Source organism: Dipodomys merriami, unplaced genomic scaffold (genome assembly GCF_024711535.1).
Source record: "Dipodomys merriami isolate MVZ:Mamm:240054 unplaced genomic scaffold, mDipMer1.0.p SCAF_53, whole genome shotgun sequence".
Lineage (NCBI taxonomy): Eukaryota > Metazoa > Chordata > Mammalia > Rodentia > Heteromyidae > Dipodomys > Dipodomys merriami.
The window spans coordinates 4,610,481-4,677,084 of NW_027206102.1; positions in this window are offsets into that span (position 1 = coordinate 4,610,481).

Here is a 66,604-nt window from a genome sequence, read left to right on the forward strand (position 1 = left end):
GGTTAGGGTGAAGGATATGGTATGGATGAGGCATAGGGTTAGGGTTAGGGTTATTGTAAGGGTATGGGTGAGGGTTAGGATTAGGGTTATGGTCAGGTTTAGCTTTAGGTTTATGGTTAGGGTTAGGAATAGGTTTAGGGTTAGGGTTAGGGTTATGGTGAGGGTTTGGGTTATTGTTAGTGTTATGGTTTGGATTAAGTTTGTGGTGAGGATGAGGCTGAGGGTGAGGGTTATGGTTATTGTTATGGTTAGGGTTAGGGTTAGGGTAGGTTTAGGGTGAGGGTGAGGGTGAGGGTTAAGGTTAGGATTAGTTCTATGGTTAAGGTGAGGGTGAGTGTGAGGGTTAGGGTTAGGATTAGAGTTAGGATGAGGGTGACGGAGAGGGTTATGGTTAGGGTGAGGGTTGGGGTTAGGGTTAGAGTGAGAGTTAGGGTGAGGGTTAGGCTTAGGCTTAGGTTTAGGGTTTGGGCTAGGGTGAGGTTGAGGGTTAGGGTGAGGGTTGGGGTGAGGTTTAGCATTATGGTTAGGGTTGGAGTTAGGGTTAGGCTTAGTGTTAAGGGGAGGGTGAGGGTGAGGGTGAGGGTAGGGTTAGGTGCGGGTGAGGTTTAGGGTTAAATTTAGCGTTAGGTTGAGGGCTTTTGTGATGGTTAGCCTTTTAGGTTTGAGGTGATGGTTAGGATGAGGTTTAGGGTTAGAATTCGGTTTAGGGTGAGGGCTAGAGTGAGGGTGAGGCTTATTGTTAGCGTTAGGGTGAGGTATAGGGTTAAGGTTAGTGTTAGAATTATGGTGAGTGCGAGGGTTAGGGTTAGGTTTAGGGTTAGGTTTATTGTTAGGGTTAGGGTTTAAGTTAAGTTGAGGGTAAGGGTGAGGGTGAGGATTAGGTTTAGGGTTAGGGTGAGGTTTAGGTTTAGGGTTAGGGTTAGTGTAAAGGTTAAGGTTAGGGTTAGGGTGAGGTTTAGGATGAGGTTTAGGGTTAGGATTTGGGTTAGGTTGAGGGTTAGGTTGAGGGTGTGGTTTGGGGATAGGTTTATGTTTAGGATTAGGGTTAGGGTGAGGTTGAGTGTGAGGGTTAGGGTTAGGGTTAGGCTTAGGGTTATGGTGAGGGTTAGGGTTATTGTTTGGGTTAAGGTGATGGTGAGTATGAGGTTTAGGGTTAGGGTTAGTGTTAGGTTTGGGGTTAGAGTTAGGGTTTCGGTTAGGGTTAGGGTTACTGTTAGGGTTTGGGATAAGGTGAGGGTTAGGGTTAGGGTTATTCTTAGGGTTAAGCTGAGAGTGAGGTTGGGAGTGAGGATTAGGCAAGGTTTAGGGTTCAGGTTAGGTTTAGAGTTATGGTTAGGGTTATTGTTTGTGTTATGGTTAGGGTTAATTTTGCGGTGAGGGTGAGGCTGAGGGTGAGGTTTATGGTTAGGGTTAAGTTTAGGGTTAGGTTTAGGATTAGTTTTAGCCTTTTGTTAGGTTTTGGGTTAGAGTTACAGTGAGGTTGAGGGTAATGTTGAGGGTGAGGGTTAGGGTGAAGTTTATGGTGAGGGTTAGGGTTAGGGTGAGGGTAAGTTTTAGGGTTAGAGTTAGGGTTAGGTGGAGGTTTAGGGTGAGGGTTAGGGTTAGGTTTATTGTTAGGATTAGGGTGAGGGTGAGGTTTAAGTTGATGTTTAGGGATATAGTTAGAATAGAATTAGGGTTAGCGTGAGGGTGAGTGTGAGGGTTAGGTTTAGGGTAAGGCTTAGGCTAAGGGTATGGCTGAGGGTGATTTTGGGGTTTAGGATTAGGGTTATGGTGATGATTAGGGTTAGGGTTAGTGTTATTCTTAGGGTTAGGGTTAGAGTTACCGTGAGGGTGAGGTTGCGGGTGAGGGTTAGGGTTAGGTTGAGGTTTAGGGTTCAGGTTAGGGTTGGCGTTAGGGTGAGGGTGAGGGTGAGGTTTAGGGTTAGTGTTAGGGCTAGTGTTATGGTGAGGCTTAGGATTAGGGTTAGGGTTATTGTTAGGGTAAGGTTTATGTTTACGGTTACAGTGAGGGTGTGGGTTAGGGTTAGGGTTACTGTGAGGTTTAGATTTGGGTTTGGGTTAGAATTAGGGTTAGGGTGAGGGTGAGGTTTAGGGTTAGAGTCAGGATTAGGGTGAGGGTTAGGTTGAGGTTTAGGGTTGGTGTTAGTGTTAGGGTTATGGTTAGGTTCAGAGTTAGGGGTAGGGATAGTGTTAGGGATAGTGTTAGGATTAGGGTTAGGGTGAGGTTGACTGTGTGGGTTAGGGGTAGGTTTAGGGTTAGGCTGAGGGTGAGGTTGAGGGTGAGAAAGTTAGGGTTAGGGTGAGGGTTATGCATAGCGTTAGGGGCAGGGTTAGGATGAGGTTTAGGGTTGGGATTAAGCTTTGGGTGATGGCTAGGGTGAGGGTGAGGGTTAGGGTTAGGCTGAGGTTGAGGTTTAGGGTTAGGGTTAGGGTTCGGGTCAGAATGACTTTTAGGGTTAGAGTTAGGGTTAGGGTGAGGCTGAGTGTCTGTGTTAGGGTTAGGGTAAATGTTAGGTTTAGGGTTAAGGTGAGGGTTAGGGTTAGGGTAAGGGTTAGGGTTAGGTTTAGGGTGAGAGTTCGGTTTCGGGATGAGTTTAGTGTTAGGGTGAGGGTTAGGGTAAGGGTTACTGTGAGGGTCAGGGTTAGGGTTAGGGTTAGTTTTAGGATTAGGGTTCGGGTGAGGGTGAGTGTGAGGGTTAGGGTTAGGGTTAGGCTTAAGCTTAGGGTGGGGATGAGGATTAGGTTTAGAGTGATGGTTCTGGTTATATTTAGGTTGAGGGTTAGGATGAGGGTTAGGGTTAGGATTAGGGTTAGGGTGAGGTCTAGGGTGAGTTTGAGGTTTAGAGTTAGGGTTAGGCTTAATCTTAGTATTAGCCTGAGGCTGAAGGTGAGGGTGAGGGTTAGGGTTAGGGTGATGTTTAGGGTTACGGTTAGGGTGAGGGCTAGGATGAAGGTTAGTTTTAGGGTGAGGGTTAGGTTGAGGGTGATAGTAAGAGTAAAGGTGAGGATTAGGGTGTGGTTGAGGGTTAGGGTTAGGATTAGGATTAGGGTTAATGTTAGGGTGAATTTGAGGGTTAGGGTTAGGCTTAGGCCTAGGTTTAGTCTTAGGCTGAGGGTGAGGGTGAGGGTGTGGGTTAGGTTTAGGGTGAGGGTTAGGGTAGGTTTAGGGTGAGAGTTAGGGTTTGGGTTAAATTTAGGGTTAGGGTTAGGGTTAGAGTGAGGGTTAGGTTGAGGTTTAGGTTTAGGGTTGGGTTAGGATTAGGTTTAGGTTTCAGGTGGGGGTGAGTGTGAGGGTTAGTGTTAGGGTTAGGGTTTGGCTTAGGCTTAGGATTAGGCTGAGGGTGAGGGTGGGGATGAGGATTAGGTTTAGAGTGATGGTTCATGTTATGGTTAGATTTAGATTTAGGATGAGGGTTATGGTTAGGATTAGGGTTAGGGTGAGGGCTAGGGTGAGTGTGAGGTATAGGGTTAGTTTTAGGCCTAGGCTTAGGGCTAGGCTGAGGCTGAAGCTGAGGTTGAGGGTTAGGGTTAGGGTGATGTTTAGGGTTACAGTTAGGGTGAGGGTTAGGTTTAGGGTGAGGATTACGATGAGGGTGACAGTAAGAGTAAAGGTGAGGGCTATGCTGAGGGTGAGGGTTATGGTAAGGGTTAGGGTTCAGGATAGGGTGAGGGTGAGGGTTAGATTGAGGAATAGTGTTAGGGTTAGTGTGAGGTTTAGGGTGAGGATGATTAGGGTTAGGGTTAGGGCTAGGGTGAAATTGAGGGTTAGGGTGAGATTTAGGGTTAGGGTTAGGTTTAGGGTTAGGGTGAGGGTTAGGGTGAGGGTTACAGTGGGGGTGAGTGTTATGGTTAGGGTGAGGGTTATGGTTAGGGTTAGGGTGAGGGTGAGGGTTAGATTAGGGTTAGGGTGAGGGTTATGGTTAGTGTTATGGTTAGGGTGAGGCTGAGGTTTAGGGTTAGGGTTAGGGTTAAGGTGAGGTTTAGGGTGAGCAATACGGTTAGGTTTAGGGTTAGGATTAATATTATTGTTAGGGTTAGGATTAGAGTTATGCTGAGAGTGAGGGTGTGGGTGAGGGTTAGGGTTAGGTTTAGGGTTAGGGTTAGTGTTAGGGTTAGGGTGAGGGTTAGGATGAGGGTGAGGGTTAGGGTTAGGGTTAAGATTAGGATTAGGTTTAGTTTTAGTGTAAGTGTTTGTGTTAGGCTTAGGTTTAGGGTTAGGCTAAGGGTTAAGCTGAGGGTGAGGGTAAGGTTGAGGGTTAGGGTTAGGGTTCGGGTTAGAGTCAGCTTTAGGGAGAGAATTAGCTTTCAGGTTAAATTTAGGGTTAGGGTGAGGTTTAGGGTTCAGGTAACAGTGAGGGTGAGGGTTAGGGTTAGTTTGAGGGTTAGGGTTAGGATTAGGGTTAGGGTGAGGGCTAGTGTGAGGGTGAGGGTTAGGGTTAGTGTTAGGGTGTGGTTTAGTGTTAGGGTTACGGTTAGGGTGAGGGTTAGGATGAGGGTTAGGGTTATGGTGAGGGTGAGGTTTAGGGTTAGGGTGAGGATTAGGGTTAGGATAAGGGTTAGGGTGAGGGTGAGGGTTAGGTTGAGGATTAGGGTTAGGGTTAGTGTGAGGGTTAGTTTTAGGGTTTGGTATAGTGTTAGTGTGAGGGTAAGTGTTATGGTGAGTGTTAGGGTTAGGGTGAAGGATATGGTTAGGATGAGGGATAGGGTTAGGGTTAGGGTTATTGTAAGGTTTAGGATTAGGGTTATGGTTACTGTGAGGGTGAGGGTGAGGGTTAGGTTTAGAGTTATGGTCCGGTTTAGATTTAGGTTTAGGGTTAGTGTTAGGGTTAGGTTTAGGTTGACGGTTTGGGTTATTGTTAGTGTTATGGTTTGGGTTAAGTTTGCGGTGAGGCTGATGCTGAAGGTGAGGGTTATGGTTAGGGTGAGGTTTAGGGTTAGTGTTAGGGTTAGGGTTAGGGTGAGGTTTAGGATGAGGGTGAGGGTTAGAGTTAAGGTTAGGATTAGTTCTAGGGTTAAGTTGAGGGTGAGTGTGAGGGTTGGGTTAGAGTTAGGGTTAGGATTAGAGTTAGGATGAGGGTGATGGTTAGGGTTAGGGTTCGTGTGAGGTTTGGGGTTAGTGTTAGAGTGAGAGTAAGAGTGAGGGTTTGGCTTAGGCTTAGGTTTAGGGTGTGGGCTAAGGTGAGGTTGAGGGTTAGGGTGAGAGTTATGGTTAGGTGAGGGTGAGGTTTAGGGTTAGATTTAGCGTTAGCTTGAGGGCTAGTGTGATGGTTAGGCTTTTAGGTTTAGGGTGAGGGTTAGGATGAGGTTTAGGGTTAGTATTAGGGTTAGCGTGAGGGCTAGAGTGAGGATGAGGCTTATTGTTAGCGTTAGGGTGAGGTTTAGTGTTAGGGTTAGGGTTAGAATTATGGTGAGTGTGAGGGTTAAGGTTAGGTTTAGGGTTAGGGTTATTGTTAGGGTTAGGGTTAGAAATAAGTTGAGGGTAAGGTTGAGGGTGAGGATTAGGTTTAGGGTTAGGGTGAGGTTTAGATTTAGGGTTAAGGTTAGTGTTAGGGTTAAGGTTAGGGTTAGGGTGAGGTTTATTATGAGGTTTAAGGTTAGGATTAGTGTTAGGTTGAGGGCTAGGATGAGGGTTAGGGTGAGGGTTTGGTTTAGGGATAGGGTGAAGTTTAGGATTAGGGTTAGGGTGAGGGTGAGTGTGCGGGTTAGGGTTAGGGTTAGGCTTAGGGTTAGGGTGAGGGTTAGGGTTATTTTTTGGGTTAGGGTAATGGTGAGGGTGAGAATTAGGGTTAGGATTAGTGTTAGCTTTGGGGTTAAGGTTAGGGTTTCTGTTAGTGTTAGGGTTATGGTTAGGGTTTGGGATACGCTGAGGGTTAGGTTTAGGGTTTGGGTTAGTCTTAGGATTAGGCTGAGGGTGAGGTTGGGGATGAGGATTAGGTAAGAGTTGGCGTAAGCGTTAGGTTTGAGTTACGGTTAGGGTTATTGTTAGTGTTATGGTTAGGGTTAAGTTTGCAGTGTGGGTGAGGCTGAGGGTGAGGGTTATGGTTATGGTTAAGTTTAGGGTTAGGGTTAGGATAAGTGTTAGTCTTATTGTTAGGTTTTGGGTTAGAGTTACAGTGAGATTCAGGGTAAGGTTGTGGGTGAGGATTAGGGTGAGGTTTATGGTTAGGGTTAGGGTTAGGGTGAGGGTAAGGTTTAGGTTTAGAGTTAGGGTTAGTTGGAGGGTTAGGGTGATGGTTAGGTTTAGGTTTAGTGTTAGGGTTAGGGTGAGGGTGAGGTTTAGTTTGATGTTTAGGGATATGGTTAGGGTTAGGATTAGAGTTAGGGTGAGGGTGAGTGTGAGGGTTAGGGTTAGAGTAAGGCTTAGGCTACGGGGAAGACTGAGGGTGAGTTTGGGGGTTAGGATTAGGGTTATGGTAATGGTTAGGGTTAGGGTTAGTGTTATTGTTAGGATTAAGTTTAGAGTTACGGTGAGGGTGAGGGTGCGGGTGAGGGTTAGGGTTAGTTTGAGGTTTAGGTTTTGAGTTAGTGTTGGGGTTAGGGTGAGGGTGAGGGTGAGGTTTAGGGTTAGTATTAGGGTTAGGGTTATGGTGAGGCTTAGGATTAGGGTTAGGATTATTGTTATGGTAAGTTTTATGTTTACGGTTACAGTGAGGGTGTGGGTTAGGGTTAGGGTTACTGTGAGGTTTAGGGTTTGGGTTAGGGTTAGAGTTAGGGTTAGGGTGAGGGTGAGGTTTAGGGTTAGAGTCAGGGTTAGGGTGAGGGTTAGGTTGACGTTTTGGGTTAGGGTTAGTGTTAGGGTTAGGGTTAGGGTGAGAGTTAGGGGTAGGGATAGTGTTAGGGATAGGGTTAGGATTAGGGTTAGGGTGAGGGTAATTGTGTGGGTTAGGGTTAAGTTTAGGGTTAGGCTGAGGGTTAGGCTGAGGGTGAGGTTGAGGGTGAGAAAGTTAGGGTTAGGGTGAGGGTTAGGCATAGGGCTAGGGGGAGGGATAGGATGAGGTTTAGGATTGGGATTATGTTTTGGGTGATGGCTCGGTGAGGGTTATGGTTCGGGTCAGAGTGACGTTTAGGGTTAGAGTTAGGGTTAGGGTGGGGTTGAGGGTGTGTGTTAGGGTTAGGGTAAATGTTAGGGTTAGGGTTAAGGTGAGGATTAGGTTGAGTGTGAGGGTTAGGGTTACGTTTAGGATTAGGGTTAAGGTTAGGGTGAGTGTGAGTGTTAGGGTTAGGGTTAGGGTTAGGCTTAGGATTAGGGTGAGGGTGAGGGTGAGGGTGAGGATTAGGTTTAGGGTGAGGTTTAGGGTTAGGTTTAGGGTGAGAGTTAGGTTTCAGGTTAAGTTTAGTGTTAGGGTGAGGGTTAGGGTAAGGGTTACTCTGAGGATGAGGGTTAGGGTTAAGGTTAGGCTTAGGCTAAGGGTGGGGATGAGGATTAGGTTTAGAGTGATGGTTCTGGTTATGTTTATGTTGAGGGTTAGGATGAGGGTTAGGGTTAGGATTAGGGTTCGGTTGAGGTCTAGGGTGAGTGTGAGGTTTAGGGTTAGATTTAGGCTTAGGTTTAGGATTAGACTGAGGCTAAAGGTGAGGGTGAGTGTTAGGGTTAGGGTGATGTTTAGGGTTACGGTTAGGGTGAGGGTTAGGATGAGGGTTAGGTTTAGGGTGAGGGTTAGATGAGGGTGATAGTAAGAGAAAAGGTAAGGTTATGAGAGAGTGTGAGTGTTAGGGTTAGGATTAGGATTAGGGTTAAGTTTAGGGTGAGTGTGAGGGTTAGGGTTAGGCTTAGGCTTAGGCTTAGGTTGAGGGTGAGGGTGAGGGTGTGGGTTAGGTTTAGGGTGAGAGTTTAGGGTTAGGTTTAGGGTGAGAGTTAGGGTTTGGGTTAAATTTAGGGTTAGGGTTAGGGTGAGGTTGAGGGTTAGGTTGAGGTTTAGGTTTAGGGTTAGGGTTAGGATTAGGATTAGGGTTCGGGTGAGGGTGAGTGTGAGGGTTAGGGTTAGGCTTCGGCTTAGGTTTAGGATTAGGCTGAGGGTGAGTGTGGGGATGAGGATTAGGTTTAGAGTGATGGTTCATATTATGGTTAGGTTGAGGTTTAGGATGAGGGTTAGAGTTAGGATTAGTTTTACGGTGAGGGCTAGGGTGAGTGTGAAGTTTAGGGTTAGGGTTAGGCTTAGGCTTAGGGCTAGGCTGAGGCTGAAGTTGAGGTTGAGGATTAGGGTTAGGGTGATGTTTAGTGTTACATTTAGGGTGAGGGTTAGGATGAGGGTGAGGGTTAGGATGAGGGTGACAGTAAGAGTAAAGTTGAGGGTTATGCTGAGGGTGAGGGTTATGGTAAGGGTGAGGGTTCGGTTTCGGGTTAGGTTTAGGGTGAGGGTTGGGTTTAGGGTTATAGTTAGGGTTAGGGTGAGGCTGAGGGTGAGGGTTAGGGTTAGGGTTAGTGTTAGAGTTAGGGATAGGGTGAGGATTAAGTTGAGGGTGAGGGATAGGCTTAGGGTTAGGATTTGGTTTAGGATAAGGGTTAGGGTGAGGGTTAGGGTGAGGGTTAGGGTTAGGGATAGGGTTAGGTTTAGGATTAGGGTTAGGGTGAGGGTGAGTGTGAGGGTTAGGTTTAGGGTTAGGGTTAGGTTTAGGGTTAGGTTTAGTGTTAGTGTTACGCTGAGGGTTAGGGTTAGGTTTATGTTTAGGATTAGGCTTAGGTTTAGGCTGAGGGTGACAGTGGGGGTGAGGATTAGGTTTAGGGTTATGGTTAGGGGTAGGGATAAGGTTATTGTTAGTGTTAGGGTTATGGTTAAGTTTGTGGTGAGGGTGATGCTGAGGGTGAGGGTTATGTTTAGTGTTAAGGTTAGGGTTAGGATTACGGTTAGGTTTAGGGTTAGGCTGAGGGTAATGGTGGTGGTGAGGATTAGACTTAGGGTTAGGGTTATTTTTAGTGTTATGGTTAGGGTTAAGTTTGCGGTGAGGGGGAGGGGGAGGGTGAGGTTTATGTTTACGGTTGGGTTAAGTTTAGGCTTAGTGTTATTGTTAGGGTAAGAGTTAGAGTTATGGTGAGTTTGAGGGTGAGGGTGAGGGTTAGGGTTAGGGTGAGGTGTAGGGTGATGTTTAGGGTTAGTGTTAGGGTTAGGGTAAAGGTGAGGTTTAGGGTTAGACTTAGCGTTAGGGGGAGGGTTAGGGTGAGGTTTAGGACTAGGGTTAGTGTTAGGGTTAGAGTGAGGGAAAGGGTTAGGTTCAGGTTTAGGGATAGGGTTAGGTTTAGGATTAGGCTTAGGGTGAGGGTGAGTGTGACAGTTAGGGTGAGGGTTAGGCTTAGGCTTAGGGTTAGGTTGAAGCTGAGGGTGGGGGTTAGGATTACGGTTTGGGTGACGGTTAGGTTTAGGGTAAGGTTAAGGATTAGGATGACAGTTAGGGTTAGGATTGGTATTAGGGTGACGGCTAGGGTGAGGGTGAGGGTTAGGTTAAGGCTTAGGCTTAGGCTTAGGGTTAGGCTGAGTGTGAGGTTGAGGATGAGGGTTAGGGTTAGGGTGATGATTAGGTTTATGGTTAGGGTGAGGGTTAGGATGAGTTTTAGTGTTAGGTTGAGGGTTAGGGTGAGGATGATGGTAAAGGTAAAGGTAAGGTTTCGGCTGAGAGTGAGGGTTTCGTTAAGGGTGAGGGTTAGGGTTAGGGTTAGGGTTAGGATAAGGGTTAGGGTTAGGGTTAGGGTAAGGGTTAAATTGAGGATTAGGTTTAGGGTTAGTGTGAGGTTTAGGGTGACGATGAGGGTTAGGGTTAGGGTGAGGGTGAGGGTTAGAATTAGGGTTTGGGTGAGTGCTAGGGTGAGGGTTAGGGTTAGGGTTAGGCTGAGGTTTAGGGTTTAGGTTAGGGTTAGAGTTAGGTTTACGGTGAATTGTGAGGTTTAGGGTTACAGTTAGTGTTAGGGATATGGTTAGGGTTAGAGATAGGGTGAGGTTTAGGATTAGGATGAGGGTCATGGTTAGTGTGAGGGTGAGTGTTAGTGTTAGGGTTAGTGTTAGGGTGAGGGTAAGCGTTATGGTGAGGCTTAAGGTTAGGGTGAGGGTTTTGGTTAGGGTGTGGGTTAGGGTTAGGGTTAGGGTGAGGTTGAGGTTTAGGGTTAGATATAGGGTTAGAGGGAGTGTTAGGGTGAGGGTTAAGGTTAGGGTTAGTGTGAGGGTGAGGTTTAGGTTGAGGTTTAGGGTTAGGGTTAGGGTTAGGGTTAGTGTGACAGATAGTGTTAGGGTGAGGGTATGTTTTAGTGTGAGGATTAGGGTTAGGTTGAGTGTTATGGTTAGGATGAGGGTTAGTATTACGGTTAGTGTTCTTGTTAGGGTTAGGTTTAGGGTTACAGTTACAGTGAGGGTGAGGGTTAGGTTTAGGGATAGGGTGAGGTTTAGGGTTTGGGTTAGGGTTAGATTTAGGTTTAGGGTAAGAGTTAGGGATAGGGTTAGGGTGAAGGTTAGTTTGAGGGTTAGCGTTAGGGTTAGTGTTAGGGTTAGGTTTAGGGTGAGATTTAGGGGGACCGTTAGGGTTAGTGATAGGGTTAGGATTAGCGTTAGGGTTAGGGTGAGTGTGTATGTTAGGGTTAGGTTTAGTGTTAGGCTTAGGGTGTGGCTGAGGGTGAGGTTGAAGGTGAGGGTTAGGGTTTGTGTGAGGGTTAAGGGTAGGGTTAGGGGGAGGGTTAGGATGAGGGTTAGGATTAGTTTTAGGGTTAGGGTGAGGGATAGGGTGAGAGTGAGGTTTAGGGATAGGGTTAGGGTGAGGATTAGGGTTAGGGTGAGCGTGAGTGTGAGGGGTAGGGTTAGGGTTAGGCTGAGAGTGAGGCTGGGGGTGAGGATTAGGGTTAGGATAATGGTTAGGGTTAAGTTGAGGGTGTGGGTTAGTTTGAGTGTTAGAGTTAGGATTAGGGTTATGGTGAGGGCTAGGGTGAGAGTGAGGTTTAGCGTTAGGGTTAGGGTGAGGGTTAGGGTTAGGGTTAGGGTGAGAGTTAGGGTTCATGTTAAGTTTAGGGTTAGGGTGAGGGTAAGGGTAAGATTTAGGGTGAGGTTGAGGGTTAGGTTTAGGGTAGTGTTAGGGTGAGGTTTAGGATGAAGTTTAGGGTTAGATTACGGTTAGGGTGAGGGCTAGGGTGAAGGTGAGATTTAGGGTTAGGGTTAGGATGAGGATTAGGGTTACAGTTAGGGTTAGGGTGAGGGTGAGGTTTAGCGTTAGAGTTAGGGTTAGGGTGAGGCTGATTGTGAGGTTTAGCGTTAGTTTTTGTGTTGGAGTTTGGGTTAGGGTGAGGGTGAGGGTTAGGCTTAGCATTAGGATTAGGATTAGAATAAGGGTTAAGGTGAGTGTGAGGGTTAGGGTTAGTGTTAAGCTTAGGGTTAGGCTGAGGGTGAGGGTGAGGGTTAGCGTAAGGGTTAGGGTGAGGGTTAGGGTAAGAGTTAGGGTTCGGGTTAAGTTTAGGTTTAGGATGAAGGTTAGGGTTAGGTCGAGGGTTAGTGTTAGGGTTAGGGTTAAGTTGAGCGTTAGGGTTAGGGTTAGTGTTATTGTTAGGGTTAGGGTTAGAATTTCGGTGAGGGTGTGGGTGAGTGTTAGGGTTAGATTTAGAGTGAGGTGTAGGATTAGGATTAGGATGAGGGTGAGATTTAGGGTTAGATTTAGGGTTAGGGCGAGGGTTAGTTCTTGTGTTAAGGTTAGGGTTAGTGTTAGGGTTAAGGTTAGGGTGAGGGTTAGGTTGAGTTTAAGGGTGAAGGTTAGGGTTAGGTTTAGGATTAGGGGTAGGGTGAGGGTGAGTGTGAGGGTTAGGGTTAGGGTTCGGATTAGGCTTAGGGTTAGGCTGATGGTGAGGGTGGGGTTGAGGATTAGGGTTAGGATGATGGTTAGGGTTAGGGTTAGGGTAAGTGTTAGGATGAGGGTTAGGTTTAGGATTAGGGTTAGGGTGAGGGCTAGGGTGAGGGTGAGGGTTAGAATAAGGGTTAGGCTTAGGCTTAGGGTTAGGCTTAGCATAAGGTTGAGGATGAGATTTAGGGTTAGGGTGATGTTTTGGTTTTCGGTTAGGGTGACGGTTAGGATGAGGTTTAGGGTTAGGGGGAGTGTTAGGGTGAGTATGATGGTAAGGGTAATGTCGAGTTTTAGGCTGAAGCTGAGGATTAAAATAAGGGTGAGTGTTAGGGTTAGGTTTAGGGTTAGGGTAAGGGTTAGGGTTAGGATTAGGGTGAGGGTTAGATTGAGGATTAGGGTTAAGGTTAGTGTGGGGTTTAGGGTGAGGATAATGTTTAGGTTAGGGTGAGCATGAGGGATAGAATTAGGGTTAAGTTGAGGGCTAGGGTGAGGGTGAGGGTTAGGGTTAGTGTTAGGGTTAGGGTAAGTGTTAGGATGAGGGTGAGAGTTAGGGTTAGTGTGAGGGTGAGTGTTTTATTTAAGGTTAGTGTTAGGGTGAGGGGAAGTGGTATGGTGAGGGTTAGGGTTAGGGTGAGGGATAGGTTGAAGTTGAGTGATAGGGTTAGGGTGAGTTTTAGGGTTAGGGTTATGGTTAGGGTTAGTGTGAGGGTTAGTGTTAGGGGGAGGGTTAGTGTTAGGGTGAGAGTAAGTGTTAGGGTGACAGTTAGGTTTAGGGTGAAGTTTATGTTGAGAATGAGGGTTAGGGTTAGGGTTCAGATTATTGTTATGGTTAGGGTTAGTGTTATGGTTATGGTGAGGGTTAGGTTTTGGTTGAGGTTTAGGGTTTCAGTTAGGGTTAGAGTTAGGTTTATGGTGAGGGTGAGGTTTAGGATTAGATTTCGGGTTAAGATGAGTGTTAGGTTGAGTTTTAGGGTTAGGGTTAGGATTAGTGTTATGGTTAGGGTGAGTGTTAGGGGGAGGCTTAGGGTTAGGGTTAGGTTTAGGGTTAGGATTAGGGTATAGCTGAAGGTGATTTTGTGTGTTAGGATTAGGTTTATTGTTAGGCTTAGGGTTCGGCTGAGTGTGACGTTGAGGGTGAGGGTTAGGGTTAGGTTGAGGGTTAGGTTTAGGGTTTGGGGAGGGTTAGGATGAGGGTTAGGATTAGGATTAGGGTTAGGGTAAGGGCTACGGTGAGGGTGAAGTTTAGGGTTAGGTTTAGGATGAGGTTTAGGTTTAGGATTAGCGTTAGGATGAGGGTGAGGTTTAGGGTTAGACTTAGGGTTAGGATGAGGCTGAGGGTGAGGGTTAGGGTTAGGGTTAGTGTTAGGGTTAGTGTTAAGGTGAGGGTTAGAGTGAGGTTGAGGGTTAGGGTTATGGTTAGGATTAGAATTAAGTTTAGGGTTAGGGTGTGGTTTAGGGTTAGGTTTAGGGTTAGGGTGAGGGTAATATTTAGGGTTAGGGTTAGGGTTAGGGTTAGGGTTAGGGTTAGGCTGAGGGTGATGGTGAGGGTTAGGGTTAGGGTGAGGGTTAGGGTTAGGGTTAGGGTGAGAGTTAGGGTTCGGGTGAAGTGTATGTTTAGCCTGAGGGTTAGGGTAAGGGTTATGGTGAGGGTGACATTTAGGGTTATAGTTAGGTTTAGGGTTAGGCTGAGGGTGAGAGTGAGGGTTAGGGTTAATGTTAGGGTGAGGTTTATGATGAGGGTTATGTTGAGGATTCGGGTTAGGGTGAGTGCTAGGGTGAGGGTGAGGTTTATGGTTAGTGTTAGGGTGAGCTTTAGAGTTATGGTTAGGTTTATGTTTATGGTGAGGGTGAGGTTTAGGGTTAGAGTTAGGGTTAGGTTGAGGCTGAGAGCTAGCGTTAGGGTTAGTGTTAATGTTAGAGTTAGGGTTAGGGTGAGGATTACGGTGAGAGCCAGGGTGAGGATTAGGTTTGTTGTTAGTATTAGGATTAAGGAAAGTTTTGGGTGAGTGTGAGGTTTAGGTTTCGTGTTAGGGTGAGGGTAAGTGTTGGGGTGAGGGTTAGGGTTAGGGTGAAGGATATGGTTAGGATGATGGTTAGGGTTAGGGTTAGGGTTAATGTAAGGGTTAGGGTTAGGGTTATTGTTACCATGAGGGTGAGGGTGAGGATTAGGATTAGGGTTAGTGTGAGGTTTAGGTTTAGGGTTAGGGTTAGGGTTAGGGTGTGGGATACAGTTATTTTTAGTGTTATGGTTAGGGTAAAGTTTGCGGTGAGATGAGGCTGGGGGTGAGGGTTAAGGTTAGGTTTAGTTTTAGGGTTAGGGTTAGTGTTAGGGTTAGGGTTAGGGTGAGGTTTAGGGTGAGGGTGAGGGTAGAGTTAAGGTTAGGATTGGGACTAGGGTTAAGATGAGGGTGAGTGTGAGGGTTAGGGTTAGGGTTAGGATTAGGATTAGAGTTAGGGTGAGGGTGAGGGTGAGGGTTAGGGTTAGGATTAGGGTTAGGTTGAGGTCTAGCATGAGGGTGAGGGTTAGGTTTAGGGTTAGGTGAGGTTTAGGGTTAGGGTTCGGTTTAGGGATAGGGTGAGTGTTTGCATTAGGATTATGGTGAGGGTGAGTTTTACGGTTAGGTTGAGGGTTAGGATTAGGGCTAGGTTTAGGTTGAGGGTTAGGGTTAAGGTGAGGGTTAGCATGAGGGTTAGGGTTAGGATGAGGGATAGGGTGAGGGTGAAGGTTAGGGTTATGCTAAGGGTGAGGTTTAGGGTTTGGGTTAGGTTTAGGGTTAGGTTGAGTGTTAGGATTAGGTTACAGTGAGGGTTAGGGTTAGGATGAGGGATAGGATGAGGGTGAAGTTTAGGGTTATGCTAAGGGTGAGGTTTAGGGTTCGGGTTAGGTTTAGGGTTAGGTTGAGTGTTAGGGTTAGGTTACGGTGAGGGTTAGGGTTAGGGTTAGGTTGAGTGTTAGAATTAGGTTTAGGGTTAGGTTGAAGATTAGGGTTAGGGTTAGGGTGAGGGTTAGGATGAGGATTAGGGTTCCAATTAGGGTTAGAGTGAGGGCTAGGGTTAGGGTGAGTGTTAGTGTTAGGGTTAGCGTGAGGTTTAGGGTTAGGAGTAGGGTTAGGGTTAGGGTTTAGTTTAGGGTTCATGTTTAAGTGAGGTTGAGGGTTAGGTTTGGGGTGAGGGTTAGAGTGAGGACTAAGGTGAGGGTGAGTGTTAGGGTTAGGGTTAGCGTTAGCATGAAGGTTAGGTTTAGGTTTAGGTTTAGGTTTAGGTTTAAGGTTAGGATTAAGGTTAGGGTGAGGGTGAGTGTGAGGGTTAGGCTTAGGCTTAGGGTTAGGCTGAGGGTGAGTGTGGGGATGAGTATTAGGTTTAGAGTGATGGTTCTTGTTCAGTTTAGTTTGAGGGTTAGGATGAGGGTGAGGGTTAGGATTAGGGTTAGGGTGAGGGCTAGGTTGAGTGTGAGGTTTGGGGTTAGGTTTAGGCTTAGGGTTAGGATTAGGCTGAGGCTGAAGTTGAGGGTGAGGTTTAGGATTAGGGTGATGGTTAGGTTTACACTTAGGGTGAGGGATAGGATTAGGGTTATGGTTTAGGGTGAGGGTTAGTGTGAGGGTGATTTTAAGAGAAAAGGTAAGGTTTAGCCTGTGGGTGAGGGTTATGGTAAGGGTGAGGTTTCGGGTTATGGTGACGGTGAGGGTTAGATTGAGGATTAGTGTTAGGGTTAGTGTGAGGTTTAGGGTGAGGTTGAGGGTTAGGGTTAGGGTGAGGGTTAGAGTTAGGGTTAGTGTTAGTTTTAAGGTGAGGGTAAGTGTTAGGGTATGGTTTAGGTTTAGGGTTAGGTTTAGGATTAGGGTTAGGGTTAGGGTTAGGGTGAGGGTGAGGTTTAGGGTTAGAGTTAAGGTTAGGGTGAGGGTTAGGGTTTGGGTTAGGGTTAGGTTTAGGGTGAGATTTAGTGTGGGGGTGAGGGTTGGAGTTAGGGTTAGGATTAGGATAAGTGTTAAGGTGAGGGTGAGTGTTAGGGTTAGGTTTAGGGTTAGGATTAGAGTTAGGGTCAGGTTGAGGGTTATGGTTAGTGTGAGCGTTGGGTTTAGGGCTATAGTGAGGGTTAGGGTGAGGGTTAGGCTTAGGCTTAAGGTTTGGCTATAGGCTATGGTGAAGGTGAGGGTTAGGGTTAGGGTTAGGGTGAGCGTTAGGGTCGGGGTTAGGGTTAGTATTATGGTTAGGGTTGGGGTTAGGGTTAGGCTTAATGTTAGCCAGAGGGTGAGGGTGAGGGTGAGGTTTAGGGTTAGGGTGAGGTTGAGGATTAGGGTTAGAGTTAGCTTTCGGGTGAGGGTTAGTGTGAGGGTTAAGTTTAGGTTTAGGGTTACGGTTAGGGTTAGGGTGAGGGTTAGGGTTAGGGTTAGGGTTAAGGTGAGGGTTTTGGTTAGGGTTAGTGTTAGGGTGAGGGTCAGGGTTATGGTTATGTTTAGGGTTAGTGTAATAGTTAGGGTTTGGGTTAGAGTTACAGTGAGGGTGAGGGTGAGGGTAAGGATTAGGATCAGGGTTAGGGTGAGGTTTAGGAATAGGGATATGTTTAGGGTGAGGGTGAGGTTTAGGGTTAGAGTTAGGGTTTCTGGGAGGGTTAGGGTGAGGTTTAGGATTAGGGTTAGTGTTAGGCTTGGTGTTCATTTGAAGGTTCGGTTGAGGTTTAATATTAGGGTTAGGGTTATTTTAGGATTAGGTTTACGGTGAGGATGTGTGTGAGGGTTATGGTTAGGGTTCGTTTAGGAATAGGGTTGGGCTGATTTTATGGAGGGAGATGAGGATTAGGTTCAGAATGATGGTTAGTGTTCTGGTTACGTTAAGGGTTCGGATGAGGGTTAGGGTTAGGATTAGGGTTAGGGTGAGGGCTAGGATGAGGGCTATGGTGAGGGTGAGGGTTAGGGTTAGGGTTAGGCTTAGGCTTAGGTTTAGGCTGAGGCTGAGGGAGAGGGTGAGTGTTAGGGTTAGGATGATGGTTGGGGTTACGCTTAGGGTGAGGGGTAGGATGAGGATTAGGGTTAGGGTGAGTGTTAGGGTGAGGGTGACGGTATAAGTAAAGGTGAGGGTTGGGCTGAGGGTGAGGGTTACCGTCAGGGTGAGGCTTAGGGTTATGGTGAGGGTGAGGTTGATGGTGAGGGTTAGGGTTAGGTTGAGGTTTAGGGTTAGGGTTAGTTTGAGTTTTAGGGGGAGGATCAGGGTTAGGGTTAGGTTGAGGACTAGGTTGAGGGTGAGGGTTAGGGTTAGGGTGAGGTTTAGGGTTAGGGTTATGGTTAGGGTTAGTGTTAGGGTTAGTGTTAGGGTTAGTGTTAGGGGGAGGGTTAGTGTTATTGTGAGGGTAAGTGTTAGGGTGACAGTTAGGTTTAGGGTGAATGTTATTGTTAGGATGAGAGTTAGGGTTAGGGTTCAGTTTATTGTTAGGGTTAGGGTTAGGGTTACGGTTACGTTGAGGGTGAGGGTGAGGGCTAAGGTTAGGGTGAGGTTTAGGGTTTCAGTTAAGTTTAGTTAGGTTTAGGGTGAGGATGAGGTTTAGGGTTAGAGTTAGGTTTAAAGTGAGGTTTAGGTTGAGGGTTAGTGTTAGTGTTAGGGTTATGGTTAGGGTGAGAGCTAGGGGGAGGCTTAGGGTTAGGTTCAGGTTTAGGGTTAGGATTAGGGTACAGCTGAAGGTGATTGTGTGTGTTAGGGTTAGGTTTATTGTTAGGCTTAGGGTTAGGCTGAGTGTGAGGTTGAGGGTGAGGGTTAGGGTTAGGTTGATGGTTAGGGTTAGGGTTAGGGGGAGGGTTAGGTTGAGGGTTAGGATTAGGATTAGGTTTAGGGTGAGGGTTATGGTGAGGGTGAGGTTTAGGGTTAGGGTTAGGATGAGGTTTAGGTTTAGGATTAGCGTTAGGATGAGGGTGAGCTTTAGGGTTAGAGTTAGGGTTCGGATGAGGCTGAGGGTGAGGGTTAGGGTTAGGGTTAGTGTTAGTGTTAGGGTTAAGGTGAGGGTTAAGGTGAGGTTGAGGGTTATGGTTAGGGTTAGGATTAGGATTAAGTTTAGGGTTAGGTTGAGGTTTAGGTTTAGGGTTAGGGTTAGGGTGAGGGTAATGTTTAGGTTAGGGTTAGGGTTAGTGTTAGGGTTAAGGTGAGGGTTTGGGTTAGGGTTAGGGTTAGGGTGAGGGTTAGGGTGAGGGTCGGGGTTAGGGTTAGAGTTAGGGTTAGTGTTATAGTTAGGTTTAGGGTTAGCGTTACAGTGAGGGTGAGGGTGAGGGTGAGGATTAGGATCAGGTTTAGGGTGAGGTTTAGGGATAGGGTTATGGTTAGGCTGAGGGTGAGTTTTAGGGTTAGAGTTAGGGTTTCCGGGAGGGTTCGGGTGAGGGTTGGGATTACGGTTAGTGTTAGGCTTGGGGTTCGTTTGAAGGTTCGGTTGAGGTTTAATATTAGGGTTAGGGTTAGTTTTAGGATTAGATTTACGGTGAAGATGAGTGTGAGGTTTAGGGTTAGGGTACGTTTAGGCATAGGGTTAGGCTGAGTGTATGGGTGGGGATGAGGATTAGGTTTAGAATGATGGTTAGTGTTCTGGTTAGGTCAAGGGTTAGGATGAGGGTTAGGGTTAGGATTATGGTTAGGGTTAGGTCTAGGGTGAGAGCTAGGGTGAGGGTTAGGGTTAACGATAGGCTTAGGCTTAGGTTTAGGCTGAGGCTGAGGGAGAGGGTGAGTTTTAGGGTTAGGGTGATGGTTGTGGTTACCCTTAGGGTGAGCGTTAGGATGAGGATTAGTGTTAGGTTGAGGTTTAGGGTGAGGGTGACGGTTAGGGTAAAGGTGAGGGTTAGGCTGAGGGTGAGGTTTAAGGTCAGGGTGAGGCTTAGGGTTAGGGTGAGGGTGAAGGTTAGATGGAGGATTACTATTAGGGTTAGTGTGATGTTTAGAGTGAGGATGAGGTTTAGGGTTAGGTTTAGGGCTAGGTTGAGGTTGAGGGTTAGGGTTAGGGTGAGGTTTAGTGTTAGGGATAGGGTTAGTGTTAGGGTGAGGGTTATGGTTAGGGTTTAGGTTATGTTTAGGATGAGGGTTAGGGTTAGGGTTAGGGTTATTGTTAGGGTTAGGGTTACGCTTACGGTTATGTTGAAGGTGAGGGTGAGGGTTAGGTTTAGGTTGAGGTTTAGGGTTTCAGTTAGGGTTAGTTAGGTTTAGGGTGAGGGTGAGGTTTTGGATTAGAGTTAGGGTTAAGGTGAGGGTTAGGTTGAGGGTTAGGGTTAGGGTTAGTGTTAGGGTTATGGTTAGGGTGAGAGTTAAGGGGAGGCTTAGAGTTAGGGTTAGGTTTTGGTTACAGCTGAAGATGATTGTGTGTTTTAGGGTTAGGTTTCGGGTTAGGTTTAGGGTTAGGCTTAGGGTTACGCTGAGTGTGAGGTTGAGGGTGAGGGTTAGGGTGAGGTTGAGTGTTAGGTTTATGGTTAGGGGGAGAGTTAGTATGAGGGTTAGGATTAGGATTAGGGTTAGGGTGAGGGCTACGGTGAGTGTGAGGTTTAGGGTTAGGGTTAGGATGAGGTTTAGGTTTAGGATTAGCTTTAGGATGAGGGTGAGGTTTAGGGTTAGAGTTATGGTTAGGATGAGGTTGAGGGTTAGGGTTAGGGTGAGGGTTAGTGTTAGGGTTAGGGTTAAGGTGAGGGTTAGGGTGAGGTTGAGGGTTAGGGTTAGGGTTAGGATTAGGATTAATTTTAGGGTTAGGGTGAGGTTTAGGGTTAGGGTTAGGGTTAGGGTGAGGGTAATGTTTAGGGTTAGAGTTAGGGTTACGATTAGGGTTAGGGTTAAGGTGAGGGTTTGGGTTAGGGTTAGGGTGAGGGACAGGGTTAGGTTTAGGGTTAGTTTTGTATTTATGGTTAGGGTTAGAGTTACAGTGAGGGTGAGGGTGAGGATTAGGTTCAGGGTTAGGGTGAGGTTTAGGGATAGGGTTATGTTTAGGGTAAGGGTGAGGTTTAGGGTTAGAGTAAGGCTTTCCGGAAGGGTTAGGGTGAGGGTTAGGATTACGGTTAGTGTTAGGCTTGGGGATAGGTTGAGGGTTCGGTTGAGGTTTAATATTAGAGTTAGGGTTAGTTTTAGGATTAGGTTTACGGTGAGGAGGAGTGTGAGGGTTAGGTTTAGGATTCATTTAGGCATAGGGTTAGGCTAAGTGTATGGGTGGGGATGAGGATTAGGTTTAGAATGATGGTTAGTGTTCTGGTTAGATTAAGGGTTCGGATGAGGGTTAGGGTTAGGATTAGGTTTAGGGTGAGGGCTAGGGTGAGGTTGAGGTTTAGGGTTAGGGTTAGGCTTAGGCTTAGGGTTAGGCTGGGGGAGAGGGAGAGGGTGAGGGTTAGGCTTAGGGTGATGGTTGGGGTTACCCTTAGGGTGAGGGTTAGGATGAGGATTATTGTTAGGTTGAGGGTTAGGGTGAGGGTGATGGTAAGGGCAAAGTTGAGGGTTGGGCTGAGGGTGAGGGTTACAGTCAGGGTGAGGCTTAGGGTTAGGGTGAGGGTGAAGGTTAGATTGAGGATTAGTGTTAGGGTTAGTGTGAGTTTTAGGGTGAGGATGAGTGTTAGGGTTAGGTTTAGGGCTAGGTTGAGGGTGAGGGTTAGGGTTAGGGTGAGGTTTAGGGTTAGGGTGAAGGTTAGGTTAGGGTTAGTGTGAGGGTTAGTGTTAGGTTTAGGGTTAGTGTTAGAGTGAGGGTAAGTCTTAAGGTGAGGGTTAGGGTTAGGTTGAAGGTTATGGTTAGGATGAGGGTTAAGGTTAGGGTTCAGGTTATTGTTACGGTTAGGTTTAGGGTTACGGTGAGGGTGAGGGTGAGGGTGAGAGTGAGGGTTAGGGTTAGGTTGAGGTTTAAGGTTTCAGTTAGGGTTAGAGTTAGGTTAAGGATGAGGGAGAAGTTTAGGATTAGAGTTAGGGTTAAGCTGAGGGTTAGGTTGAGGGTTACAGTTAGTGTTAGTGTTAGGGTTATGGTTAGGGTGAGAGTTAGGGGGCGCTTATGTTTAGGGTTAGGGTTAGGGTTAGGATTAGGGTACAGGTGAAGGTGATTGTGTGTGTTAAGGTTGGGTTTAGGGTTAGGCTGAGTGTGAGGTTGAGGGTGAGGGTTAGGTTTAGGTTGAGGGTTAAGGTTAGGGTTAGGGGGAGGGTTAGGATGAGGGTTAGGATTAGGATTAGGGTTAGGGTGAGGGCTACAGTGAGGGTGAAATTTTGGGTTAGGGTTAGGATGAGGTTTAGGTTTAGGATTAGCGTTAAGATGAGGGTGAGGTTTAGGGTTAGAGTTAGAGTTAGGATGAGGCTGAGGTTGAGGGTTAGGGTTAGGGTTAGGGTTAGGTTTAGGGTTCAGGTGAGGGTTAGGGTGAGGTTGAGGGTTAGGTTTAGGGTTAGGATTAGCTTTAAGTTTAGGGTTAGGTTGAGGGTAATGTTTAGGGTTAGAGTTTGGGTGAGGGTAATGTTTAGGGTTAGGGTTAGGGTTAGGTTTAGGCTGAGGGTGAGGGCGAGGGTGAGGGTTAGGTTGAGGGTTAGGGTTAGGGTTAGGGTGAGAGTTAGGGTTCGGGTGAAGTGTATGGTTAGGGTGAGGGTTAGGGTAAGGGTTATGGTGAAGGTGACAGTTAGGGTTAGAGTTAGGTTTAGGGTTAGGCTGAGGGTGAGAGTGAGGGTTACGGTTAGTGTTAGGGTGAGGTTTATGATGAGGGTTATGTTGAGGATTCGGGTTAGGGTGAGTGCTAGGGTGAGGGTGAGGTTTATGGTTAGTGTTAGGGTGAGCTTTAGAGTTATGGTTAGGTTTATGTTTATGGTGAGGGTGAGGTTTAGGGTTAGAGTTAGGGTTAGGTTGAGGCTGAGAGCTAGCGTTAGGGTTAGGGTTAGTGTTAGAGAGGGTTAGGGTCAGGGTTAGGGTTAGGGTGAAGGATATGGTTAGGATGAGGGTTAGGGTTCGGGTTAGGGTTAATGTAAGGGTTAGGGTTAGGGTTATGGTGAGGGTGAGGGTTAGGATTAGGGTTAGGGTGAAGTTTAGGTTTAGGGTTAGGGTTAGAGTTAGGGTTAGGTTTAGGGTTAAGGTTAGGGTTAGGGTGTGGGTTACAGGTATTTTTAGTGTTATGGTTAGGGTTAAGTTTGCGGTGAGGTGAGGCTGGGGGTGAGGGTTATGTTTAGGTTTAGGTTTATGGTTAGGGTTAGTGTTAGGGATAGCGTTAGGGTGAGGTTTAGGGTGAGGGTGAGGGTAGGGTTAAGGTTAGGATTGGGACTAGGTTTAAGGTGAGGGTGAGTGTGAGGGTTAGGGTTATTGTTGGGTTAGGATTACAGTTAGGGTTCGGGTGAAGTGTAGGGTTAGGGTGAGAATTAGGGTAAGGGTTAGGGTGAGGGTGACAGTTTTAGGTTTAGGTTTAGGGTTAGGTTGAGGGTGAGAGTGAGTGTTAGGGTTAGTGTTAGGGTGAGGTTCAGGATGAGGGTTAGGTTGAGGATTCGGGTTAGGGTGAGGGCTAGAGTGAGGGTGAGGTTTATGGTTAGTGTTAGGGTGAGCTTTAGAGTTATGGTTAGGTTTATGGTTATGGTGAGGGTGAGGATTAGGGTTAGAGTTAGGGTTAGGTTGAGGTTGAGAGCTAGCTTTAGGGTTACGGTTAGTGTTAGAGTTAGGGTTAGGGTGAGGGTTAGGGTGAGGGTGAGGGTGAGGGTTAGGCTTAGGTTTAGTATTAGGATTAGGGTAACGTTTTGGGTGAGTGTGAGGTTTAGGGTTCGTGTTAGGGTGAGGGTAAGTGTGAGGGTGAGGGTTAGGGTTAGGGTGAAGGATATGTTTAGGATGAGGGTTAGGGTTAGGGTTAGGGTTAATGTAAGTGTTAGGGTTAGGGTTATGGTTACAGTGAGGGTGAGGGTGAGGGTTAGGATTAGAGTTAGGGTGAGGTTTAGGTTTAGGGTTAGAGTTAGAGTTAGGGTTAGGTTTAGGTTTAGGGTTAGGGTTAGGGTGTGGGTTACAGTTATTTTTAGTGTTATTGTTAGGGTTAAGTTTGCGGTGAGTTGAGGCTGGGGGTGAGGGTTATGGTTAGGTTTAGGGTTAGGGTTAGTGTTAGGGTTAGGGTTAGGGTGAGGTTTAGGGTGAGGGTGAGGGTAAGGTTAAGGTTAGGATTGCGACTAGTATTAAGGTGAGGGTGAGTGTGAGGTTTAGGGTTAGGGTTAGGGTTAGGATTAGAGTTAGGGTGAGGGTGAGGGTGATGGTTAGGGTTAGGATTAGGGTTAGGGTGAGGTCTAGCATGTGTGTGAGGGTTAGGGTTAGGGTTAGGTGAGGTTTAGGGTTAGGGTTAGGTTTAGGGATAGGGTGAGTATTAGCATTAGAGTTATGGTGAGGGTGAGGGTTAGGGTTAGGTTGAGGGTTAGGATTAGGGCTAGGTTTAGGGTGAGGTTTAGGTTTAGGGTGAGGGTTAGCATGAGGGTTAGGGTTAGGATTAGGTTTAGGATGACGGATAGGGTGAGGGTGAAGTTTAGGGTTATGCTAAGGGTGAGGTTTAGGGTTCAGGTTAGGTTTAGGGTTAGGTTGAGGGTTGGGGTTAGGTTACAGTGAGGGTTAGGGTTAGGGTTAAGTTGAGGGTTAGAATTAGGTTTAGGGTTAGGTTGAAGATTAGGGTTAGGGTTAGGGTGAGGGTTAGGATGAGGGTTAGGGTTACAATTAGGGTTAGGTTGAGGGCTAGGATTATCTTGAGTGTTAGTGTTAGGGTTAGGGTGAGGTTTAGGGTTAGGGTTAGGGGTAGGGTTAGGGTTTATGTTTTTTTGAGGTTGAGGGTTAGGTTTGGAGTGAGGGTTAGGGTGAGGACTAAGATGAGGGTGAGGGTTAGGGTTAGGGTTAGCTTTAGCGTGAGGGTTAGATTAAGGTTTAGGTTTAGGGTGAGGTTTAGGGTTAGGATTAAAGTTAGTGTGAGGGTGATTGTGAGGGTTAGGCTTAGGCTTAGGGTTAGGCTGAGGGTGAATGTGCGGATGAGTATTAGGTTTAGAGTGATGGTTCTTGTTCAGTTTAGTTTGAGGGTTAGGATGAGGGTTAGGGTTAGGATTAGGGTTAGGGTGAGGGCTAGGTTGAGTGTAAGGTTTGTGGTTAGGTTTAGGCATAGGGTTAGGGTTAGGCTGAGGCTTAAGTTGAGGGTGAGGGTTAGGGTTAGGTTGATGGTTAGGGTTACAGTTAGGGTGAGGGATAGGATGAGGGTTATGGTTTAGGGTGAGGGTTAGGATGAGGGTGACTGTAAGAGAAAAGGTGAGGGTTAGTCTGAGGGTGAGGTTTATGGTAAGGGTGAGGTTTCGGGTTAGGCTGAGGGTGAGGGTTAGATTGAGGATTAGTTTTAGGGATAGTGTGAGGTTTATGGTCAGGATGAGGGTTAGGGTTAGGGTGAGGGCTAGGGTGAAGTTGAGGGTTAGGTTTAGGGTTAGGGTGAGGTTTAGGTTTAGGGTGATGGTTAGCGTTAGTGTGAGGGTTAGTGTTAGTGTTAGTGTTAGGGTGAGGGTAAGTGTTAGGGTAAGGTTTAGGTTTAGGGTAAGGTTTAACATTAGGCTTTGGGTTAGGGTTAGGGTGAGGGTGAGGTTTAGGGTTAGAGTTAGGATTAGGGTGAATATTAGGGTTAGGGTTAGTGTTAGCATTAGGGTGAGGTTTAGGGTTTGGTTTAGGTTTAGAGTCAGGGTTAGGGTGAGGGTGAGATTTAGGTTTAGAGTTAGGGTTAGGGTGAGGGTTAGGTTGAGGTTTAGGGTTAGGCTTAGTTTTAGGGTAAGGGTGAGGGTGAGAGTTAGGGGGAGGGTTAGGTTTAGAGTTAGGGATAGGATTAGGGTTAGGGTGAGGGTGAGTGTGTGTGTTAGGGTTAGGTTTAACGTTAGGCTTAGGGTTAGGCTGAGGGTGAGGTTGAAGGTGAGGGTTAGGGTTAGGGTTAGTGTTAGGGTTAGGTTTAGGATTAGGATTAGGGTTAGGGTTCGGCTTACTGTGAGGGTTAGTGTTAGGGTTAGGGTTAGGCTTAAGGTTAGGCTGAGCATGAGGGTGAGGGTGAGGGTTAGGGTTAGTTTGAGGGTTATGGTTAGGGTTAGGGAGAGGTTTATTGTTAGGGTTAGGGTTAGAGTTAGGGTTAGTGTTAGTCTTAGGGTTAGGGTGACAGTTAGGGGGAGGGTTAGGGTTAGGATTAGGGTTAGGGTTAGGTTTAGCATTAGTGTTAGGGTGAGGTTGAGGTTTTGGTTTATTATGAGGGTTAGGGTGAGGCTGAGGGTGAGGATTAGGTTTAGGGTTAGTGTTAGGGTTAGGGTTAGGGTGAGTGTTAGGGTGAGTGTGAGGGTTAGTGTTAAGGTTAGGTTTAGCCTTAGGTTTCGGCTGAGGGTGATGGTGAGGGTGAGGTTGAGGTTTAGAGTTAGTGTTAGTGTTAGGGTGAGTTTTAGGGTTAGGGTGAGGGTCAGGTTTACGGTTAGGCTTAGGATTAGGATTAGGCTTAGGCCGAGCATGAGGGTGAGGTTTAGGGTTAGGGTGAGGGTTAGGTTGGGGGTGACAGTAAGGGTAAACGTGAGGGTTAGGCTGAGCATGAGGGTTACTGTTAGGGTGAGGGTTAGCATTAGGGTGAGGTTTAGGGTTAGGGGTAGAGTGAGGGTGAGGTTTAGATTGAGGATTAGTGTTAGGGTTAGGGTGAGGGTTAGGGTGGGGGTGACGGTAAGGGTAAACGTGAGGATTAGGCTAAGCGTGAGGGTTACTGTAGGGGTAAGGGTTAGCGTTAGGGTGAGGTTTAGGGTTAGGGGTAGAGCGATGGTGAGGGTTAGATTGAGGATTAGTGTTAGGGTTAGGGTGAGGTTTAGGGGGAGGATGAAAGTTAGGGTTAGGGTGAGGGCTAGGCTGAGTGGTAGGGTTAAGTTTAGGGTTAGCTTTAGGGTTAGGTTGATGGTTTGGGTTAGTGTGAGGGTCAGTGTTAGTGTTAAGGTTTGTGTTAGGGTGAGGGTAAGTGATAGGATGAAGGTTAGGGTTAGGGTTAGGGTTATGTTGAGGGTGAGGGTAAAGGTTAGGATTATGATTAGGATGAGGTTTACGTTTAGGTTTAGGGTTAGAGTTAGGGTTAGGGTGAGAGTGAGGTTTATGTTTAGAGTTAGGGTTAGTGTTAGGGTTAGGGTTAGAGTTAGGATTAAGGTTAGGGTGAGGGTGAGTGTGAGGGTGAGGGTTCGGGTTAGGCTTATGCTGAGGGTGAGGATGAGGGTGAGGATTAGGGTTAGGGTAATGGTTAGGCTTAGGGTTAGGTTGAGGGTTAGGATGAGGGTTAGATTTAGGGTGAGGGTTAGGGTGAGGGTGATAATAAGTGTAAAGGTGAGGGTTAGGCTGAGGGTGAGGGTTAAGATAAGTGTGAGGGTTAGGCTTAGGGTAAGGGTTCCAGTTAGGGTTAGGGTTCGGGTTAGATTGAGGATTAGGGTTAGGGTTAGTGGGAGTTTTAGCGTGAGGATGAGGATTAGGGTTAGGGTGAGGGTGAGGGTTAGAATTAGGGTTAGGGTGAGGGCTAGGGTGAGGGTGAGGTTTAGGGTTAGGTTTAGGGTTAGGGTGAGGTTTAGGATTAGGATGAGAGTTAGGGTTAGTGTGAGGGTTAGTGTTAGGGTTAGGGTTAGTGTGAGGGTGAGGTTAAGTGTTAGATTGAGGGTTAGGTTTACGGTGAGTGTTATGGTTAGTGTTAAGGTTAGGGTTACGGTTACGTTGAGTTTGAGTGTGAGGGTTAGGGTTAGGGTAAGGTTTAGTGTTCGTGTTAGGGTTACGGTTAGTGTTAGGGTGAGGTTTAGGGTTAGGGTGATGGTTAGGGTTAGTGTGAGGGTTAGTGTTAGGGTTAGGGTTAGTGTTAGGGTGAGGGTTAGTGTTAGGGTGAGGGTTATGATTAGGGTGAGGTTCAGGGTTAGGGTTAGGGTTATTGTTAGGGTTAGGGTTAGGGTTACGGTTTAGGGTTGGAGTTATTGTTAGTGTTAGTGTTAGTGTTAGGGTTAGGGTGAGGGTTAGGGTTACGGTTACGGTGAGGGTAAGTCTGAGGGTTAGGTTTGGGGTTATAATGAGGTTTGGGTTTAGGGTTAGGCTTAGAGTTAGGGTTAGGGTGAGGGTGAGGTTTAGGGTTGGAGTTAGGGTTAGTGTTAGGCTTAGGTTTAGGGTTTGGGTGAGGGTTTGGATGAGGCTTAGCGTTAGGATTAGGTTTAGGGTGAGGGCTAGGGTGAGGGTGAGGGTTAGGGTTAGGCTTAGGCTCAGGCTTAGGGGTAGGCTTAGGGTGAGGGTGAGGGTGAGGGTTTAGGTTAGGGTGATGGATAGGGTTAGGGTTCGGCTGAGTGTTAGGATGAGTGTTAGGGTTAGGTTGAGTGTTAGGATGAGGGTGACGGTAAGAATAAAGTTGAGGGTTAGGCTGAGGGTGAGTGTTCCCCTAAGGGTGAGAGTTAGGATTAGGGTGAGGGTTAGGGTAAGGGTTAGGGTGAGGTTTACGGTGAGGGTGAGGGTTAGATTGAGGATCAGGGTTGGGGTTTTTGTGAGGTTTAGGGTGAGGATGAGGGTTAGGGTTAGGGTTAGGATTAGGGTTAGGGTGAGGGCTAAGGTGAGGCTGAGGGATAGGGTTATGTTTAAGGTGAGTTTTAGGGTTAGAGTGAGAGTTAGGGTTACTGTGAGGGTTAGTGTTAGAGTTAGGGTTAGTGTTAGGGTGAGGTTAAGTTTTAGGGTTAGGCTTAGGGTTAGGGTGAGGGTTATGTTTAGGGTGAGGGTTAAGTTTAGTTTTAGGGTGATTGTTAAGTTTAGAGTTAGGGTTACGGTGAGTGTGAGGGTGAGGGTTAGGGTTAGGGTGAGTTTTAAGGTTAGGGTTAGGGTTAGAGTTAGAGTGACGGTGAGGGTGAGGTTTAGGTTTAGATTTAGGGTTCAAGTGAAGGTTAGGATGAGGGTTAGGGTTAGGGTTAGTTTTAGGTTTAGAGTTAGGGTGAGGTTTAGGATTAGGTTTATGGTGAGGATTAGGGTTAGGGTGAGGTTTAGGGTTAGGATTAGAATGATGGTTAAGATGAAGTTTAGGTTTAGGATTAGGGTTATGGTGAGGGCTAGGGTGAGGGTGAGGTTTAGGGTTAGGTTTATGGTGTGGTTTAGGGTTAGGGTTAAGGTTAAGGTCAGTGTGAGTTTGAGGTTTAGGTTTAGAGATATGGTAAGAGTAATGTTTAGGGTGAGGGTTCGGTTTAGGGTTAGTGTTAGGGTTAGTGTTAAGGTTAGGGTGAGGGTGAGGGTTTGTGTTAGAGTTAGGGTTAGATTTAGGATTAGGTTTAGGGAGAGGTTGAGTGTGTGGGTGAGTGTTAGGGTTAGGGTGAGGCTTAGGTTTATCGTTAGGGTGCGAGTTAGGTTTCGGGTTTAGGGTTACGATTAGGGTTAGGGTATGTGCTAGGTTGAGTGTAAGGGTTAGGGCCAGGGTGAAGTTGAGGGTTAGGGTTAGGTTTAGGGTGTGGTTTAGGTTTAGGGTGATGGTTAGCGTTATTGTGAGGGTTAGTGTTAGTGTTAGTGTTAGGGTGAGGGTAAGTGTTGGGGTATGGTTTAATTTTAGGGTAAGGTTTAGCATTAGGCTTAGGGTTAGGGTTAGGGTGAGGGTGAGGTTTAGGGTTAGAGTTAGGGTTAAGGTGAATTTTAGGGTTAGGGTTAGAGTTAGGGTTAGGGTGAGGTTTAGGTTTTGGTTTAGGGTTAGAGTTAGGGTTAGGGTGAGGGTGAGATTTAGGGTTAGAGATAGGGTTAGGGTGAGGTTTAGGTTGAGGGTTAGGGTTAGGCTTAGTGTTAGGGTTAGGGTGAGGGTGAGAGTTAGGGGGAGGGTTAGGGTTAGGGTTAGGGTTAGGATTAGGGTTAGGGTAAGGGTGAGTGTGTGTGTTAGGGTTAGGTTTAGGGTTAGGCTTAGGGTTAGGCTGAGGGTGAGGTTGAAGGTGAGGGTTAGGGTTAGGGTTAGTGTTAGGGTTAGGTTTAGGTTTAGGGTGAGGGTTAGGGTGAGGGTGAGGGATAGGGTTAGGGTTAGGATTAGGATTAGGTTTAGGGTTCGGGTTAGTGTGAGGGTTAGTGTTAGGGTTAGGGTTAGGCTTAAGGTTAGGCTGAGCGTGAGGGTGAGGGTGAGGGTTAGGGTTAGGTTGAGGGTTATGGTTAGGGTTAGGGAGAGGTTTATTGTTAGGGTTAGGGTTAGAGTTAGGGTTAGTGTTAGTGTAAGGGTTAGGGTGACAGGGGGAGAGTTAGGGTTAGGTTTAGGGTTCGGCTTAGGGTTAGGTTTAGCGTTAGGGTTAGGGTGAGGTTGAGGTTTTGGGTTAGAATTAGGGTTAGGCTGAGGCTGAGGGTGAGGATTAGGGTTAGGGTTAGTGTTAGGGTTAGGGTTAGGGTGAGTGTTAGGATGAGTGTGAGGGTTAGTGTTAAGGTTAGGTTTAGCCTTAGGTTTCAGCTGAGGGTGAGGGTGAGGGTGAGGTTGAGGTTTAGAGTTAGTGTTATTGTTATGGTTAGGGTTAGGGTGAGGGTCCGGTTTACGGTTAGGCTTAGGATTAGGCTTAGGCTTAGGCCAAGCGTGAGGGTGAGTTTTAGGTTTAGGTTGAGGCTTAGGGTGTGGGTGACGGTAAGGGTAAACGTGAGGGTTAGGCTGAGCGTGAAGGTTACTGTAAGGGTGAGGGTTAGCATTAGGGGGAGGTTTAGGTTTAGGGGTAGAGTGAGGGTGAAGGTTAGATTGAGCATTAGTGTTAGGGTTAGGGTGAGGGTTAGGTTGGGGGTGACGGTAAGGGTAAACGTGAGGGTTAGGCTGAGCGTGAGGGTTACTGTAAGGGTGAGGGTTAACCTTAGGGTGAGGTTTAGGGTTGGGGTAGAGTGAGGGTGAGGGTTAGACTGAGGATTAGTGTTATGGTTAAGGTGAGGTTTAGGGGGAGTATGAAGGTTAGGGTAAGGGTGAGGGCTAGGCTGAGGTGTAGGGTTAAGGTTAGGGTTAGCTTTAGGGTTATGGTTTGTGTTAGGGTGATGGTAAGTGTTAGGGTGAGGGTTTGGGTTAGGGTGAGGGTTATGGTTAGGGTGAGTGTTAGGATTAGGGTTAGGGTTATTGTTAGGGTTAGGTTTAGGGTTAGAGTTACGCTGAGGGTGAGGGTGAGGGTTAGGTTTAGGGTTAGGGTGAGGTTTAGGCTTTGGGTTAGGGTTAGAGTTAGGTTTAGGGTGAGGGTGAATTTTAGGGGTAGAGTTATGTTTAGGGTTAGGGTTAGGTTGAGGGTTAGGGTTAGGGTTAGTGTTAGGGTTAGGGTTAGGTTTAGGTGAGGGTGAGTGTGAGGGTTAGGGTTAGTGTTAGTGTGAGGGTTAGTGTGAGGGTTAGGGTGAGGCTTAGGGTTATTGTTAGGGTTAGGGTTAGGGTGAGGGTGTGCTTTAGGTTTAGAGCTAGGTTTAGGGTGAGGGTGAGGGTGAGGGTTAGGGTTAGGTTTAGTGTTGGAGTTAGGTTTAGGGTCAGGGTAATGGATATGGTTAGGATGAGGGTTAGGGTTAGGGTTAGGGTTATTGTTAAGGTTAGGGTTAGTGTTATTGTTAGGGTAAGCTTTATATTTACGGTTAACGTGAGGGTGAGGGTTTGGCTTAGGTTTAGGGTGAGGTTTAGGGTTTGGGTTAGGGTTAGAGTTAGGGTTAGGGTTAGGGTGAGGTTTAGGGTTATAGTCAAGTTTAGGTTGAGGTTTAGGTTGAAGTTTAGGGTTAGGGTTAGTGTTAGGGTTAGGGTTAGGGTGAGTGTTAGGGGGAGGGATAGGGTTAGGGTTATGGTTAGGCTTAGGGTTAGGCTGAGGGTGAGTGTGTGTGTTAGGGTTAGCTTTAGGGTTAGGTTTAGGGTTAGGCTGAGGGTGAGTTTGAGGGTGAGAACGCTAGGGTTAAGATTATGGTTATGCTTAGGTTTAGAGGGAGGTTTAGGATGAGGTTTAGGGTTAGGATTAGGGTTAAGGTGAGGGCTAGGGTGAGTTTGAGGTTTAGATTTAGGGTTAGGGTGAGGTTTAGGGTTAGGTTTAAGGTTAGGGTCACGGTGACTTTTAGGTTTAGAGTTAGGGTTAGTGTGAGGCTGAGGGTGTGGGTTAGGTTTAGGTTTAATGTTAGGGTTAGGGTTAAGGTGAGGGTTAGGATGAGGGTGAGGGTTAGGGTTAGGTTCAGCATTAGGATTAGGGTTAGGGTTAGGATGAGTGTGAGGGGTACGCTTAGGTTTAGGCTTAGGCTTAGGCTGAGGGTGAAGTTGAGGGTGAGGGTTAGGGTTAGGGTGAGGGTTAAGTTTCGGGTTAGGGGGAGGATTAGGATGAGGGTTAGGGTTAGGATTAGTGTTAGGGGGAGGGATAGGGTGAGGTTGAGGTTTATGGTTAGGTTTATTGTGAGGTTTAGGGTTAGGGTTAGAGTGAGGGTGAGATTTAGGGTTAGAGTTAGGGTTAGGGTGAAGCTGAGGGTGAGGGTTAGGTTTAGGGTTATTATTAGGATTAGGGTTAGGGTTAGGGTGAGTGTGAGGTTTAGTGTTAGGGTTAGGCTTCGGCTTAGCCTGAGGCTGAGGCTGAGGGTTAGGCTTAGAGTGAGTGTTAGGGATAGGGTTAGGGTGAGAGTTAGGGTTTGTGTTAAGTTTAGGGTTAGGGTGAGGGGTACGGTAAGGGTTTGTGAGGGTGATGGTTAGGGTTAGGTTTAGTGTTAGGGTGAGCGTTAGTGTTAGGATTAGGGTTAGGGTGTGGGCTAGGGTGACATGAGGTTTAGGGTTAGGGTTATGGTGAGGTTTAGGTTTAGGGTTAGGTTTAGGGTGAGAGTGAGGTTTAGGGTTAGAGTTAGGTTTAGGGTGAGGCTGATTGTGAGGTTTTGGGTTAGGGTTATTGTTAGATTTAGGGTTAGGGTGAGGGTTAGGGTAAGGGTGAGGGTTAGGCTTAGGGTTAGGATTAGGATTAATGTTAGTGTTAGGCTGAGGGTGAGGGTGACGGGGAGGGTTAGGGTTAGGATGAGGTTTAGGGTTAGGGTTAGGGTTAGGGTTAGGGTGACCGCTAGGGTGAGGGTTACTGTGAGGGTTAGGTTTAGGTTTAGGTTGAAGGTGAGTGTAAGGATTAGGTTTAGGGTTAGGGTTTGGCTTAGGGTTAGGGTGAGAGTTAGGGTTAGGTTTTGGTTTAGGGTAACGGGGAGGGTTAGACTTAGGGTGAGGGTGATGGTGAGGGTGAGGGTTAGGGTTAGGGTTAGTGTGAGTGTTAGGGTTACGGTGAGGTTTAAGGTTAGGGTGAGGGTTAGGGTTAGGGTTAGGATGAGGGCTAGTGTGAGGGTGAGGTTTAGTGTTAGGGTGAGGGTGAGGTTTAGGGTGAGGGTGAGGTTTAGGTTTAGGGTGCGGGTGAATTTTAGGGTTACGGTTAGGGTTAGGGTTAGGGCGAGTGTTAGGTTTAGTGTTAGAGTTAGGGTTAGTGTGAGGGTTAGGGTGAGGTTTAGGTTTAGTGTGAGGGTTAGGGTGATCTTTATGGTTAGGATTAGGGTTAGGGTATGTGCTAGGGTGAGTGTTTGCGTTAGGGTTAGGGTTATGTTGAGGGTTAGGGTTAGGGTTAGTGTTAGGTTTAGGGTTGGGATTAGGGTTAGGATTAGGGTTAAGGTGAAGGTGAGTGTGAGGGTTAGAGTTAGTGTTAGCCTTAGTGTTAGGCTGAGGCTGAGGGTCAGGGTGAGGGTTAGATTAAGCGTGAGGGTTAGGTTTAGGTTTAGAGTGAGGGTTAGTGTGAGTGTTAGGGTTAGGCTTAGGGTTAGGGTATGTGCGAGGGTGAGGGTTAGTGTTAGGTTTAGGCTGAGGGTGAGGGTGGCGATAAGGATTAGTTTTAGAGTGATGGTTCAGGTTATCGTTAGTTTGATGGTTAGGAGGAGGGTTAGGATTAGGATTAGGGTTAGGGTGAGGGCTAGGCTGAGTGTAAGGTTTAGGGATTGGTTTAGGCCTAGGCTTAGGGTTAGGCTGAGGCTGAGGTGAGGGTGAGGTTTGTGGATTATTGTGATGGATAGGGTTATGGTTAGAGTCAGGTTTAGGATGAGAGTTTGGTTTAAGATGAGGGTTAGGATGAGGGTGACAGTAAGAGTAAAGGTGAGGGTTAGGCTGAGGGTGAGGGTGCGGGTTAGATTGAGGATTAGTTTTAGGGTTAGTTTGAGGTTTAGTGTGAGAGTGAGGGTTAGGGTTAGTGTGAGGGCCAGGGTGAAGTTGAGGGTTAGGGTTAGGTTTAGGGTGAGGTTTAGGTTTAGGGTGATGGTTAGCGTTAGTGTGAGGGTTATTGTTAGTGTTAGTGTTAGGGTAAGGGTAAGTGTTAGGGTGAGGTTTAGGCTTAGGGTGACGTTTAGCATTAGGCTTAGTGTTAGGGTTAGGGTGAGGGTGAGGTTTAGGGTTAGAGTTAGGGTTAGGGTGAATGTTAGCGTTAGGTTAGGATTAAGGTTAGGGTGAGATTTAGGGTTTGGTTTAGGGTTAGGGTGAGGGTGAGATATAGGATTAGAATTAGGGTTAGGTTGAGGGTTAGGTTGAGGGATAGGGTAAGGCTTACTCTTAGGGTTAGGGTGAGGGTGAGATTTAGGGGGAGGGTTAGGGTTACGGTTAGGGTTAGTGTTAGGATTAGGGTTAGGGTGAGGGTGAGGGTGAGGGTTAGGGTTAGGGTTAGTCTTTGGCTTAGGGTTAGGCTGAGGGTGAGGGTGGGGATAAGGATTAGGTTTAGAGTGATGCTTCAGATTATCGTTAGTTTGAGGGTTAGGATGAAGGTTACGGTTAGGATTAGGGTTAGGGTGAGGGCTAGGGTGAGTGTGAGGTTTAGGGATAGTGAGGGTGAGGGTTAGGGTTAGTGTGATGGTTAGGGTTATGTTTAGGTTGAGGTTTACGATGAGGGTTTGGTTTAAGGTGTGGGTTAGGATAAGGGTGACAGTAAGAGTAAAGGTGAGGGTTGGGCTGAGGGTGAGGGTTATGGTAAGGGTGAGGGTTCGGTTTAGGTTTAGGGTGAGGGTGAGGGTTAGATTGAGGATTAGTGTTAGGGTTACTGTGAGGTTTAGTGTGAGGGTGAGGGTTAGGGTTAGGGTGAAGGCCAGGGTGAAGTTCAGGGTTACGGTGAGGTTTAGGTTTAGGGTGATGGTTAGCATTAGTGTGAGGGTTAGTGTTAGTGTTAGTGTTAGTGTTAGGGTGAGGGTAACTGTTAGGGTAAGGTTTAGGTTTAGGGTGACGTTTAGCATTGGGTTAGGGTTAGGGTTAGGGTGAGGGTGAGGTTTAGGGTTATAGTTAGTGTTAGGGTGAATGTTAGGGTTAGGGTTAGGGTTAGGGTTCGGGTGCTGTTTAGGGTTTGGTTTAGGGTTAGAGTAAGGGTTTGGGTGAGGGTGAGATTTAGGGTTAGAGTTAGGGTTAGGGTGAGGGTTAAGTTGAGGCTTAGGGTTAGGCTTAGTTTTAAGGTTAGGGTGAGGGTGAGAATTAGGGGGAGGGTTAGAGTTAGGGTTAGGGTTAGGGTTAGGATTAGATTTAGGGTGAGGGTGAGGGTGAGGGTTGAGTTTAGGGTTAGTCTTTGGCTTAGGGTTAGGCTGAGGGTGAGGGTGGGGATAAGGATTAGGTTTAGAGTGATGGTTCAGGTTATCGTTAGGTTGAGGGTTAGGATGAGTGTTAGGGTTAGGATTAGGGTTAGGGTGAGGGATAGGGTGAGTGCGAGGTTTAGGGATAGGTTTAGCCTTAGGCTTAGGGTTAGGCTGAGGCTGAAATGAGGTTGAGGTTTAGGATTAATGTGATGGTTAAGGTTATGGTTAGGGTGAGGTTTAGGATGAGGGTTTGGTTTAAGGTGAGGGTTAGGATGAGGGTGACAGTAAGAGTAAAGGTGAGGGTTAGGCTGAGGGTGAGGGTAATGGTAAGGGTGAGGGTTCTGTTTAGGATTAGGGTGAGGGTGAGAGTTAGATTGAGGATTAGTGTTAGGGTTAGTGTGAGGTTTAGTGTGAGGGTGAGGGTAAGGGTTAGGGTGAGGGCCAGGGTGAAGTTGAGAGTTAAGTTTAAGGTTAGGGTGAGGTTTAGGTTTAGGGTGATGGTTAGCATTAGTGTGAGGGTTAGTGTTAGTGTTAGTGTTAGTGTTAGGGTGAGGTTAAGTGTTAGGGTAAGGTTTAGGTTTAGGGTGACGTTTAACATTGGCTTAGGGTTAGGATAAGGGTGAAGGTGAGGTTTAGGGTTAGAGTTAGCGTTAGGGTGAATGTTAGGGTTAGGGTTAGGGTTAGGATTAGGGTGAGGTTTAGGGTTTGGTTTAGGGTTAGAGTTAGGGTTTGGGTGAGTGTGAGGTTTAGGGTTAGAGTTAGGGTTAGGGTGAGGGTGAAAGTTAGGGGGAGGGTTAGTGTTAGGGTTAGGGTAAGGGTGAGTGTATGTGTTAGGGTTAGGTTTCGGGTTAGGCTTAGGGTTAGGCTGAGGGTGATGTTGAAGGTGAGGGTTAGGGTTAGGGTTAATATTAGGGTTAGGGTTAGGGTGAGGGTTAGGGTGAAGGTGAGGGATAGGGTTAGGGTTAGGATTAGGATTAGGGTTAGGTTTAGGGTTTATGTGATGGTTAGTGTTAGGGTTAGGGTTAGGCTTAGGGTTAGGCTGAAGGTGAGGGTGAGGGTGAGGGTTAGGGTTAGGGTGAGGGTTAGGGTTAGGGTTAGGGTGAGGTTTAGTGTTAGTGTTAGGGTTAGAGTTAGGGTTAGTGTTAGTGTTAGGGTTAGGGTGAGAGTTAGGGGGAGAGTTAGGTTTAGGCTTAGGTTTAGGGTTAGGTTTAGCATTAGGGTTAGGGTGAGGGTGAGGTTTAGGGTTAGAATTAGGGTTGGTGTGAGCTGAGGGTGAGGGTTAGGGTTAGGGTTAGTTTTAGGTTGAGGGTTAGGGTGAGGGTTAGGGTGAGGGTGAGGGTTAGGTTTAGGGTCAGGATTAGGATTACGGTTAGGGTTAGGGTGAGTGTGAGGGTTAGTTTTAGGGTTAGGGTTAGCCTTAGGTTTATGCTAAGGGTGAGGGTTAGGGTGAGGTTTAGGTTTGAGTTAGGGTTAGTTTTAGGGTTAGGGTGATGTTTAGCTTAGTGTGTGGGTCAGTGTTAGTGTTAGATTTTGTGTTAGGGTGAGTGTAAGTGATAGGTTGAGGGTTAGATTTAGGGTGAGGGTTACGGTGAGGGTGAGGGTGAATGTTAGGGTTAGGGTAGGATGAGGTTTAGGTTTAGGGTTAGGGTTAGAGTTAGGGTTAAGTTGAGTGTGAGGTTTAGGTTTAGTCTTAGGGTTAGTGTTAGGATTAGGGTTAGGGTGAGGGTCAGGTTTACGGTTAGGCTTAGGCTTAGGCTGAGCATGAGGGTGAGGGTTAGGTTTAGGGTTAGGGTGAGTGTTAGGATGAGGTTTAGGGTAAGGATTAGGGTTAGGGTGAGGACTATGGTGAGGGATACTGTTAGGGTTATGTTTAGGGATATGGTTAGGTTTAGGATTAGGGTTAGGGTAGAGTCAGTGTGAAGGTTAGGGTTAGGGTTAGGCTTAGGCTTAGGGTTAGGTTGAGGGTTCGGGTTAGCGTTTGTGTTAGGGTGAGGGTGAAGCTTAGGATTAGTGTTAGGTTTAGGTTTAGGTTTAGGTATAGGGTTAGGGTTAGGGTTAGGCTTATGGTGAGCGTTAGGGTTAGGGTTATAGTTAGGCTTAGTGTTAGGCTGAGGATGAGGGTGGGGATGAGAATTAGGGTTAGGCTTAGGGTTAGGGTTATTGTTAGTGTTATGGTTAGGGTTAAGATTGCGGTGATGGTGAGGCTGAGGGTGAGTGTTATGGTTAGCTTTAGGGTTAGTGTTAGGGTTATGGTTAGTGTTATTATTAGGGATATGGTTAGAGTTTCGGTGAGGTGGTGGGTAAGGGTGAGTGTTAGGGTTAGGGTGAGGTTTAGGGTGAGATTTAAAGTTAGGGTTAGGGTTAGGGTTAGGGTTAGGTTTAGGGTGAGGGTTAGGATTAGGGTGAGCTTTAGGGTAAGGTTTAGGGTTAGGGTTATGGTTAGGGTGAGGTTGAGGTTTAGGGTTAGAGTTAGGGTTAGGGGGAGAGTTAGGATGAGGTTTAGGGTTAGGGTTAGTGTTAGGGTTAGGTTTAAGGTGAGGGTTAAGTTGAGGTTTAGGGATAGGGTTAAGGTTAGGTTTAGGTTTAGGGTGAGGGTGACTGTGAGTGTTAGGGTGAGGGTTAGGCTTAGGCTTAGGGTTAGACTGAGGGTGAGGGTGGAGGTGAGGATTATGTTTAAGGTGATGGTTAGGGTTAGGATTAGTGATACTGTTAGGGTTAGGGTTATAGATTTCGTGAAGTTGAGAGTCCAGGTGAGGATTAGGGTTAGGTTTAGGGTGGTGTTTAGGGTTAAGGTTAGGGTTAGGGTGAGGGTGAGGTTTACAGTTATATATAGGGTTATGGGAAGAGGAAGGGCGAGGTTTAGGCTTAGGGTTAGTGTTAGGCTTAGGGTGAGGGTGAGGGTTAGGTTGAGGTTTAGGTTTAGCATTAGGGTTAGGGTTAGTGTGAGGGTTAGCTTTAGGGTTAGGGTTAGTGTTAGGGTGAGGGTAAGTGTTAGGGTGAGAGTTTGGGTTAGGGTGATGGTTATGGTTAGGGTGAGGGTTAGGATTAGGGTTAGGGTTATTGTTAGGTTTACGTTTAGGGTTACAGTTACTGTGAGATTGAGGGTGAGGATTAGGTTTAGCGTTAGGTTGAGGTTTAGGGTTTGGGTTAGGGGTAGCGTTAGGTTTAGGTAGAAGTTGAGGTTTAGGGTTAGATTTAGGGTTAGGGTGAGAGTTAGGTTGAGGGTTAGGGTTAGGGTTACTGTTAGGGTTAGGGAGAGGCTGTGGTGAGAGTTTGGGTTAGGGTGAGTGTTAGGGTTAGGTTGAGGGTGAGAGTTAGGATTCAGGTTAAGTTTAGGATTAGGTTGAGGGTTAGGGTAAGGATTATGGTGAGGGTGAAGTTTAGGGTTAGGTTGAGGGTTAGGGTTAGGATTAGGGTTAGGGTGAGGGTGAGTGTGAGGGTTAGGATTAGGGTGAGGGTTAGTGTGAGGGTTAGGATTAGGGTTAGCATTAGGATTAGGGTAAATTTTAGGCTGAGTGTGAGGGTTAAGGTTAGGGTTAGGTTGAGGGTAAGTGTTAGGGTGAGGGTTAGGGTTAGGGTGAAGGATATGATTTGGATGAGGGTTAGGTTTAGGGTTATTTTTTGGGTTCGGTTTAGGTTTATTGTTAGGGTAAGGTTTATATTTGCAGTTACGGTGAGGGTGAGGGTTAGGGTTAGGTTTAGGGTGAGGTTTAGGTTTTGGGTTAGGGTTAGAGTTAGGTTAGGTTGAGGGTGAGGTTTATGGTTAGACTCGGCGTTAGGGTGAGGGTTAGGTTGAGGGTTAGGGTTAGGGTTAGTGTTAGGGTTAGTGTTAGGGTGAGAGTTAGGGGGAAGTATAGGGTTAGGGTTAGGGTTAGGATTAGGGTTAGGGTGAGGGTGAGTGTGTGGGTTTGTGTTATATTTAGGGTTAGGCTTAGATTTAGGCTGAGGCTGAGTGTGTGTGTTAGGGATAGGTTTAGGGTTAGGCTTAGGGTTAGGCTGAGGGTGAGGTTGAGGGTGAGAACGTTAGGGTTAAGGTGAGGGTTATGCTTAGGTTTAGGGGGAGGGTTTTAGGATGAGTTTTAGGGTTAGGATTAGGGTTAGGGTGAGGGCTAGGGTGAGGGTGATGGTTAGGTTTAGGGTTAGGGTTGGGTTTAGGGTTAGGTTAGGGTTAGGGTCAGGGTGACGTTAATGGTTAGAGTTAGGGTTAGGGTGAGGCTGTGGGTGTGGGTTAGGTTTAGGGTTAATGTTCGGGTTAGGGTTAAGGTGAGGGTTTGGGTGAGGGTGAGGGTTAGGGTTAGTGTTAGCTTTAGGATTAGGGGTAGGGTAAGGGTGAGTGTGATGGTGTGATGGTTAGTGTTAGGGTTAGGCTTAGGCTTAGGCTGAGGGTGAGGCTGAGGGTGAGAGTTAGGGTTAGGGAGAGGGTTAAGGTTAGTGTTAGGGGGAGGGTTAGGATGAGGGTTAAGGTTAGGGGGAGAGCTAGGTTGAGGGTGAGGTTTATGGTTACGGTTAGGATGAGGTTTAGCGTTAGGGTTAAGGTGAGGGTGAGATTTAGGGTTAGAGTTAGGGCTAGGGTGAGGCTGAGGGTGAGGTTTAGATTTAGGTTTAGTGTTAGGGTTAGGATTAAGGTGAGGGATTAGGTGAGGGTGAGGGTGAGGGTTAGGATTAGAATTAGGGTTAGGGTTAGGGAGAGTGTAAGGGTTAGTGTTAGGGTTAGGCTTAGGTATAGTCTTAGGCTGAGGCTGAGGCTGAGTTTGAGGGTTAGGCTTAGGGTGAGGGTTAGTGTTAGGGTTAGGGTGAGAGTTAGGGTTTGGCTTAAATTTAGTGTTAGGGTGAGGGGTAGGTTTAGGGTTTTGGTGAGGGTGAGGTTTAGGGTTAGAGTGAGGGTTAGGATGAGGTTTAGGTATTGGATTAGGGTGAGGGTGAGGGCTAGGGTGAGGATGAGGGTTAGGGTTAGAGTTAGGGTTAGGTTAAGGGTTAGGGTTAGAGTTAGGGTTAGGGTGAGGATGATTGTGAGGGTTTGGGTTAGGGTTATTGTTAGATTTAGGGTTAGGGTGAGGGTTAGGGTGATGGAGAGGGTTAGGCTTAGGGTTAGGATTAGGATTAGGGTAAGGGTTAGCATGAGTGTGAGGGTTAGGATTAGGGTTAGAGTTAGGCTGAGGGTGAGGGTGAGGGTGAGGGTTATGGTTAGGCTTTGGGTTAGTGTTAATGTTAGGGTGATTGTGAGGGTTAGGTTGAGATTTTGGGGTAGGTTTAGGTTTAGGATTAGGGTTATGTTTAGGATTAGGGTTAGGGTAAGGGTGAGTGTGTGTGTTAGGGTTAGGGTTAGGTTTAGGCTTAGGGTTAGCCTGAGGGCGAGGTTGAGGGTGAGGGTTAGGGTTAGGGTTTAGATTAAGTTTAGGGTTAGGGTGATGGTTAGGGTTAGGGTTATGGTGAGAGTGAGCTTTAGGATTAGGCTGAGGGTTAGGGATAGGGTTAGGGATAGGGTTAGGGTTAGGGTTAGGGTGAGGGTTAGGATGAGGCTTAATGTTAGGATTAGGGTGAGGGCTAGGGTGAGGGTGAGGGTTAGGGTTAAGATGAGGTTTAGAGTTAGGATTAGGGTTAGGGTGAGGTTGAGGTTTAAGGTTAGAGTTAGGGTTAGTGTTTGGGTTAAGGTTAGGTGAGGGTTAAGGTCAGGCTTAGGCTTAGGCTTAGGCTTAGGCCTAGCATGAGGGTGAGTCTTATAATTTGATTTAGGGTGAGCGTTAGGCTTATGGTGAGGGTTAGGTGAGGTTTAGGGTTAGGATAAGGTTTATGGTGAGCACTAGGTTGAGGGTTACTGTGAGGGTTAGGGTTAGGGATAGGGTTAGGTTTAGGATTAGGTTTAGGTTGAGTGTGAGTGTGAGGGTTAGGGTTAAGTTTAGGGTTAGGCTTAGGGTTTGATTGATGCTTAGGGTTAGGGTTTGGTTTAGGGTGAGGGTGAGGGTTGGGGTTAGAGTGAGGGTGTGGGTGAAGGTTAGGGTTAGGCTTAGGGTTAGTGTGAGTGTTAGGGTTAGGGTGAGTGTTATGGTTAGTGTGAGGTTTAGGGTTAGGTTTAGGCTTAGGCTTAGTCTTAGGGTAAGCCTGAGTGTTAGGGTTAGGGTGAGTGTGATTGTTAGGGTTTGGGTTAGGGTTAGGCTTAGGGATAGGCTGAGGGAGAGGGTGAGGGTGAGGTTTAGAGTTAGTGTTTGTGTTAAGGTGAGGGTTAGTGTTAGGGTTAATATTAGTTTTAGGGATAGGGTGAGTTTTAGGGTGAGGTTTAGGGTTAGGGATAGGGTTAGTTTTAGGATTAGGGTTTGGGTGATGGTGAGTGTGAGGGTTAGGGTTTGGGTTAGTGTTAGGGTTAGGCTGAGTGTGAGGGTGAGGGTTATGGTTAGGTTTAGGAATAGGGTTAGTGTGAGGGCTATCGTGAGGGTGAGGTTTAGGGTTAGGTTTAGGGTGAGGTTTAGGTCTCGGGTTAGGTTTAGGGTTAGGTTGAGGATTAGGGTTAGGGTTATGGTGAGGGTCAGGCTTAGGTTTAGTTTTAGGGTTAAAATTAGGTTTAGGGTTAGTGTGAGGGTTAGGGTGAGGGTTAGGATGAGGGTGAGGGTTAGGGATAGGGTTAGGTTGAGATTTAAGGTTAAGGTGATGGTTAGGGTTAGTATGAGGGTTAGTGTTAGGATTAGGCTTAGTTTTAGGGTAAGGGTAAGTGTTAGGGTGAGGGTTAGGTTTAGGGTGAGGGTTATGGTTATTGTTAGGTTTAGAGTTAGGATTAGTGTTATTGTTATGGTTAGGGTTATGGTTACTGTTACTGTGAGGGTGAGGGTGAGGGTTAGGGTTCGGGTGAGGGTGAGTGTGAGGATTAGGGTTAGGGTTAGGCTTAGGATTAGGCTGAGGGTGAGCGTGAGGGTGAGGGTTACGGTTAGGTTGAGGGTGAGGTTTAGGGTTAGAATTAGTGTTAGTGTTAGCATTAGTGTGAGGTTTAGTGTTAGGTTTAGGCTGTGGGTGAGGTTTAGGGTTAGGGTGATGCTTAGGTTTACGGTTAGGGTGAGGGTTAGGATGAGGGTTAGGGTTGGGTGAGGTTTAGGGTGAGGGTGACAGTAAGGGTAAAGTTGAGGGTTAGGCTGAGAGTGAGGATTAGGGTAAATATGCGGATTGGGTTAGGGTGAAGGTGAGTGTTAGGGTTAGGGTGAGGGTGTGGTTTAGGTTGAGGATTAGTTTTAGGGTTAGTGTGAGTTTTAGCCTGAGGATGAGGTTTAAGGTTAGGGTGAGGGCTAGTGTGAGGGTGAGTGTTAGGGTTAGGGTTAGGGTCAGTGTTAGGGTTAGCGTGATGGTTAGGATTAGTGTGAGGGTTAATGTTAGGGTTAGTGTTAGTGTTAGGGTGACAGTAAGTGTTAGGGTGAGGGTTAGGGTTAGGGTTAGGCTTAGTGTTAGTCTGAGCGTGAGGGTCAGGTTGAGGGTTACTGTTAGGTTGATGGTTTAGGTTACGGTTAGGATGAGGGTTAGGATGAGGGTTTGGTTTAGGGTGAGGTTTAGGGTGAATGTGACAGCAAGGGTAAAGTTGAGGGTTAGGGTTAGGGTGAGGTTTATGGTTAGTGTTAGGTTTAGGGTTATTGTTATGGTTACGGTTATGTTTACTGTTACGTTGAGGGTGATGGTGAATTTTAGGGTTAGGGTTAGGGTGAGGTTTAGGTTTAGGGTTAGGGTTAGAGTTAGGGTTAGGGTGAGGGTGCGGTTTAGGTTTAGAGTTAGGGTTAGGATGAGGGTTAGGGTGAGGGTTAGGGTTAGGGTTAGGGTTAGTGTTAAGATTAGGGTTAGGGTGAGGGTGTGTGTGAGGGTTAGGGTTAGGGTGTGTGTGAGGGTTAGGTTTCGGGTTAAGCTTAGGCTTAGGGTTAGGCTGAGGGAGAGGGTGAGGGTGAAATTTAGGGTTACGGTTACTGTGAAGTTGAGGGTTAGCGTTCGGGTGAGGGTTAGGACTAAGGTTAGGTTTAGGGTTATTGTTAGTGTTATGGTTAAGGTTAAGTTTACAGTGAGGATGAGACTGAGGGTAAGGGTTAGGTTTAGGGTTAGGTTGTGGTTTAGGGTTAGGGTTAGGGTTACGGTTAGGGTGATGGCTTGGGTTAGGGTTAGGTTTACGGTGAGGGTGAGGGTTAGGGTTAGGGTTAGCATTAGTGTTATTGTTAGGGTTAGGGTTAGAGTTACCGTGAGGGTGAGGATGAGGGTGAGGTTTAGGGTTAGGTTTAGAGTTAGGGTGAGCATAAGGTTTAGGGTTAGAGTTAGGTTTATGTGGAGGGTTAGGGTGAGGGCTAGGGTTATGGTTAGTGTTAGGGCTAGGGTTAGGGTGAGGGTTAGGTTGAGGTTTAGGGTTAGAGTTAGGGTTAGATTTAGAATTAGGGTTATGGTGAGGGTGATTGTGAGGTTTAGGGTTAGGTTTAGGATTAGGCTTAGTGTTAGGCTGAGGGTGAGGATGGGGATGAGGATTAGGTTTAGTGTGATGTTTAGGGTTGGGTTTAGGTTTATGGTTAGGATTAGTGTTAGGGTTAGGATTAGGGTTTGGGTGAGGGCTAGGGTGAGGGTGATGGTTAGGGTTAGGGTTAGGCTTAGGCTTAGGTTTAGGCTGAGTCTGTGGGTGAGGGTTCTGTTTAGGGTGAGGGTTAGGGTGAGGGTGACATTAAGGTTAAAGGTGAAGGTTAGGCTGAGAGTGAGAATTAAATTAAGGGTGAGGTTTAGGATTAGGTTGAGGTTTAGGGTTAGGGTTAGGGTAAGGGTGAGGTTAAGACTGAGGATTAATTTAGGGTTCGGGTAAGGTTTAGGGTGAGGAAGAGGATTAGGGTTAGGGTGAGGGCTAGGTTGAGTGTGAGGGTTAGGGTTAGGGTGAGGTTTAGGGTTAGGATGACGGTTAGGGTTAGTGTGAGGATTAGTGTTAGGGTTAGGGTTAGTGTTAGGGTGAGGGTACGTGTTAGGATGAGGGTTAGGGTTAGATTGAGGGTTATGTTTAGAATGAGGGTTAGGCTTAGGTTTAGGGTTATTGTTAGGGTTAGGTTTAAGGTTACCGTTTCGATGAGGGTGAGGGTTCTTGTTAGGGTTAGAGTTAGGGTGAGGTTTAGGGTTAGGATTAGGGTTAGAATTAGGGTTAGGGTTAGGGTTAGGGTTAGGTTTAAGTTGAGGGTTAGGGTTAGGATTAGGGTTAGGGTTTGTGTGAGTGTGTGGGTTAGGGTTAGGTTTAGGGTTAGGCTGAGGCTGAGGGTGAGGGTTAGTGTTAGGGTTAGGGTGAGGGCTAGGGTTAGGGTTAAGTTGAGGGTTAGGATGAGGGATAGGATTAGGATTACTCTTAGGGTGAGCGCTTTGGTGATGCTTAGTGTGAGGGTTAGGGATAGGGATAGGATTAAGTTTAGGATTTGGGTTAGGTTGAGGGTGAGTGTGAGGTTTCGGGTTAGGGTTAGGGTTAGGATTAGGGTTAGGGTGAGGGCTAGGGTGAGGGTGAGGTTCAGGGTTAGGGTTAGGCTTAGGCTTAGGGCTAGGCTGAGGCTGAGGGTGAGGGTTAGGTTTAGGGTTAGGGTGATTCTTAGGGTTACAGTCAGGGTGAGGGTTAGGATGTGTTAGGGTTAGGGTGAGGGTTAGGGTGAGGATGACGGTAAGGGAAAAGTTGAAGGTTAGGCTGAGAGTGAGGATAATGGTTAGGGTGTGGGTTAGGGTTAGGTTGAGGGTTAGAGTTAGGGTTAGGTTGAGGGTGAGGTTAAGATTGAGGATTAGTTTTAGGGTTAGTTTGAGGTTTAGGCTAAGGATGAGGGTTAGGGTTAGGGTGAGTGCTGGGTGAGGGTGAGGTTTAGGGTTAGGGTGAGGTTTAGTGTTAGGGTGATGGTTAGGGTTAGTGTGAGGATTAGTTTTAGGGTTAGGGTAAGTGTTAGGGTGAGGTTAAGTGTTAGAGTGAGGGTTAGGTTTAGGGTGACGGTTATGGTTACAATGAGGGTTAGGGTTAGTTTTAGGGTTCTTGTTTGGTTTATGGTTAGGGTTACGGTTACTGTGAGTGTGAGGGTTAGGGTTAGGTTTATGGTGAGTTTTATGTTAAGGGTTAGGTTTAGAGTTAGGTTTAGGGTGAGGGTGAGGTTTAGGGTTAGATTTAGCGTTAGTGTTAGTGTTAGGGTTAGGGTGAGGTTTAGTGTAAGGTTTAGGTTTAGGCTTAAGCTTAGGTTTAGGCTTAGGCTTAGGCCGAGAGTGAGGGTGAATGTTAGGGTTAGGGTTAGGGTGAGGGTTAGGGTTAGGTTTAGGGTGAGTGTTAGGATGAGGTATAGGGTTAGGTTTGGTTTAGGGTGAGTGCTAGGGTGAGGGTGAGGGTTAAGGTTAGCAGTATGGTGAGGTTTAGGCTTAGGGTGAGGGTTAGGGTTAGTGTGAGGGTTAGTGTTAGGGTTAGGGTTAGTGTTAGGGTGAGGGTAAGTTTTACGGTGAGGGTGAGGGTGAGGGTGAGGGTTATAGTTAGGGTGAGGGTTAGGGTAAGTGTTATTGTTAATTTTAGGTTTAGACTTATGTTGAGGGTGAGGACGAGGGTGAGGTTTATTGTTAGGGTTAGGGTGAGGTTTAGGGTTAGGGTTAGTGTTAGGTTAGTGTTAAGGTGAGGGTTAATGTGAGGGTTAGGGTTAGAGTTAAGGTTATGGTTAGGATTAGGGTTATGGTGAGGTTGAGTGTCTGGGTTAGGTTTAGGTTTAGGGTTAGGCTTGGGATTAGGCTGAGGGTGAGGTTGAGGATGAGGGTTAGGGTTAGGGGGAGGGTTAGGGTTAGGGTTAGGCTGAGGTTTAGTTTTAGAGTTAGGATTAGAGTAAGGGTTAGGGTGAGGGTCAGTGTGCGGTTTAGTGTTAAAATTAAGGTGTGGGTGAGGTTTAGGGTTAGGGTGATGCTTAGGGTTACGGTCAGGGTGAAGGTTAAGATGTGGGTTAGGTTTAGTGTGAGGGTTAGAGTGAGGGTGACAGTAAGGGTAAAGTTGAGGGTTAGGCTGAGAGTAAGGATTAAGTTAAATGCGAGGTTTAGGGATAGGGTGAGGGTTAGGGTTAGGGTTAGGGTGTGGGTGTGGTTTAGATTGAGGATTAATTTTAGGGTTAATGTGAGGTTTAGGGTGAGGATGTGGGTTAAGGTTAGGGTGAGGGCTAGGGTGAGGGTGAGGTTTAGAATTACGGTTAGGGTGAGTGTGAGGATTAGGGTGAGTGATAGGGTTAGTCCTTGGTTTAGGCTGAGGGTGTGGGTGAGGGTCAGGGTTAGGGTTAGGTAGAGGGTTAGGGTTAGGGGTATGATGAGGTTTAGTGTTAGGGTTAGGGTTAGGGTGAGGGTGAGGTCTAGGGATAGAGTTGGGCTTATGGTGAGGGTTAGGGTTAGGGTGAGGGTTAGGTTTAGGATTAGGGTTAGGGTGATGGCTAGGGTGAGGGTGAGGTTTAGTGTTAGGGTTAGGGTGAGGGTGAGGTTGAGTGTTAGAGTTAGGCTTACAGTTAGGGGTAGGGTTAGGGTTAGTGTTAGGGTTAGGTTTAGGGTGAGTGATAGGTTTAGGTTGAGGGTTATGGTTATGGTTAGTCTTAGGATTAGGGTTATGGTGAGGGTGAGGGTGTGGGTTAATGTTAGGTTTAGTGTTAGGCTTAGGGTTAGGTTGAGGTTGAGGTTGAGGCTGAGGGTTAGGTTTAGCGTGAGTGTTTGTGTTACGGTGAGGGTTATGTTTAGGGTGACGGTTACGGTAAGGTTTAGGGTTAGGTTCAGGGCTACATTGAGGGTGAGGTTTAGGATTAGGGTTAGGGTGAGGTTTAGGGTGAGGGTGATGTTAATAGTTAGGGTTAGGCTGAGATTTAGGGTTATAGTTAGGGTTAGGTTTAGGGCGAGTGTGAGGATTAGGGTTAGAATTAGGGTTATGATGAGGGTTAGGGTGAGGTTTAGGGTTAGAGTTAGGGTTAGTGGGAGGGTTAGGGTGAGTGTTAGATTTAGGGTGAGGGCTAGGTTGAGGGTGAGGGTTAGGGTTAGGGTTAGGCTTAGGCTTATGTTTAGGCTGAGGGTGAGGTTGAGGTTGAGATTTAGGGTTAAGGTGATGGTTAATGTTACGGTTAGGTTGAAGGTTAGCATGAGGTTTAGGGATAGGGTGAGTGTTAGGCTGAGGGTGATGGTAAGGGTAAAGTTGAGGGTTAGGCTGAGGGTCAGGGTAAAGATAAGCGTGAGGGTTAGTGTTAGGGTGAGGGTTAGGGTAAGGGTGAGGGTTAGGGGTTAGGTTGAGGGTGAGGGTTAGATTGAGGATTAGAGTTAGGGTTAGTTTGAGGTTTAGGGTGAGGATGAGGGTGAGCGTTTGGGTGAGGGTTAGGGTTAGAATTAGGGTTAGGATGAGGGCTACGGTGAGTGTGAAAGTCAGGGTTAGGTTAGGGTTAGGGTTAGTTTTAGGGTTAGGGTGAGGGTTAGTGTTAGGGTTAGGTTTAGTGTTAGGGTGAGGGTAAGTGTTAGGGTGAGGGTTAGGGTTAGGGTGAGGGTTATAGTTAGGGTGAGGGTTAGTGTTAGTGTTATTGTTATTGTTAGGATTAGGATTACATTGAGGGTAAGTGTGAAGGTTAGGGTTAGAGTTAGGGTGAAGTTTGGGTTTAGGATTGGAGTAGAGTTAGGGTTAGGGTGAGGGTGAGTTTTAGGGTTAGAGTTAGGCTTAGGGTGAGGGTTAGTGTTAGGATTAGGGTTAGGGTTAGTGCTAGGTTAGAGTTAGGGTGCTGGTTAGTGTGAGGGTTTTAGGGTTAGAGGGAGGGTTAGGGTTAGGCTGATTCTGAGGTTGAGGGTGAGGGTTAAGGTTAGGTGAGGGTTAGGTTTAGGGTTAGGATGAGGGTTAGGTTGAGGGTTAGGGTTAGGATTAGGTTTAGGTTGAGGTTGAGTGTGAGGGTTAGGGTTAGTGTTAGGGTTAGGGTGAGGGTTAGTGTGAGGGTTAGTGTTAAAATTATGGTGTGGGTGAGAGTTAGCGTTAGGTGAGGCTTAGGGTTACTGTCAGGGAGAGGTTTAGCATGACGGTGAGATTTAGTGTGAGGGTTAGGGTGAGGGTGACAGTAATGGTACAGTTGAGGGTTAGGCTGAGAGTGAGGATTACGGTAAATGTGAGTGTTAGGGTTAGGGTTAGGGAGAAGGTTAGGTTTAGTGGTAGGGTGAGGGTGAGGGTAAGATTGAGGATTAGTGTTAGGGTGAGTTTTAGGGTGAGGATGAGGGTTAGGGTTAGGGTTATTGTTAGTGTTATGGTTACAGTTATGTTTGCAGTGAGGGTGAGGCTGAGGGTGAGGTTTATTTTTAGGTTTAGATTCAAGGTTAGGGATAGGGTTAGTATTATTTAGAGGGATAGGGTTAGATTTACAGTGAGGGTGAGGGTGAGGGTTAGGGTTAGGGTGAGGTTTACGGTGAGGTTTAGTGTTAGGGTTAGGTTGAAGGTGAGGTTGAGAGTTAGAATTAGGTTGATGGGGAGGGTTAGGGTGAGAGGTAGGGTTAGGGTTAGTGTTAGTCTTAGGGTGAGGGTGAGGGTTAGGTTAAGGTTTTGGGATAGTCTTAGGGTTAGGATTAGGGTTAGGGTGAGGTTGAGTGTGAGGATTAGGTTTAGGCTTAGGCTTAGGGTTACGTTGAGGGTGAAGGTAGGTGTGAGGGTTATGGTTAGGGTGAGTGTGAGGATTAGGGTTAGGGTGAGGGTTAGGATTTGGGTTAGGATTATGGTGAGGGTGAGGGTTAGGGTTAGGGTGAGGGTTAGGGTTAGGATTAGGATTAGGGTGAGGGTGAGGTTTAGGATTAGGGTTAGGGTTTTTGTTAGTGTTATGGTTAAGGTTACCTTTGCAGTGATGGTGAGGCTGAGGGTGAGGGTTAGGGTTAGGATTAGGATTAGGGTTAGGTTTAGGGTTAGTATTAGTGATTTTTTTAAGGTTAGGGTTAGAGTTATGGTGAAGGTGAGGGTGAGGGTGAGGGTGAGGGTGAGGGTTAGGGTTAGGTTTAGGGTGAGGTTTAGGGTTAAGGTGACGATTAGGGTTAGGGTGAGGGTGAGGTTTAGGGTTAGATTTAGGGTTAGGGCGAGGGTTAGAGTGAGGGTTAGGGTTAGGGTTAGGTTTAGGATTAGGTTTACGGTGAGGGTGAGTGTGAGGGTTAGTGTTAGGCTTATTCTTAGGGTTAGGCTGAGGATGAGGGTTGGGTTGAGGATGAGGGTTCGGATCATGGTTAGGGTTAGGATTAGGGTGATTGTTAAGATGAGGCTTAGGGTTAGGATTAGGGTTAGGGTGAAGGCTAGGGTGAGGGTGAGGGTTAGGGTTAGGATTAGGCTTAGGCTTAGGTTTAGGCTGAGGGTGAGTTTGAGGGTGAGGGTTAAGTTTAGGGTAATGGTTAGGGTTACCGTTAGGTTGAAGGTTAGCATGAGGTTTATGGATAGGGTGAGGCTTAGAGTGAGGGTGATGGTAAGGGTAAAGCTTTGTGTTAGGCTGAGGGTGAGAATTAAGATAAGGTTGAGGGTTAGGGTTAGGGTGAGTGTTAGGGTAAGGGTGAGGGTTTGTGGTTATGGTGAGGTTGAGGGTTAGATTGAGGATTAGGTTTAGGTTTAGTGTGAGGTTTAGGGTGAGGATGAGGGTTAGGGTTAGGGTGAGGGTTAGGGTTAGAATTAGGTTTCGGGTGAGGGCTAGGGTGAGGGTGAGGATTACTGTTAGTTTTAGGGTTAGGGTGAGTTTTAGGGTTAGGATGAGGGTTAGTGTTAGTGTGAGAGTTAGTGTTAGGGTTAGGGTTAGTGTTAGGGTGAGAGTAAGTGTTAGGGTGAGGGTTAGGTTTAGGGTGAGGGTTACAATTAGGGTGAGGGTTAGGGTTAGGGTTATAGTTATTGTTAGGTTTAGGGTTACATTGACGGTGAGGGTGAGGGTGAGGGTTAGGTTTAGGGTTAGGGTTAGGGTGAGATTTAGGGTTACGATTCGGGTTAGAGTTAGGGTTAGGGTGAGTGTTAGTGTGAGGGTTAGGTTTAAGGTTAGTGTTACGTTAGGGTTAGGGTGAGGTTTAGTGCGAGGGTTAGGGTTAGAGTGATAGTTAGGGTTAGTATTAGGGTTAGGGTGAGGGTGAGTGTGTGGGTTAGGGTTAGGTTTAGTGTTAGGCTTAGGTTTAGGCTGAGGGTGTGGTTGAGGGTGAGGGTTAGGGTTATGTTGAGGGTTTGAGTTAGGGTTAGATTTACTGTTAGGAAGAGGGTTAGGGTTAGGAATAGGGTTAGGTTGAGCGCTGGTGTGACGGTTAGTGTGTTAGGGTTATGATAGGGTTAGGTTGAGGGTGAGTGTGAGGGTTAGGGGTAGGGCTAGGGTTAGGTTTAGGGTTAGTGTTAGGGTTAGGGTTTGGTTTAGGGGAAGCGTGAGGGTGATTATTAGTGTTAGTGTTAGGGTTAGGGTTAGGCTAAGGGTGAGGGTGGGGGTGAGGATTAGGGTTAGGTTGATGGTTAGGGTTACTGTTAGTGTTATTGTTAGGGTTAGGGTTAGAGTGAAGGTGAAGATGAGGGTGAGGGTGCGGGTGAGGATTAGGGTTAGGGTTAGGTTAGGTTTACGGTTAGGGTTAGAGTTAGGGTTAGGGAAAGGGTGAGGTTTACGGTTAGATTTAGGCTTAGGGTGAGGGTTAGTGTTAGGATTAGGGTTAGGATTAGTGTTAGGATTGGGTTAGGCTGAGGGTTAGTGTGAGGGTTATGGTTAGAGTTAGGGTTAGGGTTAGGATTTGGGTTAGGGTGAGGTTTAGTGTGTGGGTTAGCGTTAATTTTAGGGTTAGGGTTAGGCTTAGCGTTAGGCTGAGGGTGAGGTTGAGTGTGAGGGGTGGGGTTAGGGTGAGCGTTAGGATTAGGGTTAGTGTGAGAGTTAGGATGAGGGTTAGGGTTAGTATTAGGATTAGTGTGAGGGCTAGGGTGAGGGTGCCGTTTACTGTTAGGGTTAGGGTGAGGTGTAGGGTTAGGGTTAGGGTGAGCGTGAGGTTTAGTGTTACAGTTTGTGTTAGGGTGAGGCTTAGGCTTTGGGTTAGTGTTAGGGTTAGGGTTAGGGTGAAGGTTATGGTTATGGTTAGGATTAGGATTATGGTTAGGGTGAGGGTGAGTGTGAGGGTTAGGGTAAGCGTTATGCTAAGGGTTCGGTTGAGGGTGAGGGTTAGGTTTAGAGTGAGGGTGAGTGTGAAGGTTAGGGTTAGTGTTAGGGTTAGGGTGGGGGTTAGTGTGAGGGTTAGTCTTAATGTTAGGGTGCGGTTGAGGGTTAGGGTTAGGGTGGCGCTTAGGGTTACGTTCAGGGAGAGGGTTAGCATGAGGGTGAAAGTTAGTGTGAGGGTTAGTGTGAGGGTGACAGAAATGGTAAAGTTGAGGGTTAGGAAGAGAGTGAGGATTACGGTAAATGTGAGGGTTAGGGTTAGGGTTAGGTTGAGGGTTAGCTTTAGGGGTAGGGTGAGTGTGAGGGTAAGATTGAGGATTAGTGTTAGGGTGAGGTTTAGGGTGAGGATGAGGGTTAGGGTTAGATTAGGGTTATAGTTAGTTTTATGGTTATAGTTCAGTTTGCAGTGAGGGTGAGGCTGAGGGTGAGGTTTATGGTTAGGGTTAGGTTTAGGGTTAGGTTTAGGGTGAGGGTGAGTGTGAGGGTTAGGGTTAGTCTTAAGGTTAGGGTGAGGGTTAGTGTGAGGTTTAGTGTTAAAGTTAGGGTGTGGGTGACGGTTAGGGTTAGGGTGATGCTTAGGGTTACAGTCAGGGAGAGGGTTAGCATGAGGGTGAGAGTTACTGTGAGGGTTAGGGTGAGGGTGACAGTAAGGGAAAAGTTGAGGGTTAGGCTGAGAGTGAGAATTATGGTATATTTGAGGGTTAAGGTTAGGGTTAGTGTGAGGGTTAGCGTTAGGGGTAGGGTGAGGGCGAGTGTAAGATTGAGGATTAGTGTTAGTGTGAGGTTTAGGGTGAGGATGAGGGTTAGGGTTAGGGTTAGAGTTATTGTTAGTGTTATGGTTACAGTTAAGTTTGCAGTGAGGTTGAAGATGAGGGTGTGGTTTATGGTTAGGGTTAGGTTTAGGGTTAGGGTTAGTATTATTTTTAGTTTTAGTTTTAGATTTACAGTGAGGGTGAGGGTGAGGGTTAGGGTTAGGGTGAGGTTTATGGTGAGGTTTATGTTTAGGGTTACGTTGAGGGTGAGGTTTAGAGTTAGAATTAGGTTTATGGGGAGGGTTAGGGTGAGAGGTAGGATTAGGGTTAGTGTTAGTCTTAGGGTGAGGGTGAGGGTTAGGTTGAGGTTTAGGGATAGACTTAGGTTTAGGATTAGTGTTAGGGTAAGGTTGAGTGTGAGGGTTAGGTTTAGGCTTAGGCTTATGATTAGGTTGGGGGTGAAGGTAGGTGTGAGTGTTATGGTTACGGTGAGGGTGAGGATTAGGGTTAGGGTGAGGGTTAGGATTTAGGATAGGATTAAGGTGAGGGTGATGGTTAGGGTTAGGGTTAGGATTAGGATTAGGGTGAGGGTGAGGTTTAGGATTAGGGTTAGGGTTTTTGTTAGTGTTATGGTTAAGGTTACCTTTGCAGTGATGGTGAGGCTGAGGGTGAGGTTTAGGGTTAGGATTAGAGTGAGGGTTAGGTTTTGGGTTAGTATTAGTGTTTTTGTTAAGGTTAGGGTTAGAGTTATGGTGAGGGTGATGGTGACGTTTAGGGTTAGGGTTAGGGTGAGTTTTAGGGTTAAGGTGAGGATTAGGGTTAGGGTGAGGGTGAGGTTTTGGGTTAGAGTGAGGGTTAGGGGGAGGGTTAGGGTGAGGGTTAGGGTTAGGGTTAGGGTTAGGTTTAGGATTAGGTTTAGGGTGAGGGTGAGTGTGTGAGTTAGGCTTAGGCTTAGGCTTAGGCTTAGGGTTAGACTGAGGATGAGGGTGGGGTTGAGGATTATGGTTCGGGTGATGGTAAGGGATAGGATTTGGGTGAGCGTTAGGATGAGGGTTAGGGTTATTATTAGGGTTAGGCTGAGGGCTATGGTGAGGGTGAGGGTTAGGTTTAGGGTTAGGCTTAGGCTTAAGGTTAGGCTGAGGGTGAGTGTTAAGGTTAGGGTGATGGTTAAGGTTACGGTTAGGTTGAAGGTTAGCATGAAGTTTAGGGATAGGGTGAGGGATAGAGTGAGGGTGATGATAAGGGTAAAGCTGAGGGTTAGGCTGAGGGTGAGAATTAAGATAACAGTGAGGGTTAGGGTTAGGGTGAGGGTTAGGGTAAGGGTGAGGGTGAGGGTTAAATTGAGGATTAGGGTTAGGTTTAGTGTGAGGTTTAGGGTTAGGATGAGGGTTAGGGTTAGGGTGAGGGTTAGGGTTAGGTTTAGTGTTATTGTTAGGGTTAGGGTTAGTGTTAAGGTGAGGGTGAGGTTGCGGGTCCGGGTTAGGGTTAGGGTGAGGTTTAGAGTTAGGGTTGGAGATAGGGTTAGGTTGAGGGTGATGTTTAGGGTTAGAGTTGAGGTTAGTGTTAGGGTTGGGCTTAGGGTTAGGCTGAGGGTGAAAGAGGTGGTGAGGATTAGGGTTGGGCTTAGGTTTAGGGTTAGATTTAGGGTTAGGGTTAGGTTAGGGATTAGGGTTAGGGTGAAGGTGAGGGTGAGTGTTAGAGTTAGGGTTAGGCTTAGGCTGAGGGTGAGGGTGGGGGTGAGGATTAGTTTTCGGGTGATGGTTAGGTTTAGGATTAGAGTGAGGGTTAGGATGAGGGTTAGGGTTAGGATTAGGCTTAGGGTGAGGGCTAGGGTGAGAGTGAGGTTTAGGGTTAGGGTTAGGGGGAGGTTTAGGTTTAAGGTGCCGGTTAGGGTTAGTGTGAGTGTTAGTGTTAGGTTTAGGTTTAGTGTTAGTGTTAGGGGGAGGGTTAGGATCAGGGTTAGGGTTAGGGTTAGTGTTAGGGTTAGGGTTAGGGTGATGGTTAGTGTTACAGTTAGCTTGAAGGTTAGGATGAGGTTTAGTAATAGCGTGAGTGTTAGGGTAAGGGTGATCGTAAGGGTAAATTTGAGGGTTAGGCTGAGGGTGAGGGTTAGGATAAATGTGAGGGTTATGGTTAGGGTGAGGGTTAGGGTAAGGGTGAGGGTTAGGGATTAGGGTGAGGCTGAGGGTTAGATTGAGGATTAGTGTTAGGGTTACTGTGTGGTTTAGGGTGAGGATGAGGGTTAGGGTTAGGTGAGTGTAAGTGTTAGAATTAGTGTTAGGGTGAGGACTAGGGCGAAGGTGAGGGTTATGGTTAGGGGTAGGGTGAGGTTTAGGCTTAGGGTGAGGGTGAGGGTTAGGGTGAGGGTTAGTTTTAGGGTTAGGGTTAGTGTTAGGGTGAGGGTAAGTGTTAGGGAGAGGGTTAGGGTTAGGTTGAGGGTTATAGTTAGGGTGAGGTTAAGGGTTAGGGTTAGGGTTATTGTTAATTTTAGTTTTAGGGTTATGTTGAGGATGAGGGTGAGGGTGAGGGTTAGGTTTAGGGTTAGGGTGAGGTTTAGGGTTAGATTTAGGCTTAGGGTGAGGGAAAGTGTTAGGGTTAATGTTAGGATTAATGTTAGGTTAGGGTTAGGGTTAGGGTTAGGGTGTGGTTGAGTGTGTGGGTTAGGGTTAGGTTTAGGGTTAGGCTTGGGGTTAGGCTGAGGGTGAGGTTGAGGGTGATGGTTATGGTAAGTGTGAGGGTTAGGATTAGGGTTAGTGTGAGTGTTATTGTGAGCGTGAGTTTTAGTGTTAGGTTTAGGGTGAGGTTTAGGGTTAGTGTTAGTGTGAGGGTGAGATTTAGTGTTAGAGTTAGGGTTAGGTTGAGGGTTAGGATTAAGGTTCGTGTTAGTGTTAGGGTTAGGGTGAGTGTTAGGGTTAGGGTGAGTGTTATGATGATGGTTAGGATTAGGATTAGGGTAGGGTTAGGGTGAGTGTGAGGGTTAAGGTAAGGGTAAGGCTTAGGGTTAGCCTGAGGGTGAGGGTGAGCGTGAGGGTTAGGGTTAGGGTGAGGGTTAGCTTTAGGGTAAGGGTGAGGTTTAGGGTTAGGGGTATGATGAGTTTTAGTGTTAGGGTTACAGTTAGGGTGAGGGTGAGGTCCAGGGGTAGAGTTGGGCTTAGGCTGAGGGTTAGGCTGAGGGTTAGGGTTAGGGTGAGGTTTAGGGTGGGGGTGAAGGTAAGGGTAAACTTTAGGGTTAGGCTAAGGGTGAGAGTTACTGTAAGGGTTTGGGTTAGGGTTAGGGTGAGGGTTAGGGGTAGGGGTAGGTTGAGGGTGAGGGTAAGATTGAGGATTAGTGTTAGGGTGAGGTTTAGGATAAGGATGAGGATTTGGGTTAGGGTTATTGTTAGTGCTATGGTTACAGTTAAGTTTGCAGTGAGGGTGAGGCTGAGGGTGAGGTGCATGATGAGGGTTAGATTTAGGGTTAGGGTTAGGGTTAGTATTATTTTTAGGGTTAGGGTTAGATTTACAGTGAGGGTGTGGGTGAGGGTTAGGGTTAGGGTGAGGTTTACGGTGAGGTTTAGGGTTAGGGTTAGGTTGAGAGGGAGGTTTAGAGTTAGAATTAGGTTTATGGTGAGGGTTAGGGTGAGAGGTAGGGTTAGGGTTAGTGTTAGTTTTAGGGTGAGAGTTAGAGTTAGGTTGAGGTTTAGGGATAGGCTTAGGGTTAGGATTAGGGTTAGGTTGGGAGTGAGTGAGGGTTAGGTTTAGGCTTAGGCTTAGATTTAGGTTGAGGGTGAAGGTAGGTATGAGGATTATGGTTACAGTGAGGGTGAGGATTAGGGTTAGGGTGAGGGTTAGGATTTGGTTTAGGATTAAGGTGAGGGTGAGGGTTAGGGTTAGGATTAGGATTAGGGTGAGGGTAAGTGTGAGGGTTAGGGTGAGGGTTAGTGTTAGGTTAGGGTTAGGGTGAGTGTGTGGGTTAGGGTTAGGTTTAGTGTTAGGCTGAGAGTGAGGGTGAGGGTGAGGTTTAGGGTTAGGATGAGGGATAGGATTATGGTTATGGTGAGGGTTAGGATAAGGGTTAGGTTTAGGATTAGGTTTAGGCTTATGGCTAGGGTGAGGGTGAGGTTTAGGGTTAGGGTTAGGGTGAGCTTTAGTGTTAGGGTTAGGGTGAGGGTTAGGTTGAGTGTTAGAGTTAGGGTTAGGGTGAGGGTTAGGGATCGATTATTGTTAAGGTTAGGGTTTGGGTGAGTGATAGGGTTAGGGTGAGGGTTATGGTTATGATTAGGATTAGGGTTAGGGTTAGGGTGAGTGTGTGGGTTAAGGTTAGGTTTAGTGTTAGGCTTAGGGTTAGGCTGAGGGTGAGGTTGAGGCTGAAGTTTAGGTTTAGTGTGAGTGTTTGTTTTACGGTGAGGGTTATGTTTAAGGTCAGGGTTACGGTTAGGTTTAGGATTAGGTTGAGGGCTTCGTTGAGGTTAAGGTTTAGGGTTAGGGTTAGGGTGAGGTTTAGGGTGAGGGTGAGGTTAGGGTTAGGGTTAGGCTGATGTTTAGGGTTACAGTTTGGGTTAGGGTTAGGGCGAGTGTGAGGTTTAGGGTTAGAGTTAATGTTAGGGTGAGGGTTAGAGTGAGGTTTAGGGTTAGAGGGAGGGTTAGGATGAGGGTTAGGTTTAGGGTGAGGGCTAGGTTGAGGGTGAGGGGTAGGGTTAGGGTGAACGTTAGGGTTACGTTTAGGTTGAAGGTTAGCATGAGGTTTAGGCATAGGGTGAGGGTTAGGGTGAGGGTGATGGTAAGGGTAATTTTGAGGGTTAGGCTGAGGGTCATGGTAAAGAAAATGGTTAGGGCTATGGTTAGGGTGAGGGTTAGGATAAGGATGAGGGTTAGGGTTTAGGGTGAGGGTGAGGGTTTGATTGAGGATTAGGGTTAGGTTAGTGTGAGGTTTAGAATGAGGATGAGGGTTAGGGTTAGGGTGAGGGTTAGGGTTAGAATTATTGTTAGGATGAGGGCTAGGGTGAGGGTGAGGATTAGGGTTAGGTTAGGGTTAGGGTGAGTTTTAGGGTTAGGGTGAGGAATAGGGTTAGTGTGAGGGTTAGGGTTAGGGTTAAGGTTAGTGTTAGGGTGAGGTTAAGTGTTAGGGTGAGGGTTAGGGTTAGGGTGAGGGTTATAGTTAGGGTGAGGGTTAGTGTTAGTGTTAGGGTTATTGTTATTGTTAGGTTTAGGGTTACATTGAGGGTGAGGGTGAGGGTTAGGGTTAGAGTTTGCGTGTGGTTTAGTTTTAGGATTAGGGGTAGAGTTAGGGTTATGGTGAGGGATAGTGTGAGGGTTAGGATTAGAGGGAGGGTTAGGGTTAGGATTAGGGTTAGGGTGAGGTTGAGTGTGTGGGTTAGGGTTAGGTTAAAGTTAGGTTTAGGCTGAGGCTGAGGTTGAGGTTGAGGGTTAGGGTAACTGTGTGGCTTAGGGTTAGGGTTAGGGTTAGGTTAGGTTTAGGATTAGGGTTTGTTTGAGGGTCATTGTGAGGTTTAGGATTAGGGTAAGTGTTAGGCTTAGTGTTAGGGTTAGGGTTAGGGTTAGGGTTTGGTTTAGGGTGAGGGTGAGGGTGAGGATTAGAGTTAATGTTAGTTTTAGGTTTAGGGTTAGGCTGAGGGTGAGAGTGGCAGTGAGGATTAGTGTTAGGGTGATGGTTAGAGTTAGGTTTAGTGTTATTGTTAGGGTTAGGGTTAGAGTTATGGTGAGGGTGAGGTTGTGGGTGAGGGTTAGGGTTAGGGTTTGGGTGAGGTTTAGAGTTAGTGTTGGAGATAGGGTTAGGGTGAGGGTGATGTTTAGGGTTAGATTTAAGGTTAGTGTTAGGGTTGGGCAATGGTTTAGACTGAGGGTGAGAGTGGGGGTGAGGATTAGGGATAGGGTTAAGGTAAGCTTAGAGTTAGGTTTAGGTTTAGGTTTAGGGTTATTGTTAGTGCTATGTTTAGGTTTAAGTTTCCAGTGAGGGTGAGGCTGAGGGTGAGCTTTATGGTTAGGGTTAGGTTTTGGGTTAAGGTTAGTGTTAGTGTTAGTGTTAGGGTTAGGGTTACAGTTACCGTGAGGGTGAGTTTTAGTGTTAGGGTGAGGTTTAGGGTGACTTTTAGGGTTAGAGTTAGGTTGAGGGTGAGGTTTATGGTTAGAATAAGGGTTAGTGGGAGAGTTAGAGTTAGGATTAGGGATAGGGTTAGGTTTAGGGTTAGGATTAGTGTTTTTGTTAAGGTTATGGTTAGAGTTATGGTGAGTGTGAGGATGAGGGTGAGGGTTAGGGTTGGGGTTATGGTGAGGTTTAGGGTTAGGGTGAGGATTAGGTTTAGGGTGAGTGTGAGGTTTAGGGTTAGAGTTAGGTTTAGGGAGAGGTTTATGGTGAGGGTTAGGTTAGGGTTAGGGTTAAGTTTAGGAATAGGGTTAGGGTGAGGGTGATGGTGAGCGTTAGGGTTAGGCTTATGCTTAGGTTTAGGGTTAGTTTGAGGATAAGGTTGGGGGTGAGGATTAGGGTTCAGTTGATGGTAAGGTTTAGGATTAGGGTGAAGGTTAGGATGATGGTTAGTGTTAGGATTAGGGTTAGGGTTAAGTCTAGGGTGAGGGTGAGGGTTAGGTTTAGGGTTAGGCTTAGGCTTAGGGTTATTCTGAGGGTGAGGTTGAGTGTGAGTGTTAAGTTTAGGGTGATGTTTAGGGTTACGGTTTGGTTGAAGGTTACCATGAGGTTTAGAGATAGGGTGAGGGTTAGAATGAGTGTGATGGTTAGGGTAAAGTTGAAGGTTAGGCTGAGGGTGAGAATTAAGATAAGGGTGAGGGTTAGAGTTAGGGTGAGGGTTAGGGTTAGGGTTAGTGTTAGGGTTAGGGTGAGTGTTAGGGTTAGGTTGAGGGTTATGGTTATGGTCAGGATTAGGATTAGGGTTTGGGTGAGGATGAGTGTGAGGTTAGGGTAAGGGTTAGGCTTAGGGTTAGGTTGAGGTTGTGGGTTAGGTTTAGGGTGAGGGCGAGTGTGAGGGTTAGGGTTAGGATTAGGGTTAGAGTGAGGTTTAGTGTGAGGGTTAGTGTTAAAGTTAGGGTTAGAGTTATGGTGAGTGTGAGGATGAGGGTTGGGGTTATGGTGAGGTTTAGGGTTAGGGTGAGCATTAGGTTTAGTGTGAGGGTGAGGTTTAGGGTTAGATTTAGGTTTAGGGAGAGGTTTATGGTGAGGGTTATGGTTAGGGTAATGCTTAGGGTTACTGTCAGGGAGAGGTTCAGCATGAGGGTGAGAGTTAGTGTTAGGGTTAGGGTGAGGGTGACAGTAAGGGTAAAGTTGAGGTTTAGGCTGAGAGTGAGGATTATGGTAAATGTGAGGGTTAGGGTTAAGGTGAGGGTGAGAGTTAGGCTTAGGGATAGGTTTAGAGTGAGGGTAAGATTGAGGATTAATGTTAGGGTGAGGTATAGGGTGAGGATGAGGGTTAGGGTTAGGGTTTGGGTTATTGTTAGTGTTTTGGTTACAGTTAAGTTTGCAGTGAGGGTGAGGCTGAGGGTGACGTTTATATTTAGCGTTAGGTTTAGGGTTAGGGTTAGGGTTAGTATTATTTTTAGCGCTAGGGTTAGATTTACAGTGAGGGTGAGGGTGAGGGTTAGGGTTAGGGTGAGGTTTATGGTGAGGTTTAGGGTTAGGTTTAGGTTGAGGGTGAGGTTGAGAGTTAGAATTAGGTTGATGGGGAGGGATAGGATGAGAGGTAGGGTTAGGGTTAGAGTTAGTCTTAGGGTGAGGATGAGGGTTAGGTTGAGGTTTAGGGATAGGCTTAGGGTTAGGATTAGGATTAGGGTGAGGATAAGTGTGAGAGTTAGGTTTAGGCTTAGGCTTAGGGTTAGGTTGAGGGTGAAGGTAGGTGTGAGGGTTTTGGTTATGGTTTGGGTGAGGATTAGGGTTAGGGTGAGTGTTAGGATTTGGGTTAGGATTAAGGTGAGGGTGAGGGTTAGGGTTAGGGTGAGGTTTAGGGTTAGGATTAGGATTAGGGTGAGGGTGAGTGTTTGGATTAGGGTTAGGGTTATTGTTAGTGTTATGGTTAAGGTTACCTTTGCAGTGATGGTGAGGCTGAGGTTGAGGGTTAGGTTTAGGATTAGGGTTAGTGTTAGGTTTAGGGTTAGGATTAGTGTTTTTGTTAAGGTTAGGGTTAGAGTTATGGCGAGGTTGAGGGTGAGCGTTAGGGTTAGGTTTAGGGTGAGCTTTAGGGTTAGTGTGAGGATTAGGGTTAGGATGAGGGTGAGGTTTAGGGTTAGAGTGATGGTTAGGCGGAGGGTTAGGGGGAGGGTTAGGGTTAGGGTTAGGGTTAGGTTTAGGATTAGGGTTAGGATGAGGGTTAGTGTGAGTGTTAGGGTTAGGCTTAGGCTTAGGGTTAGGCTTAGGATGAGAGTGGGGGTGAGGATTATGGTTCGAGTGATGATTAGCGTTAGTATTAAGGTGAGGGTTAGGATGAGGGTTAGGGTGAGTGTTAGGGTTAGGCTAACGCTAAGGCTTAGGGTTAGGCTGAGGATGAGGGTGGGGGTGAGGATTAGGGTTCCAGTGATTATTAGGGTTAGGATTAAGGTGAGGTTTAGGATGAGGGTTAGGGTGAGGATTATGGTTAGGGTGACGGCTAGGGTGAGTGTGAGGGTTAGGTTTAGGTTTATGGTTAGGTTTAGGGTTAGGCTGAGGGTGAGGTTGAGGGTAAGGGTTAAGGTAAGGGTAATGGTTAGGGTTACGGTTAAGTTGAAGATTAGCATGAGGTTTAAGGATAGGGTGAGGGTTAGAGTGAGGGTGATGGGAAGGGTAAAGTTGAGGGTTAGGCTGACTGTGAGAATTAAGATAAGGGTGAGGGTTAGGGTGAGGGTGAGGTTTAGGGTAAGGGTGTGGGTTAGGGGTTTTGGTGAGGGTGAGGGTTAGATTGAGGATTAGGGTTAGGTTTAGTGTGAGGTTTAGGGTCAGGATAAGTGTTAGGGTTAGGGTGAGGGTTAGGTTTAGAATTAGATTTATGGTGAGGGCTAGGGTGAGGGTGAGGGTTAAGTTAGTGTTAGGTTTAGGATGAGTTTTAGGGTTAGGGTGAGGGTTACGGTTAGTGTGAGGCATATTGTTAGGGTTAGGTTTAGGGTTAGGGTGAGGGTAAGTGTTAGGGTTAGGGTTAGGGTTAGGTTGAGGGTTATAGTTAGGGTGAGGGTTAGGGTTAAGGTTATTGTTATTGTTAGGTTTAGAGTTAGGTTGAGGGTGAGGGTGAGGGTGAGGGTTAGGTTTAGGGTTAGGATTAGGGTGAGATTTAGGTTTAGGATTAGTGTTAGAGTTAGGGTTAGGGTGAGGGTGAGGTTTAGGGTTAGCGTTATGCTTCGGGTGAGTGTTAGTGTGAGGGTTAGGGTTAAGGTAAGTGTTAGGTTAGGGTTAGGGTGAGAGTTAGGTTTAGAGTGATAATTAGCGTTAGTATTGGGTTAGGGTGAGGTTGAGTGTGTGGGTTAGGCTTAGGTTTATTGTTAGGCTTAGGGTTAGGCTGACGGTGAGGTTGAGGGTGAGGGTTATGGTTAGGATGAGGGTTAGAGTTAGGGTTAGATTGAGGGTTAGGATGAGGGTTAGTGTTAGGATTAGTGTTAGGTTGAGCGCTGGGGTGATGGTTAGTGTGAGGGTTAGGGTTAGGGATAGGGTTAGGTTTTTTTCTTTAATTTTATTTTATTTTATTTGAGAACATACTGTACAGAGGGGCTACAATTACATGGGCAGGATAATGCATACATTTCTTACCAAGCATTGCAGCCTCCTCCTTTGTTTACCCTTCATAGGTTTTGGGTGAGTGTGAGGGTTAGGCTTAGTGTTAGGGTTAGGATTCGGGTTAGGGTTAAGGTTAGGGTTAGGGTTTGGTTTAGAGTGAGGTTGAGAATGAGGATTAGGGTTAGTGTGAGGGTTAGGTTTAGGGTTAGTCTAAGCTTGAGGGTGGGGTGAGCATTGGGTTAGGGTGATGGTTAGGTTTAGGTTTAGTGTTATTGTTAGGGTTAGGGTTAGATTTAAGGTGAGGGTGAGGGTGATGGTGAGGGTGAGTTTTAGGGTTAGGGTTAGGTGAGGATTAGGATTAGTGTTAGAGATAGGGTTAGGGTGAGGGTGAGGTTTAGTGTTAGAGTTAGGATTAGTGTTAGGGTTACGATTACCATTAGGCTGAGGGTGAGGGTGGGGGTAAGGATTAGGGTTAGCGTTAGGGTTAGTGTTAGAGATCGGGTTAGGGTTAGGGTTAGGGTTATTGTTAGTGTTATGGTTAGGTTTAGTTTTTAGTGAGGGTGAGGCTGAGGGTGAGGATTATGTTTAGATTTAGGTTTAGGATTAGGGTTAGTGTTAGTGTTATTTTTAGGGTTAGGGTTAGAGTTATGGTGAGGATGAGGGTGAGGGTTAGGGTTAGGGTTAGGTTGGGTGTGAGGTTTAGGGTTTGAGTGAGGGTTAGTGGGAGGGTTAGGGTGAGGGTTAGGTTTAGGGTTAGTGTTAGTCTTAGGGTGAGAGTGAGGGTTAGCTTGAGGTTCAGGGATAAAGTTAGGGATAGGATTAGGGTTAGGATGAGGGTGAATGTGAGCGTTAGGGTTAGGGTTAGGCTTAGGCTTAGGTTTAGGATTATGGTGAGGGTGAGTGTTAGGCTTAGGATTAGGGTGAGGTTTAGAGTTAGGTTAAGGGTTAGGGTTAGTGTGAGTGTTAGTGTTAGGGTTAGGTTTAGTGTTAGGGTTAGGGGGAGGATTAGGGTCAGGGATAGGGTTAGGGTTAGTGTGAGGGTTAGGGTTAGGGTGAGGGTTTAGTTGAGGTTTAGGGTTAGGTTTGGGTTAGGTTTAGGATTAGGGTTAGGATGAGGGTATTTGTGAGTGTTAGGGTTAGGTTTAGGCTTAGGCTGAGGGTGAGGGTGAGGGTGAGGCTTAGACTTTGGTTAGGTTAGGATGAGGGTGAGGGTTAGGATGAGGGTTAGGGTTAGGATTAGGGTTTAGGTGAAGGCTAGTGTGAGGGTGAGGGTTAGGTTTAGCGTTAGGGTGAAGTTTAGGCTTAGGGTGAGGGTTAGGGTTAGTGTGAGTGTTAGTGTTAGGTTTAAGTTTAGTGTTAGGGTTAGGGGTAGGATTAGGGTCAGGGTTAGGTTTAGGGTTAGTGTTAGGATAAGGGTTAGGGTGATGGTTGGGGTTATGGTTAGCTTGAAGGTTAGGATGAGGTTTAGGGATAGGGTGAGGATTAGGGTGAGGGTGATGGTAAGTTTGAAGTTGAGGGTTAGGCTGAGGGTGAGGGTTAAGATAAGGGTGAGGGTTACGGTTAGGGTGAGTGTGAAGGTAAGGGTGAGGGTTAGGGGTTATGGTGAAGTTGAGGGTTAGATTGAGGATTAGGGTTAGTGTTAGTGTGTGGTTTAGGGTGAGGATGAGTGTTAGGGTTAGGTGAGGGTAAGTGTTAGAAATAGGGTTAGGGTGAGGCCTAGGGTCAGGGTGAGGTTTAGGATTAGTGTTAGGGTTAGGGTGAGGTTGAGGCTTAGGGTGAGTGTTAGGGTTAGTGTGAGGGTTAGTGTTAGGGTGAGGGTTAGTGTTAGGTTGAGTGTTAGGGTTAGGGTGAGGGTTATAGTTAGGGTGAGGGTTAGGTTTAGGATTAGGGTTTTAGTTAATTTTAGGTTTAGGGTTATGTTGAGGGTGAGGGTGAAGGTTAGGGTTTGGGTTAAGGTTAGGTTAGAGTTAAGGTGAGTGTGTGGGTTAGGATTAGGTTTAGGGTTAGGCTTAGTTTTTGGCTAAGAGTGAGGTTGAGGGTGAGGGTTAGGGTGAGGGTGACGGTAAGGATTTTGGTGAGGGTGAGGGTTAGGATGAGGGTTAGGGTTAGGATTAGGGTTAGAGTGATGGCTAGGGTGAGGGTTGGGTTTAGGTTTAGGGTTAGGATGAGGTTTAGTGTTAGGGTTAGTGTGAGGGTGAGGTTGAGTGTTAGAGTTAGGGTTAGGGTGAGGGATAGGGATCTGGTTAGTGTTAGGGTTAGGGTTAGGGTGAGTGATAGGGTTAGGGTGAGGGTTATGGTTATGGTTAGGATTAGGATTAGGGTTAGGGTGAGGGTGAGTGTGTGGGTTAAGGTTAGGTTTAGTGTTAGGCTTAGGGTTAGGCTGAGGGTGAGGTTGAGCCTGAGGGTTAGGTTTAGTATGAGTGTTTGGGTTACAGTGAGGGTTAAGTTTATGGTGACAGTTACGGTTAGGTTTAGGGTTAGGTTGAGGGCTACGTTGAGGGTGAGGATTAGGGTTAGCTTTAGGGTGAAGTTTATGGTGAGGGCGAGGTTTAGGGTTAGGGTTAGGCTGAGGTTTAGGGTTATAGTTAGGGTTAGGGTTAGGGGGAGTGTGAGGTTTAGGGTTAGAGTTAGGGTTAGGGTGAGGATTAGGGTGTGGTTTAGGGTTAGAGTTAGGGTTAGGGGGAGGGTTAGGGGGAGGGTTAGTTTTAGGATGAGGGCTAGGTTGAGGGTGAGGGTTAGGGTTAGGGTTAGGCTTAGGCTTATGTTTAGGCTGAGGGTGAGGTTGAGGGTGAGGGTTACGGTTAGGGTGAGTTTAGGTACGGTTAGGGTACGGTTAGGTTGAAGGTTAGCATGAGGTTTAGGGATAGGGTGAGGGTTAGGGTGAGGGTGATAGTAAGGGTAATGTTGAGGATTAGGCTGACGGTCAAGGTAAAGATAACGATGAGGGTTAGGGTTGTGGTGAGGGTTAGGGTAAGGTTGAGGGTTAGGGGTTGTGGTGAAGGTGAGGGTTAGATTGAGGATTACGTTTAGGTGTAGTGTGAGGTTTAGGGTGATGATGAGGGTTAGGGTTAGGGTGAGGGTTAGGGTTAGAATTTGGGTTAGGATGAGAGCTAAGGTGAGGGTGAGGGTTAGGATTAGGTTGGGGTTATGGTGAGTTTTAGGGTTAGGGTGAGGGGTAGGGGTAGTTTGAGGGTTAGTGTTATGGTTAGGGTTAGTGTTAGGGTGAGGGTATGTGTTAGGGTGAGGGTTAGGATTAGGGTGAGGGTTATAGCTAGGGTGAGGGTTAGGGTTAGGTTTAGGGATATTGTTATTTTTAGGTTTAGTGTTACATTGAGGGTGAGGATGAGGGTGAGTGTTAGGGTTAGAGTTAGGTTGAGGTTTAGGTTTAGGATTAGGGGTAGAGTTAGGGTGAGGGTGAGGTTTTTGGTTAGAGTTAGACTTTGGGTGAGGGTTAGTGTGAGGATTAGTATTAGGGTTAATGTTAGGTTAGGGTTAGGGTGAGGGTTAGTGTGAGCCTTAGGGTTAGAGGAAGGGTTAGGGTTAGGATTAGGGTTAGGGTGTGGTTGAGTGTGTGGGTTAAGGTTAGGTTTAGTGTTAGGCTTAGGGTTAGGCTGATGCTGAGGTTGCAGGTGAGGGTTAGGGTTAGGTGAGGGTTAGGTTTAGGGTAAGGTTGAGGGTTAGGATGAGGGTTAGGGTTAGGATTAGGGTTAGTGTGAGGGTGAGTGTGTGGGTTAGGGTTAGGTTTAGATTTATGCGTCGGGTTAGGCTGAGGCTGAGGTTGAGGGTGAGGGTTAGGGTTAGTGTGAGGCTTACGGTTAGCGATTGTGTTAGGTTTAGGATTAGGGTTAGTTTGAGGGTCAGTGTGAGTTTTAGGATTAGGGTTAGGGTTAGGCTTAGGGTTAGGGTTAGGTTTAGGGTTAGGGTGTGGTTTAGGGTGAGTGTGAGGGTGAGGATTAGGGGTAGTGTTAGTGTTAGGGTTAGGGTTAGGTTAGGGTGAGGGTGGGGGTGAGGATTTGGCTTAGGGTGATGGTTAGGGTTAGGGTTAGTGTTATTGTTAGGGTTAGGGTTAGAGTTACGGTGAGGGTGAGGTTGTGGGTGAGGGTTAGGATTAGGGTTAGGTTGAGGTTTAGAGTTAGGGTTGGGGATAAGGTTAGGGTGAGGGTGATGTTTAGGTTTAGAGTTAGGCTTAGTGTTAGGGTTGGGCTTAGGATTAGGTTGAGGTTGACAGTGTGGGTGAGGATTAGGGATAGGGTTAGGGTTAGGGTTAGATTTAGGGTTAGGGTTAGGGTTAGGGTTATTGTTAGTGTTATGTCTAGGGTTAAGTTTGCAGTGAGGGTGAGGCTGAGGGTGAGGTTTATGGTTAGGGTTAGGTTTAGGGTTTGGGTTACTTTTAGTGTTATTTTTAGGGTTAGGTTTAGTGTTACGGTGACGGTGAGCGTGAGGGTGAGGGTTAGGGTTAGGGTGAGGTTTAGGTTTAGATTTAGGTTCAGGGTGAGTTTTAGGGTTAGAGTGAGGGTTAGTGGGAGGGTTAGGGTGAGGGTTAGGTTTAGGGTTAGTGTTAGTCTAAGGGTGAGGGTGAGGTTTAGGTTGAGGTTTAGGGATAGGGTTAGGGTTACGATTAGGGTTAAGGTGAGCGTGAATGTGAGGGATAGGATTAGGTTTAGGCTTAGGCTTATGGTTGTAATTAAGATGAGTGTGAGGATTAAGGTTAGGGTTAGATTGAGGTTTAGGGTTAGGTTGTGGGTTAGGGTTAGTGTGAGTGTTAGTGTTAGGGTTCGGTTTAGTGTTAGGTTTAGGGGGAGGGTTAGGGTCAGGTTTAGGCTTAGGGTTAGTATTAGGGTTAGGGTTAGGTTAAGGGTTAGGGTTAAGGTGAGGGTGAGGGTGAGTGTTAGGGTTAGTGTTAGGCTTAGGCTGAGGGTGAGGGTGGGGTTGAGGATTAGTTTTCGTGTGATGGTTAGGTTTAGGATTAGGGTGAGGGTTAGGATAAGGGTTAGGGTTAGGATTAGGGTTAGGGTGAGATCTAGGATGAGGGTGAGGAATAGGGTTAGGGTTAGGGTGAGGTTTAGGATTAAGGTGAGGGTTAGGGTTAGTGTGAGTGTTAGTGTTAGGTTTATGTTTAGTGTTAGGTTTAGGGGGAGGGTTAGGGTCAGGCTGAGGGTTAGGGTTAGTGTTAGGGTTAGGGTTAGGGTGATGGTTAGGGTTACGGTTAGCTTGAAGGTTAAGATGAGGTTTAGGGATAGGGTGAGTGTTAGGGTAAGGGTGATGGTAAGGGTAAATTTGAGGGTTAGGCTGAGGTTGAGGTTTAAGATAAGGGTGAGGGTTACGGTTAGGGTGAGTGTTAGGTTAAGGTTGAGGGTTATGTATTAGGGTGAGGGTTAGATTGAGGAGTAGGTTTAGGGTTAGTGTGTGGTTTAGGGTTAGGATGAGGGTTAGGGTTAGGTGAGGGTAAGGGTTAGAATTAGGGTTAGGGTGAGGGCTATGGTTAGGGTGAGTGTTAGGGTTAGGGTTAGGGTGAGGTTTAGGCTTATGGTGAGGTTTAGGGTTAGTGTAAGGGTTAGTGTTAGGGATAGGGATAGTGTTATGGTGAGGGTAAGTGTTAGGGTGAGGGTTAGGGTTAGGGTGAGGGTTATAGTTTGGGTGATGGTTAGGGCTAGGGTTAGGGTTATTGTTAGATTTAGGTTTAGTGTTACGTTGAGGGTGAGGGTGAGGGTGAGGATTACTGTAAATGTGAGTGTTAGGGTTAGGGTAAGGGTTAGGGTTAGGGCTAGGGTGAGGGTGTGGTTTAGTTTGAGGATTAGTTTTAGGG